At 38.7% G+C, this 72089-nt stretch overlaps 4 protein-coding genes and 1 long non-coding RNA gene across 8 annotated transcripts; 3 read left to right on the forward strand and 2 right to left on the reverse strand.

The window, feature by feature from the left end:
• The first annotated feature begins 6039 nt into the window (after window positions 1–6039).
• LOC109178502 lies at window positions 6040–10703 on the forward strand. Its single transcript, XM_019328127.1, has 6 exons — window positions 6040–6557; window positions 6671–7677; window positions 7808–7882; window positions 8411–8622; window positions 9722–9945; window positions 10022–10703. The coding sequence occupies exons 2-6, from the start codon at window positions 6774–6776 to the stop codon at window positions 10671–10673; spliced, it is 2067 nt and encodes a 688-aa protein (XP_019183672.1). The 5' UTR covers window positions 6040–6557; window positions 6671–6773; the 3' UTR covers window positions 10674–10703.
• A 69-nt stretch (window positions 10704–10772) lies between these two features.
• LOC109178501 (acyl-coenzyme A oxidase 2, peroxisomal-like) lies at window positions 10773–16462 on the reverse strand. Of its 2 annotated transcripts, XM_019328126.1 has the most exons (8): window positions 15887–16462; window positions 15414–15529; window positions 13050–13930; window positions 12128–12307; window positions 11881–12047; window positions 11533–11656; window positions 10916–11092; window positions 10773–10880 (listed from the first exon to the last, which is right to left on the reverse strand). In XM_019328126.1, the coding sequence occupies exons 1-7, from the start codon at window positions 16372–16374 to the stop codon at window positions 10931–10933; spliced, it is 2118 nt and encodes a 705-aa protein (XP_019183671.1). In that variant the 5' UTR covers window positions 16375–16462; the 3' UTR covers window positions 10773–10880; window positions 10916–10930. The 2 variants fall into 2 exon arrangements, with proteins under 2 accessions (XP_019183671.1, XP_019183670.1); XM_019328125.1 differs by having other exon boundaries at window positions 10773–11092.
• On the reverse strand, window positions 14608–15407 carry LOC109178503. The gene is made up of 2 exons (XR_002053731.1): window positions 15160–15407; window positions 14608–14940 (listed from the first exon to the last, which is right to left on the reverse strand). It is a non-coding gene; the product is annotated as an uncharacterized LOC109178503 (long non-coding RNA).
• A 40981-nt stretch (window positions 16463–57443) lies between the features above and the next one.
• On the forward strand, window positions 57444–58794 carry LOC109178499. Its single transcript, XM_019328121.1, has 2 exons — window positions 57444–58181; window positions 58395–58794. The coding sequence occupies exons 1-2, from the start codon at window positions 57508–57510 to the stop codon at window positions 58792–58794; spliced, it is 1074 nt and encodes a 357-aa protein (XP_019183666.1). The 5' UTR covers window positions 57444–57507.
• An 819-nt stretch (window positions 58795–59613) lies between these two features.
• Window positions 59614–62898, forward strand: LOC109178491. 3 transcript variants are annotated; one of them, XR_002053723.1, is made up of 7 exons: window positions 59614–59974; window positions 60145–60269; window positions 61025–61114; window positions 61458–61855; window positions 62181–62260; window positions 62449–62579; window positions 62704–62898. XR_002053723.1 is itself a non-coding variant. In XM_019328120.1 (4 exons), exons 1-3 carry the CDS (start codon window positions 61721–61723, stop codon window positions 62537–62539), a joined length of 306 nt encoding a protein of 101 aa, XP_019183665.1. In that variant the 5' UTR covers window positions 61412–61720; the 3' UTR covers window positions 62540–62579; window positions 62704–62898. The 3 variants fall into 3 exon arrangements, 1 of the variants encoding a protein (XP_019183665.1); XR_002053722.1 differs by having other exon boundaries at window positions 59621–59974; window positions 60151–60269; XM_019328120.1 differs by lacking the exons at window positions 59614–59974; window positions 60145–60269; window positions 61025–61114 and having other exon boundaries at window positions 61412–61855.
• Window positions 62899–72089: the final 9191 nt, after the last annotated feature.

A 72089-nucleotide genomic window follows, 5' to 3' on the forward strand; every position in this document is an offset into this window, starting at 1 on the left:
AAAGTTTGTTCGTGATTTCAGCTCCATAGCGGTCCCTATGCATGAGTTGATTAAGAAAGACACCATCTTCAAATGGGGGCCTAAACAGGAACAAGCTTTTGATACATTGAAAGAGAAACTCACCACCGCTCCTATTCTAGTTTTGCCTTGTTTTGATAAAACTTTTGAACTAGAATGTGATGCTTCTGGCATTGGAATTGGTGTTGTACTAATGCAGGATAAACGACCCATTGCCTATTTTAGTGAGAATTTGGGTGGCGCAACACTCAACTATCCCACATATGATAAAGAACTTTATGCCATTATAAGAGCCTTGGAAACTTGGCAACATTATTTATGGTTTAAAGACTTTATTTTACACACTGATCATGAAGCCTTAAAACATTTGAAAGGCCAAGGTAAGTTGAATAAGAGACATGCTAAATGGCTCGAGTTCATTGAAGCTTTTCCTTATAAAATTGCCTACAAGAGAGGTACGGAAAACAAAGTGGCTGATGCTTTATCTAGGAGATATACTTTACTTGCTACTTTACATGCTAAGTTTCTTGGTTTTGATTTCATTAAGTCTCTCTATGCTAGTGATTCAGTGTTTGGCGAGATCTACACCTCTTGTGTACGATCTCCTTTGGGAGAGTTTTACTTGTAAGATGGGTTTTTGTTTAAGGAAAATAGAGTGTGCATTCCTAATTGTTCCTTGCGTGTGAGTTTGATCTCTGAATCACATGGAGGTGGTCTTATGGGACACTTCGGTATTTCTAAAACCTATGATGCGTTGCATGAACACTTCTATTGGCCTAGAATGAAAAAAAAAATGTTGAGACTTTTGTGAATAATTGTACTACATATCACCATGCTAAGTCCAAATCACTTCCCCAAGGGCTTTACACACCACTTTCTGTTCCTAGCGGCCCGTGGCTTGATATTTCTATGGATTTTGTTCTAGGGTTACCTATGAGTTCTAAGAGAAAAGATTCTATTTTTGTTGTAGTTGATCGTTTTAGTAAGATGGCTAGATTTATTGCTTGCACTAAAACTGATGATGCAACTCATATTGCTAATCTTTTCTTTGCTGAGATGGTTAAATTGCATGGCATCCCTAAGACTATTGTTTCTGATAGAGATTCTAAATTTCTTAGCCACTTTTGGCGTGTTCTGTGGGCTAAAATTGAGACTAAGTTGCTATTTTCTACTACTTGTCATCCTCAAACTGATGGACAAACAGAAGTAGTTAATAGAACCTTATCCCAATTACTTAGAAGTGTGATCTCTAAAAATCTAAAATCATGGGAAGAATGTTTGCCTCATGTTGAATTCGCTTATAATGGTGCAATACATTCAACCACTAACATGTCTCCTTTTGAAGTTGTGTATGGTTTCAATCCGTTATCGCCCATAAACTTACTTGCTTTGCCTTACAATCCGCAGGATAGCTTAGATGGAGAAGAATGTGCCAAGAAGATCAAGGAGATGCATGTTAAAGTCAAAGAACAAATTGAGAAAATGAACGAACAAATAGCTGCTCGAGTGAACAAGACAAGGAAAAAGATCACATTCGAGCCTGAAGATTGGGTGTGGATTCACTTGCGCAAAGACCGTTTTCCCCGCGAAAGAAAGTCAAAGTTGAACCAACGTGGAGATGGCCCATTTCAAGTTATATCACGGATTGGAGATAACGCTTATAAGGTTGATCTTAGAGGAGAATACAATGTCTCTTCTACTTTCAATGTTTCAGACTTGTCTCCATTTGAATGCACAGATTCGAGGACGAATCATTTTCAAGAAGGGGAGGATAATGCAACCCAAACTACTGAAGATCCATTAAGAGTACCAGTTGGGCCAATCACAAGGTCTAAGTCCAAACAATTAAGACAACTCTTCATTGGTTATGTTCAAAAATGGTGGAAATCCAATTCTAGTCCAATTGCTAGTGATGGCGAAGAACTCAAGGCTTTTTATAATTGTTTAAGTGCTGATTTTGGTGATTAAATTAGGCCCAAATCAGCCCTATTATTTTTTATCATCATTAATTTAAATTGTTTGGCATAAAAGAGAAAATACTAGTTTGTATTTAGAAAGGATTCCTTAAATCCCTTTCTAAATAAAACTCTATTTACTTGTTTCTAGATTAGGTTTAGGACTCTTTTTCCCATTGTATTTAGAATTATAATGCTGGCCCTATACCTATAAATATGGCACATCCATATCAGTTTTGATCAGTCTTCAATTCAATAAAATTCTTAAGTTTTTCTTTACACTTGTGTAAGAAACCTTATGGCTAATTGTGGGCTCAATTAGTTGCTAGTCGTGGACTCGACTAGCAAATTGATTCGTGGACTCGAATCAATCTTACTTTCTTCAACCTTAGATTTAGGTTCGTGGACTCGTTCTTGAATCGAAGGAAACTAGATCCGACTCTAGTTGATTGAAGATTGCAACATCAAGGTACTTGAAGCTACATGGGATTCTTCCTAGTCTTTGAGGATTCGAGACAAAGGGTTTCTCGTGAGATTTAAGGTATTTTGATCCATCTCTATCTTTACTTTGAGAGCATTCTTGGGACAATACTCCATCTTATTTGAATCTTGGATTAGGTTCATATCACCTTGGTATGAGTTCTAGCATGGACGGGTCAGTAGGTCTAAGGTGAAATGGTCTCACATCCACAACTATTAATAAATAATAATATATTATTATTGTATATTATAATCGCACTTAAATGAAAGAACTAGCACAACTTTTCTCATTTTCTCCCTCCCATGTATTTATGCGTGGAGGGAGAAAAAGAGAGAAGAAGCTTTCTCCTCTTTGTCAGATGTGACTAATGGAGAAAAAGAGATAAGGTATCTCTATATTCTACAAACAAGAATAAGATACTACCAATTAACAAATGGTTCAAGAGTGAAGGATATAACTCAATAAACAACACAATAACACATCCAAAGCAGACAAGAACTCAAGAATGACAGCAAGATATTCTTAAGGGATTCAAGAATGCTTTTAGAATCATATTGGAATGAAAATAGGGTTGTTGGACATGAAGTTTACCTCTAATGCTAGCAAACCACCTCAAATCTCCAAACAATCTCACCCTAGAAGCTCATATTTACCTTGATCTTCTACAAATCCAAAACTCCAAAAAGAGAATAAACATGTGCAGTAGAGATATTGAAATAATGAAAGGAAATGAGAAAGGAAGAAGGTTCTTACCAAGTCTTGTAAATGAAAATGGTTTCAAGATAAAACTAGAAGAAATTCCTCTTGAAGAAGATGATGGAAGTTTTTTAATGGTTGGGGATGGGAAATGGCGTGAAAGTGTGAATGGAGTGGGGAGAAAGCCAAGTGAAATGATCAAGACATTTTACGAGTGGATAGGGTAAAATATTATATACAAAGAGTTATATGTATATTAGGTTATAGATATAAAATTGGGTTGGGCTTCATACCATATGGGTCATTTAATAATTATTCACATTGTAGAGATTGAGTTATAAGGCTAGATAATGATATTAATACAAAAATATAGTAGTCCATAATTAAATGGGTCTTTTGAGAACTTAAGGGGTCGTTTACCAACTTGGAAAAATGGAGGATTTTCTAGAAAAATAGAAAAATTGAAAAATTGAGAAGTGGAAAAAATAAAAATTGGAGAAGTTATTTACTAAAATCATTTCTCCAATTGTCTATTTCCTCTCTATTCTCCAACTTCATGTACAAATATGGAGAACCCCATTTTAGGTTTCTCCAAATGAAAGGATGGAAAAAGCACGCGTAAACAGTACTTATTGTGTGAGGTCAGCTATTCAATTCTTGCTGGGAGAGGAGTTACTTTTGCTTCTTCAGTTTCATGTTAGCGGCTCAGCGCCTCATCTTCAGAGAAATGAAGTAAACGATCCCTAAATACTTTATAAGAATTCATAGGAGGAATTGGGCCCTCAAATTATAAAGGGTAAGAAATATTGATTTCAAATAGAATTGGGCTAGGATAAAGGAATAAATCCCTTAGGAATTGGGCCCTCAAATTATAAAGGGTAAGAAATATTGATTTCAAATAGAATTGGGCTAGGATAAAGGAATAAATCCCTTAGGGGCGTTTGGTTCAAGTCATCTTTGATTACCTAGGTAATCTGAGTCTGGTAATGTTATATTACCTTGTTTGGTTCAAGTTATAATACCTTGTTTGGTTCAAGTTATAAGATTACCTGGTAATATTATATTACCTGAAAGCTGATGTGGCGGTAATGTTTGAAGGTAATGTGATTACCCCCATTTTCTTAGGTAATCTTAGATTACCTTAAATTATTCCAACTTTACCCTTGTTAACTAATCATTCTTATTATTATTATTATTATTATTATTATTATTATTATTATTATTATTATTATTATTATTATAATAAATACAATAAAATATACATGTGTATATTTATATATTTAGTTTTCTAATATTTGAATATTGATATACATTCATACATATAAATAAATAAAATAAACACACACACACACACACACACACACACACACACACACACATATATATATATATATATATATATATATATATATATATATAGGGTTGCATTCACATGCAAATACCTTTAAAATACAAACGTGTGGACAAAATAGGATCATAGAATTATGGATTTTGGACAGCAGCGATTGATCCAACAATCATGTACTAATTAGGATCTTAATTTAAAAGAGGGGCAAAAATGGTAAAGCCTGCACAATAAATATCTGGTAACAAGTTATAATTTATATTGAAGATGAAGATAATGAACCTGTAAAACATATTCTTTTGTCATTTTTTTAAAAAAGTGATATTTCTTTTTAATCAGGTTGCTATTACATTAATAGTACAACATTTATATTAAATTAAATAATTTCTTATTTTCCTTTAAAAAATCTTATTTAAGTTATGATAAAAAATCAAAAAAAAAAAAATTGTTGAAGTAAATACAATAAATTAATGATCAAAAAATTAAAGAAAACTTTCAAAATTATGGTATCACTGGGATAAAATGTAAGCTGTGAATAAAATTGCACTACACCTAGGCCCTTTTTTTAGGGAGTACTTTATATTTTACATTAAGAATTCATTGAACTAAAACTTAAAAAAATCAAAATTTTTGTTTTCTTTTCTAAGGTACATTACTGAATACTGACATCATTTTCTTGATTTATTACTGTGAAAAGGCAAAATATAACTCAATAAATATGTAACGTGATTTTTGTATTTAAAAATTACGAATAGTCAGAATAAGTTTAGAATAATTATCATATTTAAATGTTACGAATTTGATTTCTTGTCTAACACATTTTTTAATTGAATCTTTTGTATAATTTTTTTTCAAATTTATTTCTATTATGTGGTTTATAATTTATTAAACATAAATAAAATTTACCAACTTAACCTTCCCCTGAAAGGTTGAATTTCCAAAGGCCCTCCATCTCTGACCCATCAGTGTATGTGAGATGATGAAAATCACCATGATTCAATGGCTCGGCAGGCAGAGCCAAATGTTACTGTGCACAAGAAATTTGACGACTTTGGGCATAATCTCACACTGCCACCACTGAAATTCAAACCTTGATCTCTTCTTCTATTGAACCATTGATGGACAATTTACCAACTTAGCCTTCCCCCGAAAGTTCCAACCAAAAGGCCCTCATCCTCGACCCGTCAGAGTATGTGGAAGGATGTAAGTTACCGTGATTCAATGGCGCTACAGGACGACAGGTAGAGCCAAATATTACTGCGCATAAGAAATTTGACGATTTTGGACATAATCTCATACTATCACTGTTGAGATTCAAATATTGATCTCTTATTCTAAATACGGGCTATTGAACCTTAGATGGACAATTTACCAATTTTGGAAGAACTTATTAATCTTGATTAGATAATGAAATGGTGGTTCCTATAACGTGAAAGGAAGGAGAGGAGTGAAACCGGATTTTAAGGAGCCGTTACGGGGGCACTTTTGTAAAAGTGTAACCTACACATTTGCCCAAGATATTAATTTATCGCTGACTGTATATTCTATACAACACTGTGTAATGCTATCAAAAGGCTGCTTCTCTGACACCCATTTTTAGCATGAATGAATGCTTGTAGACCAAAAAGAGCCCGCTTATCAATGATCCTCACGCTAAAACCCAAAACAAGCCCGCCCAAAGTGCCAATCAATAAAACAAGAGAAATCCACACACACAGTGTGAGTGTGCCTTTTCTTTGCAATGCAGCAGGGTAGTGCTCTGTTTGTTATCATTTGATTTGTGAGTGATTTGATAAGTAAAAAAGAGATGGTTGTTTGTTTGGGTTTGCGTGAAAACCTGAAAAGGTCCAGTGAAATGCATGGGTAATGGGTTGGATTGACGAATGATGATGATTCAAATCCCAGAAGACCCGAATGTCACTACTTGATTTGCCAAGCCTTTTTCAGTTTTCATCTCCATTTCCCTTGGGTTTAGCATATTTCCTGTGGAACTGAGTAGGGACCCTTGGTTGCTCTTCTTGATGTACTGGCGTTTGGGGAAAAGTGGAAAAAAAAAAAAAAGGTTTGATCTTTTTGGAGTTTTTATTTCGTTAAATATGCGCTTGCTTGCTGTCTTTATTTTAATCTGTATTTTGCGGTTTTTGTTTTTTATTTTTTGGACTGTAATGCATGTAGATGTGGGGCTTGGATCGAAATATTTGTGCTTGGGTGCTGAGGAACTGCTGGAAATTTTTAGCTTTATGAAATTGGGAATTTTTGAGTGAAGAATTAGAGAGAAATGGGGGGAACAAGCTCAAAAGGTGAGAGGAGTGAAGCTTTGAGATTGTGCAAAGAGAGAAAGAGGTTCATCAAAAAAGCCATAGATTCTAGATATGCATTAGCAGCTGCCCATGTTTCATATGTTCAATCTCTGAGAAATATAGGCATTGGTCTTGGGAGGTATGCTGAGGCTGAGGTGTTGATAGAGCCCTCTATATCCACTCCCCCCACTGACCCTTCAGCCTCTCCGCTTCACATTCCCGGTGGGACTTCAGATTCTCCGGTTCTCAATGGAAGCCCTGTGTCACCCCTTACTGCTAGGTTGAGTTACATGAAGTCGGGTGGCACTTCGGCCGTTACTGTTAAGGTGACTCCACCAGTCAAGAATATGTATGTTGAAGATGGTGGGTTTCGAATGCCCCCACCGCCACCTCCGCCTCTGGAGTCTGGCTCTTCTTGGGATTTCTTCGATCCTGCTGGTAATGCAGAGAGCTTTAGATTTGCAGTGGATAATGATGGGTGTATGAACTTTGATGATATGGAAATGAATGGCGATGGGGATATGGTTCAAGAAGAATTCATGACACCTAATTCGGATACTAGAAGTCCCAAATATAGTAAATTGGAAGTGGATAATTCCCATCCAGTTACACCCCAGGGGGCGAAAAGCAATAGTCATAATGGACTTGGAAAAAGATCTGGTATGCAGCAATCTGGATCAAAGGGTGACAAGTCTTTGGTGGGGAAAGATATGTATGCAGAAAGAGAGGATCCTTCGGAGTTCATAACACATAGGGCTAAAGATTTCCTCTCTAGTGTAAAGGACATCGAGAACCAGTTCTTTAGAGCATCAGAATCCGGTAAAGAGGTTTCCAGGATGCTCGAGGCTAGCAAAATCCGAGTTGGGTATTCAGAAGCTAAAGGTAGCAACTTCATAACCTCCATTGAGAAATTGTATTTACTTTAGTTGTGAATCAATGTTTGGTCCCTTTTTTCCAACCCCATTGCCAATGCCTTCCCATAAACCTGTTTTTATCTTATCTATTCTTTCAGGAAAATTGTCGGCTTCAATCTACTTGACTTCCATTGGTGGAGCTTGCTGCCGAAGAGGAACTGCAAACATTTCTGGTGGGTGGTGAATCCCAGCCTCAAGTTTATTCTAGTGAACTAATTTTCTTCATTAAACACTTGCAGGCCTTTGTCTTATTTTTCTTGAGTAATTTTTTAACATATTACCATATAAATATAAATGGAAAGCTTTAGTTGTTATCAGAGTAGCACTTGTTTGTCAGTATACTTGATGGCTTGTTATTCCATAGTGACCTCTTGATGCTCCTGAAGAGCAGTCACTATAAGGAGGTCTAGGAAGACTGTTTCCACTTCTGTGTGCTCCGAATCTTTGGGACATTGCCCTTGGATCCGTTCCCTATCCCGGGCACACAACAAATTCTTGTTTGTTCTAAGGTTTAAAGATTAGGCCTGTACATTTGAAAGGTCAAAAAAAGTAGGTAATAAAGTTATATAGTGTATTGAAAGACTTTCTTGGGTGATTATTCTAATGTCATGACAGAAATTCTGTTAAAAACGCATGTGTTGTCACGACTAATGAATCCGTTTAGTTTTTGACTTACCTGGTGAAGCTTTTCCGTGTTACAGAAGGGGAACAGGGGCATGGGACAAAGGTCATTACTTGGAAACGGACAACATCTTCAAGGTCATCTTCATCGAGGAACCCTCTTAATGCAAAAGATGACAACGATGACAGTGGAAGTGATTTTGTTGAAGATTTTTGCATGATTGCTGGAAGCCACTCATCGACCCTCGACAGATTATATGCATGGGAGAGGAAGCTTTATGATGAAGTGAAGGTACTAACTCGAATCCTGTTTCCAACTGTGGAATGCAAAAATTTTCTATGTTTTTCGGGAACTTCTTGATGTAGACAAGCAAGCATTGTAGGTTGAAAATTCTTAAAAACTCTCAAGGGCTTGAATATTGATTGGCATTGAAAAAAGGATGTGATTTAGCTGAATTAGAGAAACTCACTAGTGAAGAAGAAGGAAAAAAGTGTAGAGGACATAATGAGATTTTCTTCATTTTATTTCCTGACCAGGACACAATAAAATCCTATAAACGTGGACATAAACTAAAATCATTTAAGGGTAATAATACAACCAGATTCAATTTGCAAAGCTCCAAACTTTTAGGTGGTAATATGCATTTAGCCTTACCTCTGTATCAGAGAAGTTGTTTCCAGGACTTTGAACCTCCAATGTAACACTCAACAAGTGAGTACTTAACAATGACACAGGCATAGCCCCTCTTTAAAGGACATATTTGCAAGTAATTCAGAATGATTTATTCAGGTTACTGTATAGACTTTTGGTACTTCTCCTTTTTCACTCGTTTTAACTCCCCATTGATGTGGTGCAAGCCGATTGACACCAAAAAACGGGCATTTTGCTAAGCAATACTTCGGAGTAACACTCTCTAGAAGCATTTTGAAAAAATTACCTGAACTTTTTGACCTTTACTTCTGGAAAGGTTTCTTCCAAAATCTGCAATTTTGAGCCTTCTTTCTCCTACTCATTTTCGTTGTGTTATTCTTTTGATAATTGATGGGTGAAAAGGAATAATGGTTGGTCACTCCAGAGATGTTGGTGGATGAAATGATTCCGTCTGGACTATACTATAGCAGACATATGGCTTATAAAATAGTGGTCAGGTTACTTTTATAGAATGCTGGAATTTTTTATTATTATTATTATTTTTTTTTCTGTACATTGTCGTGCAATTTTTTCCTATTTATTCTGTATTCATCTAACTGAAGTTATCCGTGATTGCTGAAGTTTTTGACCTAGAATACATACACCATTGTGTGAGACACATTTCTGTATCTTTTCCCTGTTACTTGATGAAGGATCACAAATGTTACCCTATAATATTGGAATATTTGCCGTTTTGTAGGCAATTGAGTTAATTAGGAGGGAATATGATCGTAAGCGCGTCCAGCTTAGACACCAATTCGCCAAAGATCTTAGTTCCCAAGTAATTGACAAAACCCGAGCAGTGGTGAAGGATCTACATTCCCGAATCAGGGTTGCACTCTATGCAGTAGACTCAATATCAAAGCGGATTGAAAAAATGAGGGATGAAGAGTTGTTGCCTCAACTTTTGGAGCTTATTCAGGGGTGAGATTATGTTTGTGATTTCTAAAAACTGAACATTTTCTATCAAGTAATCATCCATGAACATGAGTGAATGCAGGTTGATCAGAATGTGGAGATCGATGCTCGAATGTCATCACACTCAATATATAACGATCTCGTTAGCATACCATGGCAAGGCAGCATCGGGTAGAAGTAGTCCCCGGGGAGAAGATCAAAAGCAGATCGTGGCACAGCTACTGGATGAAGTGGAGTGTTTCGGGTTGAGCTTTGCTGATTGGATCAACAGCCAGACATCATATGTAGAAGCTCTAAACAGTTGGTTGCAGAACTGCATCTTGCAACCACCAGAGAGAAAGAGCAGGAGAGCCTTTTCCCCTCGTCGTGTGATAGCCCCGCCAATTTTCGCCCTTTGTCGTGATTGGTCAGCTGGAATTCAGTCTCTGCCATCTCGAGAACTCAATGATGCCATCAGAGCATTTCTATATGAGCTGCGCCATTCAGGCGAACAGCGCCACGAGGAACAACAATGCAACAATGAGGAAATCATGGAGAAAGACGGAGGAGATAAGAAGCACGAGAGGTGCTCAAATTTAAGCCGCATGCATGCTAGTTTGACCATTGTCCTGGATAGACTGAACAAGTTTTCTGAGGCTTCTCTGAAAATGTGTGAAGATGTGAGGCAGAAATGTGATGCAGCCAGAAATACTTATGTGAACTATAGGCCTCCCCCAAGATCCTTTAGCGTATGAAAGCATTTAGAACATGTTTTCTTGTTCAAGTCCATTTGATTTTATTGAAAACAATCATACATTTCATCCAATATGTAGTAGACATGTTTGCTAGCCAAGATGCAAAACGAAAAAGCTTATTAATTATTATCAGGAAAAAGAATAGTTGTAGATTCAAAATCAATGATGATCCCAGACCCATCCCCCTTTTTATTTTCTGTTGTATATTTGAAACTATCCTATCTGAAGATGAAGTTGTTTATTGCCTTGTGCAGGAACTAGAATCCGGCATATTGAGCGTATTGTAAGTAAACTTGTTCCGAATCCTGCAAAGCAATTGGAGCCCGTATAACATAATCTGGTAGGTCAAAGGCATCAACGAGGTCCTTTGCTGTATTTCTGACTTGGAAGCACAGATATTCAGTTAACTTGTTAATTGCCTGCAAGTTGGAAAGGTCATAACATGATCAGACTCAATAATGGAGATGAATCACCAAAGTAATAGTCATCAACCTTGAGAACTCTGACACTACTTGATTTGAGTAATCAAGATATCCTTAGACAGTTAGACCGTAATGCATGAGAAGAAGGGGGTTTGCTCAAGTTTTTTTTTTTTCCTTAAAGTTTTCTATCTAGGAATTACATGAAATAATAAGTCCCAGAAATAACAGGTGACTAGGTAAGTGCCACCAGAGCGGGTTTTGCAAGTAGTGATAATCAACTGTCCATGTCATTAAAGCACTGGAAATGTTGACAATTTATAGGTTGCATAAGTAGGTCACAGTTCTCCGAAGCTAGTTCAGAGAAATTACGATTAGGATACCATTAGACATACAGATCAAAGCAGTTTTTTCCAAAGTAAATTTAAAAATACTAATACCTTAGCTTTGTTAGGAGCCACATAGTCTACATTGCGGTAAGTTCCTATATCATTCCAGATTCGATTCAAAGCATAAAGGTCGCAGACAAGTTTCAGAGCAGCACGAGAACTGGGATCGGGACAACTGCATTGAAAGCAAGAATTAGATCAATCCTTGACAAGGATAAGGGGTGTAGTTTGGTGGTGTTCTACACCAAGCTACACCGTTTTCAAAAAATAGGTCTGGATTTGAATTCCATCTCCTCGTCCCCATCAAATGTACCAAAATATTTTTAAAAAGAAAATTGACCATTCAATGGGGTAAAAAGGAAAAAAAAAAAATCATATTAACAAGTGATTAAGAAGTACCTTTTGACAGCTTGAATAAAAATTTCAAGGATGAAGGACTCAATGTGGGACTCTGCAAGTGTCAAGAGGTGATTTAAGCATCTATTCCAAGCACCAAAGCCCCCAAGATTCTTTGAGTGCTTCTGAAGTCGAATAGCAACACTTTGAAGTAACCGAGATGTGCGATACTGCAAAAGTTAAGTATACTGTAAAGTACCAGTATTGTGCAACAAAAAGTTGTCTATTAGATAAACTAGGTAATGCTCACCCTAAAAGCATCTAACTGGAAGTTAGGATCTCGCAAATGGTCTTCACCTTCCCACCTAGAAGTTACTGGGTTAGGCTGAGAGAGATAAGATTTCATTGATTGTCTTAGATAGTTCCATGTGACTGAGAGTGTCCCACCTCGGAACTTCTCTCCGTACTGCTTTAAAAGAAATCCTGCCAACTGGGTAATGAGACAATTCAAACAGTTAAATGGTAATTAGAACAAATATTTTGTTATATGATCTTTATGATAATAAGAAAAATCATTAAGCCAAGTAATGGGGGGACCATACGAGGTAAACTGTAACTAGCACAGTTTTTGCTACATATTCACACAGAACAGATAATGTTATTTTATCAAGTAGAAATCAAGCATTACTGAAAACACTCTACATTCAAACAGAAAAAAGTTATATGAATTTATATTAAAAATCAAGGAATAAGGGGTTTGTTGTCAAGAACTGTAAAACTGTTAAGTAATTTGAGGATTCTTCTGGTCTAATAGAATTAGAATTTGATTTAAAAGTATCCATTAATATAAGTCCAAAAAATATAGACCATCAATGAGTTGATTTGTTCTAATCCATTAACTTAATGCGTTATCAAAATAGTAGAAAAAGCAACAGAACATTGTTTTTTGCAAGTATGAATCGAATTGTTTTTAATGGTTTCCATGCTTCAATAGTGATGGAAAATTTTCAGTTAAAATGGATTGGTTGTACCTACCCAATAAAAGAACTTAATATATGAATGATTCACTTTCACTATGTTTTTGGGGCATAATTGTTGTATAGGAGAGATGATTGAGCAGTTTAAGGTGTTAATTCTTTTTTTTTTTTTTTTTTTTTTTCTTTTAACCATTTCTTTTTATATATATGAAGCTCTACTATCAATGGGGAAAACATCTACGGAGTAGTTAATACCTGCTGTAGAAGAACTGTGTTGTCTCCTTCAAATGTCTGAAATATGTCATGATCATTCCTCAACTTACCAAATTGATTAACAGTAGCATAGCCATGACCTCCACACGCTTCTCTGCAAGTGTTCAATGACTTTGCAGTAAAAGAAGTGATATAAGCTTTAAGCCCGGCTGAGAGAGCATGGACATCTCCAATCAACTCTTCATCATGAGACTTCTTCATATCAGAATACTTCTCCACTAGGTGTAGTGTTGCAAAATGGAATGCATAAGCCGAAGCCAACATTGGCATAAGTTTTTGTTGCTGAGACTGATAATCAAGAATACTGATTTCAGGCTGTTTGGGAGGACCGAATTGCTGGCGTAGAAGAGAATAGCGGGTAGCAATAGTTACAGCAAGTTTAAGAACCCCAACTGAAGCATGTGCAAGCCCCACTCTTCCACCAACAAGTTCTCCCAGTGTGGCAGCAAATCTTTTATTAATTGATGGAAGGCTGCTTGTGTATTTTCCATCCCTTGACACATCTCCAAATCGATTTAGAAGATTATCCCGAGGAATTCTGACTGACCTGAATCTCAGAGCACCGTTGTCTACTCCATTCAAGCCAATTTTGTGACCACAGTCATGTATTTCTACTCCTGGTAGAGTTTTGTGTGTCTTTAGATCCCTTATTGGAACAATGAAAGCATGAACACCCATGTCGGAAACACCTTTTGAATCATGAGTTGGTAGCAACAATCTTGCAAAAACTGTTGCAAATTTACCATGGACAGCAGCATTACCAATCCACCATTTAATGGCCCCATCATTAGGTGTGTCTATAATAAATTCACCCTTAAGTGGATCAAAGGTGGCAACAGTTTGAAGGCCTTGAACATTGGAACCTTCAGTGAACACATTACGATATATTAGAGGCAAGACATATTCATAAGGGAACAAAATGGAGTTATGATATGCCTTGGTAAAATATACTAATATAATCTCCCATATATGTTCCAAAGTGATTAAACCTAATGTGGAATCTTTAAACCTCCAAGACTCAAGTGCATACTTAAAATCTGCTCAAAGATGAGATTTCCACTCATGCATTAGCTTTAAGAAACTATTCCAGAAATACCAACATTATATAAAATAAGCTTGTCAAACAAGTTCCAATAAATGGAAGAAAGAAGCATATGGAAATGCTGTAAAGGTGGAAATGGAATAGCAACTTATAATAGCAATTAGCATCAGAAGTGTCAAAATGTGTCTTATTACTCACACAGCTTCAGTCTCTGAAACATATATTAAAAAAAAAAAAAAAATCCTTTTTTGAACTCCAGACTTTTGTTCTAGCACTTAAGGAATCCATAGAAGACTGACTATTGCAAGAATCTGCTTTCAAGGGATTTCCCTGGATGACATATATGCATGTGTTTATATATATAAACATGCATATGTGAGTAACTGCATATGAAAGATGAACTTCTCTGGCTTGAAATATTGAAGATGCTGTCAGTCTGTGACAAAAAGGTAATAATAAAATTTTATGGAAAGGACAAAAATGTGAGATTTGTTTTTTTAATAAAAGGAAGTTTTATTAAAACACCGTTCGAGAATTACAGAGGCAAATGTAAGGAGTATGACTTTGTTCAGAAGCTAAAAACTGCCGAGCATCACATGGTAGATCGAGCAGCAAATTAAAGTACATAGGTGAATGGCAAGATAAAGCTTTTAAATTTAAATAACTTCAGACTTTACAAGATCATTTTTCTAACATTGATTTACTTGTGTGTTGTATGTTATAACTTATAAGCACTCCCTAGAATCAGTTATATAAACTTCTACCCCACCTATCTACTGCTATCTATACCTACTTACACCACTGGTCCACTACCACCACTGATTTACATACCTACTATCACCTATTCGCTTCTTTCCACCCACTATTGCGTGCTTACATACACATACCACCCTTATATATGTACCCCAAACCTAACTATCTAGTTTTATTACGATCCACTAGACATCTGTCATTGACATACCTACCATTAACACTACTATTCTTATTACTAGTGTAGCTTACTTCACCCCGCCAGGCCACCACTATTTGCCTATCCTTACCCGTATCTACCAATCCCTTCTCCGATCTACTTACAGCCTTACTACACAATACACCTCGTTACTTACCAATCATATTTATACTTTATACTTATATTTTATATAAAATATTTCGAGTTAAGTAACTGAGTATTTTATAAGTTGAAAATTAGTTGAATTTGAACATATTTCCAAGTTTTCCAATAGAAAATGGAAAACATTTTCTGTTTACTAAGCAGGGCCTTAACATTTTGTAAAGCAGATAACTAGTCAAGAAGGCAAGTATACCATGATGAAGCTCAGTCATTGCAAAGCAACCGGTGTATTCCAGGTTGTCTATGCCTTCAAAGTACTTGTCTCTGTGTTTCTTAGTTCCCAAATTGAGAACAGAGCCTCCCCAAAGACTGCAGGGAAAATAGTCATGTTAAGGACTTTAGCTTAAGAAATAAAAGATGAAAACTCAGTACAACTTCAAGATCAATTACAGTTTGAAGTAAACTTCTGCCTAAGGGTCAATGATCCAGATTCACGGACATCAATATCAATTTAGTAGAAGCACATAATTGGAGCCTGTTTATCACCAAGATTTACTCTTTTAGATTTCATCAAACACAAACAAAGCAATATCAATCAACACCATTCCTTAACACGCTATCAAATTCGGCACATAATGACTCCCCCATCAAATAATCAAATTATATAGATAAAGTAGTAAAAATGAAAAAGATTTGTGGCATTTATTAAGAGGGAACAGAAATCACCTGTACTGAACACCCAGCTTGATACCTAAAGACATATCAACGCTACCTGCAGCCTCCGCAATAGCGAAATACTTAACAGGGTCGTCGACCACGTATCTGAAGGGCCTTATCCCTGCCTCATGGACCAGGCCCCTAAGCTGCCTCATGCACAATTCCCTGTGCTCATCCTTGGAGATCTCGATAGGCGTCTGCAAATCCGGCCTGGATTTGAAGAACTCGTACACCTTATCTTGGATGTCTCGGTGCCTCCCTTTCATGTACTGCAACAACATATCCGTCCTCACCTTCAACACCTTCGCCTTCCCCTTCCCCTTCCCCGCGCACATTAACATCTCCAGGCCGCGATCCGGAAAGTCCGGGAAAAGCGCCGGGTTGAGGTGCAATGACAGCCGCCGCATGCGGCGGTGGATGAGCTGCATGTCGTCGCGATTTTCATCTTCCACCGCCGTGTCATCGGAACTTCGTGACGTCACCTCCGGGAGGTCCATTGCCTTGCTCTAATTGTCAAATCAAATGTATTGTATATGAAACGAGAATCGTATTCGTAGTCGTATATATATACATACGCGTCGGTATAGGTAGAGAGCAATTGAAATAGATCATCTTTAGCTTGCACGGGATGCATAGTGACGTGGCGTGATGGCTGGGTGAACAAGGCCAAAGATGATTGGATGTCAATTTGGCGCGCATTTCAACGTCGATGCTATAATTTAATAATTCAATATAAATAAAATTTTATATTGGGATGAGATCGGTCAGGCGGTCCCAAAATTACATTTTTTTTTTTTAAATAAAGAATTTAGATAAGGATGACAATTTTGTGGTCCTATTTTGGTAAAATAAAAATATAGTGGGTCAATTTACTTTAATTTGTATAAAAAAAGATTAAAATGTCATTGTATTTAATGACATTTCAATGATTTTATTGATGGAAGACAAAAAATGATCATGTCAGAATAATACTAGGACTAAAGGGGGATGAATGTTCTGGAAAAGAAGAAGTAAAAGTGGACTATCACCTATAAATCTAAAACAAAAACTGACATATATATATATATATATATATATATATATATATATATATATATATATATATATAGAGAGAGAGAGAGAGAGAGAGAGAGAGAGAGAAGAGCGCTGATATGTGGTCATGTCATTAGGTGTGGCGGTGTGATCGTATCTGTGTCGTTGAATCAGTTTAATCTAACAGCAGTAGCTAATACTGAGGATTTGAGGATTTTCGCGCGTGGGGGTGTTATGGTAATTACAGTGGCCATTTATAGCGATCGAGTTCCAGAATACACCAACATTGTTGACAACATGCACCAATAGTGTAATAAAACACACCACAGTGAAACACACCAATAGTGTATTCCCAAACACTGTATGGTGTATTTATTCATATCTAATGGCGCGTTTTTGGTGAATGGTACCTAATTTGTGTATGTTTTTTGTTGTGCATTTCATAACATGGATTGTGTATATTTGTATAACAATTAGTGCGGCCGCACTAACCACACGGGAAGGCGTTGCCGCACCTGAACTTGGCACTAATGGGAATCTACAAATACACCAGAGTAAAATGCTAATAATGCACCAATTGCATAAATAAAACACACAACAATGTGATTTTCCCTATTCCGGTGCCTTATGATGAGTTTACCCTTGCAGTTCGCTGGGTAGGAGAATGTGCGCGAAAATACTTAAAGAATCTTGATTAATGTGATTCATTGGATTTATCTAATCTAATGCCTGTAATCGACCATATGACCACACCTAACAATATGGCCACATGTGATCACCTCTCTCTCTCTCTCTCTCTCTCTCTCTCTCTCTATATATATATATATATATATATATATATATATATATATGGAAGGGATCAGATGCGGGAATAGTTTTCCGTGCGGTTGGACGCACATTAAGCACACAAACAAAACACTTTAAGAAACACAAATCATGCACTTTAAAAACACAAACCACGCACCATAAGCACATAACAAAGCAGCTTAAGAACACAAACCACGCACCTAAGGTTTTAAAAATGGTTCGCTTTAAGTTTTACACAACTGACGCACCTTAAACATACAAATCACGCACCTTAAGTATGAAAATAACGCACATTAAGAAGGAAATTCATGCACCTAAGTTTCAGCAACTACTCCCATTAAGCAAAAAAATTCACGCACATTAAGTACAAAACTCACGCACCTTAAGCACAAAATCCATGCACCTTAAGCACAAAACTCACGCACCTTAAGTTTCAACAACTACTACCATTAAGTACAAAAGCCACGCACCTTAAGCACAAAACTCACGCACCTTACGTACAACACTCACGCACCTTATTATATACAAAACTCATGCAGCTTAATCACAAAACCACTCACCTTAATTTTGACCTAGATACAAAAATTAAAAATTGCCACCGTGTTTTTTTTTTTTTTTTTTTTTTTTTTAATTTGGTAATCTTGAACGTTGATTTAAGTAGAATCAATGGCTCTGTTTTAACTGCACAACCGCATCTGGGGCTGCCCACCGCACCTGAACATATTATATATATATATATATATATATATATATATATATATATATATATATATATATATATATATATAGTGTAAGGTTCCCGTGCGGTTGAATGCTTCCCGTGCGGTTGTGCGGTTGATTAATGTGCGTGAGGTTTGTACTCAATATGCGTGAGTATTGTGCTTAATGTGCCTGAGATTTGTACTTAATGTGCGTGGGTGTGTAATGTTAATGTGCATGAGTTTTGTACTTAAGGTGTGTGAGTCTTGTGCCTAAGATGCGTGAGTTGTGTGCTTAATGTGCGTGAGTATGTTCTTCATCCACTGCTGTGAAAATTATGTGCATCCACTGCTGCATTTTTTTCGTGTTTTTTGTTTCGAAGTGGTGGAGGAATGGATTTGTCTTATTTTTAACATAAAAAGAACAGCCATATGTACGTTTACATATATCCATCCATTCACACACAATCAGAAAAGTTTCACCCACCTTCTCTTTCTGTTCTTCTTCCTTCTGAGCTCGTAATTCTGAACTCAAGTCACGCACATTAAGCACAAACTTCACGCACATTAAACACAATACTCAGGCACATTAAGTACAAAACTCATGTACATTAAAATTACACACTCACACATATTAAGTACAAATCTCGGGCACATTAAGCACGCGACTCACGCACATTAATCTACCGCACAACCGCACGGGAAGCCACAAATGCACCTGATCCCTTCCCTATATATATATATATATATATATATATATATATATATATATATATATATATATATATATATATATATATATATATATATATATATATATATATATATATATATATATATATATATAGACTTGCACTCGGGTGCGAACGGCTCGCCCAGGCGCGAAATAGGAATGGATTCTGTTCGTCCACGTGTCCAGATCTAATGGATGAGAAACACTGATTTTTAAAAAAAATGTGGTGGCATTTTCGTAAATAATTGAACATCGAAGTGCAAGTAAAATGTATTACAAGTGCATGCAAAATGTATTATAGGTGCAAGTAAAAATTTACACTAAGCATCAATACTTAGTTGCACTTATAGTTCTAAGTAGTTGCACCTATAGTTCTAAGTAGTTGCACACATAGGTATAAGTAGTTGCATCTAGGTGTATGAATGTTTGCGAGTGATTTTCAGGAGTATTACTACCCGCTGAACTCAGATCAATGAATGTTAACAAGGCAAAATTACATGCACTTATAGGTGAAAGTAGGTGCACCTATAGTTATAAGTAGTTGCACCTATAGTTATAAATAGTTGCACATATAGTTATAAGCACACCCAGGTGCATGAATGGTTGCGGAAAGTGAATGCTAACAAGGCAAAATTACATGCACTTATAGGTGAAAATAGGTGCACTTATAAGATATTTTACTTGCACTTCGATGTTCAATTATTTACGAAAATGCCACCGCGTTTTTTTTTAAGTTATTAGATCTGGACACGTGTCGCGCGCTGATTCGTTCGCATTTCCTTCCTGGGCACTTATTCGCACCTGAGTGCGTCCATATATATATATATATATATATATATATATATATATATATATATATATATATATATATATAGAAGAGGGCTCATATGTGGTCATGTCATTTGGTGTGGCGGTGTGGTCGTATCTGTGTCGTTGAATCAGTTTAATCTAACGACAGTGGCTAATTCTGAGGATTTGAGGATTTTCACGCGTTTTTGTAAGTAGGGGTGTTATGGTAATTACACTGGCCATTTATAGCGGCCGGGTTTCAGAATACACCAACAGTGTTGACAACATTCACCAATAGTGTAATAAAACACACCACAGTGAAACACACCAATAGTGTATTCCCGAACATTGTATGGTGTATTTATTCATATCTAATGGCGCGTTTTTGGTGATGCGTACCTAATTTGTGTATGTTTTTTGCTGTGCATTTCATAACATGGATGGTGTATATTTTTATAACAATTGGTGCAGCCGCACTGACCACACAGGAAGGCATTACCGCACCTGACCTTGGCACCAACGGGAATCTACAAATACACCAGAGTAAGGCTAATAATGCACCAATTACACAAATAAAACACACAACAATGTGATTTCCCTAATTCCGGTGCCCTATGACGAGTTTACCCTTGCAATTCGCTGGGTAAGAGAACGTGCACGAAAATACTGAAAGAATCTTGATTAATGTGATTTATTGGATCTATCTAATCTAATGGCCTGTAATTGACCATATGACCACACCTAACAACATGACTGCATTTGATCGCCTCTCTCTCTCTCTCTCTCTCTCTCTCTCTATATATATATATATATATATATATATATATATATATATATATATATATCACTATATATATATATATATATATATATATATATATATATAAATATATATATATATATATATATATATATATATATATATATATATATATATATATAATATACACACACAGGATGGGTCATGTGAGGTTCTAGGTGGGTTATGTACATAAAACTCTAATGCAACCCGACCAACGACATAGTTAATTTTTTAATATTTACCACCCACTATCATAAAAAAAATAATAAATTTGATCCATGCAGGGTGGATTGATGTGGATATATGCAAGATGGATTGAAATCATCATCTCTAATTTAAGATAAATCAATATAATTTATCAATTTAAACTAAAAAATTAATAGATCTCAAACTTAAAATTTAAAAGATTCTATGAAAGTTTGAATAAAGTTTATGAAAGTTATTTAAAATTCATCACTTTAAAAGTAATTAAGTATATAAATGTTTTGATTTAATACATACCTAAATGTGTACCACACAAACTCTTTCACGTAAAATTAAAATTGTTTTAGGTGTAAACTGTAAAGTTGTATTAATTGAGAAGCAACCAAAATTGGTTTCTAATCCGTCCCAAAAAGTAATTAAGTATATAAAAGTTTTTATTTAATACATACCTAAATGTGTACCACACAAACTCTTTCACGTAAAATTAAAATCGTTTTAGGTGTAAACTGTAAAGTTGTATTAATTGAGAAGCAACCAAAATTGGTTTCTAATCCGTCCCAATTACTCATCCTCATAAGTCATAAATCATAATTCTAAAACCTTTGGTAGTACTGCCTCCTAACACATGAACCACCCTGGTACCTAGATAAAACCCCTATAAAAAAAAAATATCAACTAGATACACCTAAAATATATTTATTAATAAATAATTAAATGGCCATGTTAAATTTATTAATGGGCTTGAATTTTGAACATGTGATGAATTTTAAATATTTGCATGTTCAAAATTCAACATAAATCCAACATGTGTTGTGTGTTGTGGGTGTATTCATCACTTTGAACATGTTATGTATTTTTTGAGTGTGCTGTGTATTTTTAAGTGTATTTGTGCATTTCATTGTTATGCTTTTTCGTAACACTATCGGTGCCTTTTGTTAATAATGTTGGTATATTTTGTCAAGCGGTCACTATAAATGGTCACTATAATTACCATAACACCACCCACTTAATAAACGCGATTTAGACTTTCCAAAATCAAGAAGCTACTGCAACCGTTAGATTAAGCTAATTGAACGACAAGGATAATGCCGCACCGCCGCACCTAACAACATGACCGCATATGAGGATTAATGTAATCTTAACTATAATAAAGCTATATGGTTTGGGAAGTAATTAATGTTGCAATTATTATCTCTATCCTTATTAAGTTATTATTATAAAATAGCCACAACATCCTTTACTATAAAAAAAAAAGAAAAAGAAAAAAAAAACACAACATTTGAAAAATAAAATAGCTATTTTTTTCTCGCCCGTAACAAATGATTACATTTATTGAATTAATGGAGTTATTAACTGTTATGATATTATGATTAAGGATTCCGATTCCCGATTAATAAAAAATATGAAACGATGCAATATTAATTAAATCTCTGGCTTTAAAATGAAAGCCTATTTGATATGTTTTTGTTATCTATGGTGCTTCTTGGGATTACAATATTAATTAAATTTTCGTGAAAGCCTATTCTCTATCCGAAACAGTGCAATTAATGCAAGCCTCTACATATAATTTTTCTCCTATAAAACACCCCAGTTCAAATCCATGTGAGCGTAAACTGCAGCAATTTATCCTACCATTTGTGTATTTTCATGGCCATGGCGGCGGGGGAGACAAAAGACGGTAGAATGTAGAGGAGACTCTAACAATTACACCTATAAAAAAAAGGGAGTAAACAAAAGAGGAGAATTATGAAAAGTGGTAGAAAAATGGAACCAGACATTAAGGAACCACCTTCTACAGGTAGAGATTGTGGAGTGTACTTTTCTATCTTCTGAAATGCTTCAAAGAAATGGCAGAAGCGAGAAGGGATGAAGAAAACAAATGCTGCGTGCCGTGGGTCAATTATTGAACTTCAGAATTTAAAAAAAAAAAATCATTTGAGCCATAAATAAAAATTTACATATATAAATGTATATATCGTATGTGTCTTTAATGTTTTTTTGGATTTCTAAACTTAGGACTTTTAAAAGAAAAAAAAAAATCCATTTGAATTATCTCTACAAAAAGTGCAATCGTTATGCTATGGACCCGTGTCCAGCATGCATGCTGGACACAGTAACGGTGCCGTTAGTGGCACCGTTCTCTTCCACTTTTTTTTTTTTAAAAGTTCAGATCACTTTGTTATAGGAGTATATGTTCATAATTTTATCACTATATGTTCATAATGTCAGAGCTCTGTGTTCATAATTGCATACTGTACATTCATAATTGCAAAACTGTACATTCATAATTCCGTAACTGTACATTCATAATTCAATAATTGTAAATTCATAATTTTCGAAACTCTATGCTCACAATTTTAAAGCTCTATGTTCATAATTTTATCACTATATGTTCATATTGTAAGTTCATAATGTCAAAGCTCTGTGTTCATAATTTCTTAACTGTACATTCATAATTCCATAACTGTACATTCATAATTGCATAACTGTACATTCATAATTCCGTAACTGTACATTCATAATTCAGTAAGTGTAAATTCATAATTTTCGAAGCTCCATGTTCACAATTTTATAGCTCTATGTTCATAATTTTATCACTATATGTTCATAATTGTAAGTTCATAATGTCAGGGCTCTGTGTTCATAATTTTACATTCATAATTCCATAACTGTACATTCATAATCCCATAACTGTACATTCATAATGGCACAAACGAATAACGCCGTTAACGGCAAGACAAAATCAAAATTTTTTTTTTTTAACTGGAATGACGCGTTTTCCATGAAAACGACATCGTTTTGGACTCGTGTCCACAATGCATTGTGGACACGGGTCCAGGGCATAATTTGCGCAAAAAGTGGTCTTGGGCTTATAGAATGATATGTGGGTTTATGGAATGACATGTGCATAAAGAATATATTATATAATCATATAAAAAAATGTGTTCAATTAGAGTTTAAATTTACTCCTACAAAATTTGAAATTTGCTTTCTAAATGTAATTATTTAGTTATTATTCGTATTGTGAAAATTATAATATAGATGAAATACAATTAAGAATAAATCAATGTAATTATGTAAATTCTCTTATAAGTTTATTTGAATATGTACATAATTAGAGATTATATAAACCATACAAAATTTTAATTGTAATTTTGTGTTCTATAAAAATAATAAATACTTGACCAATAGAAGATCAAAAATATTATTATATTAAACAATTTAAGAATTACTAGTTATATATATATACTAGTATTTGTCCCGTGCGATGCAGAACATAAAATTTAAGTACCTTTATAAAATCAAACATTAATCATGAAAATCATTCTGAAACATATTTTTCTTTAGCAATACAAAATCGGATTTTATATTGAACATCACAACATACTATAACATATATTATAAAGTATTATGTTATTAGATACCACATAAGATTTTAATATTTCATATAATTTGTATGAGTTAATGAATTTAAAATTAAATACGGAGTAGTATATTTGTTTGATTCTCTTATGTATTTTATAATATATAAATAATAAATACATCTTTTACTTAATAATTATTGGCAAAAAAAAAAAAAATTTATAGTGAAAACACTCATCACTATTACACGAACCATAGTCTACACAATTGTGTGGACCATAAATAAAAAATATATTTGTAATGTACTAAAAATACATTATTTATGTATGTAAAATACATTTTTTTTAAAGTATATTATTCGAGTACTAAAAGTCCATTATTTTATATAATGTACATTTAATACAAAAATAATATACTCACAATACAAAAGTAATGTACTTTTATTATATTAAAAATATATCTAACATTCATGGTCCACACAACTATATAGACTACGGTCCACACAATAATTTGCCCACAAAACACATACAAATAAATTTTAGCTTAAAAACTATAATCCAAATGATACCAAGTCAATTTTTAAATATTTTAGTTGGGCCAAATCTAAACAGTCAGCCCAATACCAAACCCAAAAGACCAATGTTCATCTTCTGCGTTCTACCATCCTCATTCTCCCGTAGCAGAGTTCATCTTCTATGTTGCTGCGATTCTTTCTGATCCCTTCCTTCATCTTCCGTTCTGCTGTGATTCGATATTCCTCCATCATCTTCCATTTTATTGGGTTCTCTGGTTACAGCTTAGGAGGTATGACTGAACAAAACTCAACTACTCCAAAAAATAATTGGATCTACAAAAAAGCTAAGTTTATTTCTCCATTCCTTAGATTCTGCAAAACGTTGATGTGTTTATTCTTTTTGTTTTTTGTTTTTTAATTTATTTGACATACAAAGTTTTGCCTCAATTAGGGATTTGAGGATATCTTGAAAAAAACAATTAGTCGTGGATTCAGTACTATATTTACCCAACTCAGTTACCATAACCAGAATCAGTTTTGAAACATGTACATATTACTTAAAAAACGCTATGAACAATTAAATTGTTGCCAATCATTAAAAAAAAAAAATGAGCTCACCGAACATTTTCCTATTTTTATCTCAGATTTGGTAGCGTTTTTTAAGTAATCTGGAAAATCAATACATGTTTCAAATTGATTGTTTTCAACGAAAATGAGAAATACAACATATTTTTCCAATATTAATTATCAGTTTCAGTAATTAGTTGTTTAAATATATATATTCGTCGTTGTGATATTATTGTACATGCACAACCTCAAAATTTAGTAACTGATTTAAATTTTTAATTTTTTTTAAAAAAATTAGTAAGTGATTTAGTAACTATTTTTTTCCTCTCAAAACTGTATTAGAATGATCAATTAAATTGTTGTTGATAGTGTTAATTGCCACGTAAGCGGAAATAAATAAACACAAGACCAATTAAAGCAATTAAATGTCTTTTATTAATCAAGGTGAAGATCCTAAGTACAATCTAAATGGCTGTTCTGAGTACCGACTGACTGCGGTCGGGATTCTCTAACAACTACCTATCGATCGTCCAAAAGTCCCCCACACTGTTGCTACCGCGGATATTTATAGCCGCTGGGCCGGAGACACAAGTCCGGCCGTTCGGCATGTCATCCACGTAGCAATGACGTGTCTTCACCCCGTAAAGCCTGCCTGTCAACGCCTAACGCTGCCACGTGCTTCCTGGTGGCTCTCGCGCCAAAGGGCTCTCGCTCGGGTACCGAAGACCTCGGTCGGGTGCCAACCCGGTCGGGCACGACCATATTCTTCCAAGAAAGTCCGACCTGTAACCTGCATAAACAAGAATAAAAGACGAAGGCATGTCGGTCGGGGTATTCCCTACCAAGAGCCCCCCAGCCCGGGCCTTTTTGACCGTCCGGGAAAAAACGGGACGGGGTGAAGAAGCCTAAACGTCCGCCGCCAAACCGACCGGACAGCTGTCATTCCCCCGCGCCACGTGTCGAGCTCTGCACGCCTCTGCGACCGCAACAGTCACCTCGGAGTCAGGAGCGGTCGCGTCACGCAAGTGGATCGGTTTCCCGCCCAAATGCTCTCCTATATATAGGCCTTTGAGGCCCTCATTTGAACTTTTCCCAATCTTCTTGAATCGATCGGTACCCTCAGAGAGTCCCGAGCGAAGTATTTCAGCAGATCGGTCGAGCAAGTAGCCTTCAAGCTTTCTAAGTCCCTGCAATCAGTAAGTTCTCTGGTCCCTAGCTTTTATTTTTTTCTTTACGCTTTCGCATAGCCAACTGTAGGCAACAACTAACTTCGACCCAACATCCCGAGTCCCAAACTAACCCCGACCGGCCTTTAGGTAGACAAAAATGTCAGAGTCAGACAATCAGAATGTGTCGATCGTGGACTACGACGATGCGGTCGAGGAGATTAGCGAGGAGGTGGACATTATGTCTTACTCCCCAGAGGTCGTCCAACGACCACAAGAAAGCCCCGAGCAAGGAAGGTCGTCCAGCTCGGAAGGGACGTCAAGCTCGAGCGGATCAGGTAGCTCGAGCAGCAGGAGCGATCGTACATCAACGAGCGGACGTAGCTCCCCGACAGGTGGCGTTTGGGAAACGCTGACTCGTGTAATTGGGGATTACCCTGAGCCCGCTCCTCAGGCTAACGATCGGGGAGTCACACTGGAGCTGATCGAAGAAAACTCGGCCATGCCGCCTGCCCCGACCAACGAAGAGTTCGTCTTCCTGAACCGGGAGAGCGTCGAGCAACAATACAGCCTACTAACGAAAGCGGAAGTTGCGAAGATCTCCGCTCTGCTCACTGGCCGGGTCTGGTTCGACGTCAGTCGGGACTTGGGAAACATCATAGACAGGCACGAGGGCAAATGGATCGGGATGCATTACTACTCGCTCCTGGCCCCGATCCAGATACCTTTCCCGGCCCTCCTGACCGCGTTCCTAGGTTATTACCGGGTAGTCCCGGCCCAGATCTGCCCGAACGCGCATAGGATTTTAGCGTGTTTCCCGCAGATATGCGCTCGGTATGAGGTGGCGTGCACGATGGAGGTCTTCAATTTCATCTACCAGGTGAAGACCCTGCCGGCTAAATAGGGGGCGGGTTCCTGATGATACAATCCCGGGCCGACATGTGTGCGATCGAGAGCCTCCCGGGGAAAAACAAGGGATTGAAGAATCGGCTTTTCTTGATCGAATACGACCTGTGGATTCTCCCGGTCGAGAGGACGTGGAGCAGCCACTACAGGAAGCAAGTGGTGCCAGTCGAGACCACAGCTCTGGTAGATGCCGCCACAAAAATTTCGAGCGAGATCTACGAGTATAAGATTTTCCGCTCGAAGGAAAGCTACGACGAAGCCCGACTGCCATCCCCAAGATATGACTTGGATGAAAAATACGTTCCTATCCCGGGCGTGACAATAGCGATGGCGGCTACTCAGCCGGAGGCAGGGAGCGAAGGTCTAACACTAACCGATCGTCCCCGACCCTAACTCCCCGACCCAATCCTAACTGATTTATCTCTATTTGCAGGTATGGCCGGCTTTGACGAAGAGGAAGCACCCCGAGCCCCCAAGCCCAAGATTGTGCTTGGGAAGAAGAAGATCAAAGGCAAGCCAGCTGGGGATAAACCAATCCCGACCGCCAAGCCGCTCGGTGCATCCACGACCATCACCACCCCTGAGGGCTACGTGGTTGACGCTTCTGACGTCCTCGTCAGTCAGGTGACCGCCCCCAAAGGCAAGGGCAAATTGCCCGAGAAAGGGGCGGAGGAAAGCGGCGCGCTGAAGCGCCGGAGGGAGCAGCGGAGCCCGAGCCCCCCGGCCGGGGCCGTCAAGAGCGACTCCTCCGCTCTTACGCGAATCGGCAACGCTGCGCCGATCAAGGAGGACTTGAGCAAGCTCTCCCCGACCCAGGTTGCCGAACGCATTAGCCAAGACCTGGCTGAGGTAAATATTTTGTCTTCTTAAATTCATACAAGTTTTTCCGCTCGGGCTAACTCCGAGCGTCTTCTTTATCTTGCAGATCTCCCGGGCGACCCAGCTTCTTCAACGGCGAGCGTTGCTAGCCAACGAGGCTGACGCCTTGAAAAAGGTCGCCGATCAGCGGCAAAAGGAGAACGCCGACCTCCGGACCGAGCTAAAGAAGGTCAAGGAGGAGCGAGATACGACCGAGAAAGCGGCCAGAGCTGCTAAGGGAGCCCAGGAGGTGGCCGAGAAAGCGGCCAAGGAAGCTCTCGAGGAAGCGAAGACGTTGAAAGCCCGACTGGCCAACCTTGGGGAGTTGGCTCAGTTCCTCTTCCGGGACGAAGCGTCCGGGACAAAGTTCCTTCGGGCGGTCCGAGGAACTACGGTCGGGGAAGCATTGATCTAGGCTTTCGGTCGCTGGGGGTTTAAGTCCGGCCAGCGAAAAATGCGCGAAAAGACGAAGACCTATCTGAGAGAGGCCCTCGAGGGCGAAGATCTCGAGCTGGTCTTATCAACCCTCCCGGATGAGATTGCTGACCCCGGCCCGCCGCCGTTCGACCCCAAGGAGAGTGTGGCCGAGCCGAGCGATGCCGCCGCAAAGAAGTAGTTTGGTCGTGTAGGCTCCGACCGTTGTAAACTGCTTCTTTACTTGTTTTAAGTGAAGTTGATCGGGAGCCCGGTCCTGAGTTGTACCGGGCACACTTTTAGATTTATAAAATGCATTTTTTGTCCAACTTACGTGGCTCGTACTTGTCTATGCTTAACTTTTACTTGCATGCATGTCGATCGTCTAATGCCCGACCTCGCGGCCTCATGCCCTGATCGTGCACCTTTCGACTGGAACATCGACGTTGTAATGGCCTACTCGATCGGGGTTTACCCGACCTTCTGGCCTTGTCGATTCTTTGAAAACTATTAGGCCTCTTCGCTCGGGGTGCCCGACCTCGCGGCCTCATGGCCTGATCGTGCACCTTTCGACCGGAACATCGACGTTGTAATGGCCTACCCGATCAGGGTTTACCCGACCTTCTGGCCTTGTCGATTTTTCGAAAAATATCAAGCCTCTTCGCTCGGGGTGTTCCCGAGCGACGGACCTATTACACTTCCTTCATCCTAGCCCCCACACTATTGTGCGATCGAGGCGCGAGTGGGTGCAATAGTGGAAAGAAGTTGGACGGATTGGGGAATTCTGCTATAGCTCTGGCTTTCCCGATCGGTGGGGTGACCCTAATGTCCGCCGAAGAGGAACGCATTTAACCAGTCGATATATCCGCCCGGTCAAGTTAAGTTTAGCTATTAGAGCCAAAATATTGACGGCTATTAGAGCCTAATTGCACACCCCTATCGATAAGAACCGAGGGAGAGGTGTTAGTGGAGCGTAGAACCCCTCTTCTATGTTGATGTTGAGCCTCGATCGGGTAGGTTTCGAGCGAGGTCCGGATTACCCTACTATTAATCAAGGTAATGAAAAAACCGATCGGGCCACCGTGTGCAAACGATTGAGCAATCACCGATCGTATATACATTAAATATTCCCGCTCGCAGGCGGTTAAGCAAATATTTACAATAATAATGTACAATCAAACGACGAACGGAACCGACTCGCAGGTCGAGCCCCCACTTCGCCTAAAATTACAAACAATAGGCTAATGCCTAAGCAAAACGAGGTGCTCGGAATTCCAAGTCCCCTCGATCACCCGACCGGTTGTCGTCTCCAGTCGGTACGTTCCCGACCGTACTACGGCGCTGATAACGTACGGCCCTTCCCAGTTCTGAGCTAGCTTCCCGCCTTCCAAAGGTTGACTGGCTTCCCGTCGGCGTAGGACATAATCTCCCACCTGAAAGTATCGAGGGTTGACCCGAGCATCCTTTGAACTCTTGACTCTTTTCTGATACTTGGCCATACGCCGAGCGGCTAGCTCTCGCTTTTCCTCGACTCCATCGAGATCCACGACCATTGAGTGTTCATTCTCCACTGCGTTTTAAGTTCGTTCTCGAGCGGTCAGGATCCATGCCTCGATCGGGAGTCGGGCTTCGGCTCCGTAGACAAGGGCAAACGGCGTCTCCAAAGTCGCTTCTCTCGAGGTCGTCCGATAAGTCCACAAAACATATGGCAACTCATCGGCCCAACTACGACCAGCCGAGTGCAGCTTCTTTTTCAAACCTTCCAAAATGGTCCGATTGGCGTTTCCACTTGTCCATTTCCCTGCGGGTAAGCCACCGACGATTGGACATGGGTCGTCCCGTTCGTGGCCAAGAAATTCTGAAAGTACTGGCTTACGAATTGGCGGCCGTTGTTGCTGATAAGATGCACGGGCACACCAAAGCGGGAAACCACATTGCGCCATAAAAATCGAGCACACTGCTGAGAGGTGATTGTGGCTGACGGCTCGACCTCGATCCACTTAGAGAAGTAATCGATGGCGACAATAACAAACTTTCTTCGCCTGTCAAGTTGAGAGAACGGTCCCAAAATATCCACCCCCCACCTTGCGAAAGGAATTGCAGTTGTGACCGGCTGGTAAAAGGTGGCCGGTCGTCCGGGCATCCGGGCAAACAATTGGCACGTCTCACAATCCCGAGCGAGCTTCTCACAGTCCAGTTGGAGGGACGGCCAATAATACCCGATCAACATAATTCGACGAGCTAACGATCGGCCTCCTTGATGTGATGAACAAATGCCCGAGTGCAATTCCTTCATAACAAGATCTGCCTCAAATGCGGTCAAGCAACACATATGAGGGCCTCCATACGATCGCCTATAAAGACGACCATCCAAGAGTTGGAACCTCGGGGCTCTAAGCTTGGCCTTCCGAGCACGCTGGGGGTCGTCCGGGAGTCGACCATGCTCAAGGTATTCCTTCAGATCGGTGATTCAGTCATTTTCTGCCGGTTGGATAGGATTAACCAGCAATCGGTGGATACTGTGTCGTGGGATCACCAAAATTGAGCGATCTTGGACATGTGTTCCGAGGCGTCTTGAGCAAATTTGGACAAGATGTCCGCATCGGCATTATCCAGTCGGGGTATGTGCCGGACGGTGTACCCCCGGAACGAAGCAAGCTTCTCCATTGCAAGGTCTCGGTATAGCTGCAGTCGTTCTCCATTTACTTCATAATCACCGAGTACCTGCCCGACCACGAGCGCAGAATCCGTTTGAGCCCGAATATATTCAACCCCCAAGTATCGAGCACACTGCAAGCCGTTGACAAAGGCTTCGTACTCGGCTTCGTTGTTGGTCGGATGGAACTGATACATAAGGGAGAAATAGACCTTGAATCCCTCCGGGCTCGTGACTACGACTCCTCCTCCTGCCCCTTTCTTGCTGCTCGACCCATCAGTAGCCAGCGACCACCACTCGGCCTCAGGGTTCGCGACCTCGGTGGGTCGGGTATCCCGAGCGGTGCACTCAACCAAGAAATCTGCAAGGGCTTGACCTTTGATGGCTGGTCTTGGTCGGTATTCAATCGCGTACTGGGTCAGCATTAACGCCCACTTGACTAGGCGACCGGATGATGAAGCAGTTCGGAGGACTGGCCCGATCGGTTGATCGGTCAACACGCGAATTGCTCGACCCTGGAAGTAGGGAGCCAACTTCTTCGCGGCAATATACAAGGCATAGACGACCTTCTCAAGCCGGGAGTACCGGAGCTCGGGACCATGTAGCGCATGGCTTACATAGTACACCGGTCGCTGGACCCCTTCCGGATCGGTTTGGCACAATACTACAGTTACTGCTTGATCGGACACGGCGAGGTACACGTCTAGCTCTTCTCCGAGCTCAGGCTTCGACAGCACGATTGGTGACATGAGATACTCCTTTAGCTCGTTGAAAGCCGCTCGGCATTCATCATCCCAAACGAATCCATTGACTTTACGCAATACCTTGAAGAAAGGCAAAGCGCGCTCGGCTAATTTTGAGAGGAACCGGCTGAGAGCTGCCAACCGACCGGTCAATTGCTGGACTTCACGAACGGTTGAAGGCGGTTGCATGTCCAGAATTGCCTTAACTTTGGCCGGGTTGGGCTCGATTCCCCTCTTGGTCATCATGTAGCCGAGGAATTTCCCGGTCTGAACCGCAAATGTGCATTTGGTTGGGTTCAGCCTCAATTGGTACCTCCTCATGATTTGAAAGCATTCCCGGAGGTCCCGAGTGTGGTCGGATCGGTCCCGACTCTTGGCCAGCATATCGTCAATATACGCCTCCATCGTCCGGCCTAGCAGATCGGCGAAGAGCATATTGACCATCCTCTGATAGGTCGCTCCCGCGTTACGGAGGCCGAACAGCATCAATCGGTAGCAATACAGCTCGTCTGGAGTCACGAAGGCTGTCTTGCTCTCGTCTTCATGGTGCATCATTATTTGATGATATCCCTTGAATGCATCCATGAAGCTCATCAACTCGGCCCCGGCCGTATCGTCGACCATCTGGTGGATGCTCGGTAGCGGATATGGGTCGAGCGGACAAGCCTTATTGAGGTCGGTAAAATCAATGCACATCCTCCAAGCTGGGGGCTTAGGAACAAGAACAATATTGGCCACCCACTCGGGATAGATCACTGGTCGGATGTGCTCGATCGCCGCTATTTTCTTGACCTCTTCTCTAACGAACTCGCGGCGATCAGACGAAAGGTGCCGGGTCTTTTGCACGACTGGCTTAGCTGCGGGATCAACGGCTAGCTTGTGACAAATGACCGTTCGGTCGATCCCGGGCATGTCTTCGGGCCCCCATGCGAAAATGTCAGTATACTCCCGGAGGATAGCTAAAATTTTTGCCTGGAGCTCGGAGGTGAGGGCCCGGCCAATCTTGATATTCCTGTCCGGTCGGTCCTCAGACAGGGGAACTTCTTCTATTTCCTCGGAAGGCTCGGGTTGCTCCTTCCGGTCGTGGGAAGCCTCCTTGGCGATCGTGTTCACCCGGGAAGACGTACCATAATCACGCCTATTAACCGCTCGGGTGTAACACTTCCGGGCGGATTGGACATCGCCACGGACCACACCGACCCCATTGGGAGTGGGGAATTTCATGCACAAGTGGGGCATTGAAATAATCCCACCAATCTTCATGATCGCGGGTCGGCCCAAGATGATGTTGTGGACGCAATGCAGGTTCACCACAACGAACTCCATCTCGGTCTTGATCGATTTCGGCGGAGTGCCGATCTCAACTGAGAGCGTAATTTTTCCTTCGGGGTAGATGAGAGCCCCGGTAAATCCCGACAAGGGTACGCCGACCGGAGTCAGTTCGCGCTTGTCAAGGTTGAGTTTTTCAAACACGTCCAAATAAAGGATGTTAACACTGCTCCCAGTGTCTACCATAACCCTCTGGACGTCCGTCCCTTTCACGTCAATAGTGACCACGAGAGCCTCCATTCCGTGGTCACCGCTGCTAGGTTGATCTTCGAGGGAGAAGGTTATGGGTTCCATCTTCTGTCTTTTCCCGGTGTCTCGGGAATCCACTATGGCGACCGGGCAGTTCTCCCTCGGTCGGGAAGCATCATCCAATCCACCAAAGATTACGTGGATGGTTGGCTTGCCTGCCCGTCGGCTGCTAGATGGGGGGTCAGGGTCCCGTCGGTCATCTCGACGGTCATCTCTTCGGTCATCCCTACGGTCCTGACCCGACCGATCGGAATGTCTATCACGATCAGAGCGATCGGAGCGGTGATGGGATCGTCGATGATCTCTCCGATCGGTATTCTTCTTTGTTTCTTCTCTCTTTCCACACACTTGTCCAACTTGCCACGGTTGAGAAGATCTTCCAATAGTTGGCACAAGTGGGTACACTCCTCAGTGTCATGCCCGGCACATCGATGGTAAGCGCAGTGCTTACTCTTGTCAGAGCCATCTTGATCGGGATGGGGGAGTTTGATGAGATTGCAGGACTGAGCGTACTGCATGGCCTCTGCCGCAGATCGGTTTAGGGTCGTAAACTCACCAGGCCTGGTGCGGGATCGGGGATGGTCATCACTCGATCGATGCTCCGCCTGGCCGGCCGGTTTACAGGATGAAGACCCGACCTCCTGCGAACGTTTCACAGCATTCGCCTCGCCGGCGTTGGCATAATCTGTGACCCTTCGGAGGGCCTCTTCATACGTGGCCGGGGGGTGGAAGATGAAATTCTGATAGAGATAACCCGCCCGGAGAGAAATATGGAGCATGTGGGTGGCGGTCGCATCGTCCATTGGCTCTACTTCCCCGACCGCAGCCTTCCACTTGACAAAGAAATCGGTCAAGCTCTCCCCTTCGAGTTGCTTGGCCTTTTCCAGATACATATAGGGCTTCCTCACCACCTTGGAGGTGATGAACTTCCTCACGAACTTGATCGCCAGGGTATTGAAATCAGCAATAGACCCTGACTGCAACGTTCGGAACCACTCTGCCGCTCGACCGGTGAGGGTGGAGTAAAAAGCCCTGCACATCACGGCGTCTGTCACGCCCTTCATCATCATATTGCCGTAGTAATCATTGACATGGACCTCAGGGTCCGTACGGCCATCGTAAATCTTCTCCCCCGAGACCTTCAAATCGAGCGGGTATGGCTGGGCCATTATTTCCGCCGTAAAGGGTGTTATCAACAAAGACGACTGGTCAATCGGGGGTCTCACTAAATGCTCGTTCCAGAATTGAGCAAACTCCGCCTGGAGGTTGTAGAGCAATCCTCGGGTCTCGTTGAGCTCGACCGTCTGGGCTTGGGCTGACTCCCGAGCGCGTCGTCGACGGTGAGATCTCGACCCGCTATACCCGGATGAAGCCTCCTGGCTGGCCTCCTGCATCTATACATCTGCCGTTTGACGACTCGGGCCCTGTGGTCCCAGACGTTGTCGCATCGCCAGTCGGAGACGGTCGAAAGCCACCGCCCGGTTGATTTCTTCGGGGTCCTCCGCTTGGGCCAGAACCTCCATCGCATCAGCACCCCCCGACCCCAACCGCGAACGAGCTGAGCGTCGAGCCCGGGAAGTGGGCTGATGCTGCGGCTCTACATGAGCAGTCGGGTATACTGGAGGGGCAGCGGTTGGAGCCGTGTACGCAGGAGTATATGGGGGTAGCCGACTGGTGGTGTATAAAACATCGGCTGAGCGGGCCAGTACCCGTATGGAGGAGGCAGGACCGGGTAAGGGTACTGTCCGGGGAACTGGGGCTGCGGGCCGGGTGTTGGATATCCTGGCTGCTGCGGACCGGGTGTCGGATATCCCGGCTGGATGTAGTTGACCGGCTGTTGGGGGGCCGGATATTGAGATGTTGGATGGGGTGGTGAGAGGTTGAGATTAAGGTCGACTGTTTGACCTTGATATTGGGTCGGCTGATGGTCGGATGAGCTCGCCGCATCCGCTTGATCGTCACCGAACAGGTTGTTTGCGAAGGGATACATTGTAATAGGAAAGACGGGTGCTCGTCAAGACGTTAGCTTTCGTGCACGGGTCCCCACAGACGGCACCAAAATGATAGTGTTAATTGCCACGTAAGGGGAAATAAATAAACACAAGACCAATTAAAGCAATTAAATGTCTTTTATTGATCAAGGTGAAGGCCCTAAGTACAATCTAAATGGCTGTTCTGAGTACCGACTGACTGCGGTCGGGATTCTCTAACAACAACCTATCGATCGTCCAAAAGTCCCCCACACTGTTGCTACGACGGATATTTATAGCCACTGGGCCGGAGACACAAGTCCGGCCGTTCGGCATGTCATCCACGTAGCAATGACGTGTCTTCACCCCGTAAGCCCTGCCTGTCAACGCCTAACGCTGCCACGTGCTTCCTGGCGGCTCTCGCTCGGGTACCGAAGACCTCGGTCGGGTGCCAACCCGGTCGGGCACGACCAGATTCTTCCAAGAAAGTCTGACCTGTAACCTGCATAAACAAGAATAAAAGACGAAGGCATGTCGGTCGGGGTATTCCCTAACAGCTGTCAATCAAAAAAAAAAAAGATTAATCTCATTCTTAAAAAACCAATAATCAAATCTTTTTTTTTTTTTTTTATTTCAGTAAACAATAAACTAATTTATGAAATGAAATGTTTGTTTAATAAATAATTTTGGAATGTAAATGCTTTTAGGGGTGTACCTTTCCAACATATATCCTGCTTCTAGGAGTGAGTTTTCTTAAACACCATGGAAGAATTATAACAGAAAATAAACAACAAAACATACACACACCTCGAGAAATATGGAAGTTAAATTAAACAAAAAACTGTTCCTGCTCACAATCTGTGTTAACTTCTTGCACTGTTGACTTCATCCCCTACTGATCCTACCTAAAATTATATATATATATATATATATATATATATATAAAGAGTTTTAGTTCAATAAACAATTAAAATTAAACTCAAGAGAGAAACAATTAAAATTAAACTCAAGAGAGAATGACAGAAATAGAATAGAGTAATTTTGGTATTACCACAAAGTCGTCATCTTCATCATCTTCCATCATTTTTGAAATAAAAGATACATTTCACAATGCATATTCAATGTAGCACAATGCATATTCAATGCATATTCTATTTTCACAACCTTTAACACAAATAATATACTTTACAATTAAAAAAAAAATCATAAATAAGGTATGTTTACCTCATCACCATAAAACAGATATTCCTTCCTTTTGTTATTCGTTGAACTTTGAAATTCCTGTATTTCAGATGTTCTTACTAAAAGAATTCCTATAGCTTTTCTGTTGTGGTGTTTGTATTGCAGTTGAAAGAAGAGTAGAAAGCCAAAAAACAATCAATATTTATAGCCAACTCATTGGGCCCATTGAACCTTATCTGATTTGATACGTTATTGGATTCCCAAAAATGGATTCATTAATACATTAAATTCGAGCTACAGTCTTTTCATTGTAAAGCGAACTGTCAGTCCATCACATTGGGTGTTGGTATAAATAATTATATTACGCGTGTAACATCCTTTTTTGCTTTACATCTTTACTGCATTAATGTGTTCAGATTCATTGTATTGTATATTGTAAATTGTCATCTAATATTAGATATTAGATATGGAGTATATTTATTATTTATTATTGAGTACACTATTCAATAAATGGGTACATTGGTAAATGGAAAAATTGATTATAACATCTAAAAACCTAACCCACTACTTTTTATTGGAAACAGCTAACCCACTACTTTTTGTTGGAAATAGCTAACCCACTACCGCACTGCTTAAAATGGTTCGTTGCCCAAAAAATGAAAAAAAAAATTTGCAATGGACAAAACGTTGTCCCGAGCTCCACTCCGGGAGAAAGCCCTAAATGCGACAGACACTCCCAGCACCTATTAGTCTTAATTTCCAATGAGCGGGAAGTGAGCTATTTTTTTATTACCAAAATGTTTCTGCCTTATTATATATTATTATATAGTAAGATAAAAGATATTAATTGTAACAATAATAATAACAATAACAATAATAATAATAATAATAATAATAATAATAATAATAATTTACTCTAAATGTTATAGGAAAAAATCTGATATGTATATAATAACCTTTCAAATACCAAAATTTTTTTTTAAAAAAAAAATTACAAATCCAATAAACATTGGACAACGAAGAGTTATATAAAGTAATTAATAAAAATATTTATTTAATCTAAATGTTATATATATATATATATATATATATATATATATATATATATATATATATATGTATGTATATATATTCTAAATGTTATATATATACATATATATACATAGAATATATATACATATATATATATATATATATATATATATATATATATATATATATATATATATATATATTGAAAGGGTCCCGTGCGGTTGTGCGGTGGATTAATGTGCGTGAGATTTGTACTCAATGTGCGTGAGTGTTGTGCTTAATGTGCCTGAGATTTGCACTTAATGTGCGTGAATGTGTAAAATGCAGTAGAAAATATTGATGTCAGCTTCTTCCCCATCCCCAGTAGCCATTGCCCCCTCCCTGATGGTGTTGATGCGGAGGCGGGCTATGGTGGTTAAGAATTATGGGAATAATACAACAGAAATCCACAATTAGCTGCTGTGCAAATTTTACTGTGGGTACGTCATCTATATAAACATTCAACTGCACTAAAGGTAGCTGATAATCCAGAATCCATGGCCAAATTGAAGGAAGAAGTAACAAGAAGCTTGGACGTTAATGTGCGTGATTTTTTGTTCTGCTTCCTTCTGAGCTCGTAATTATGAAATACTCACACATATTAAGCACAAATCTCACGCACATTAAACACAATACTCAGGCACATTAAGTACAAAACTCACGCATATTAACATGACGCACATTAAGTACAAATTTCAGGCACATTGAGTACAAATCTCACGCACATTAAGTATAAACCTCACGCACATTAATCCACCGCACATCCGCACGGGAAGCCACAAATGCACCTGAGCCCTTCCTTTTATATATTGGACCATAGGATTATGGATTTTGGACGGCAGCGATTGATCCAACAATCATGTATTAATTAGGATCTTAATTTAAAAGAGGGGCAAAAATGGTAAAGCCCCCGCAATAAATATCTGGTAAATATAATGAAAGAAAATCACGGCTGATCTTTGGAATTATAATTAAGGAAGGATTGAACTTTGCATTAGTATTTCCCTTACCTGCGAGCGATGACATCGACAAAGTATACACTGCATCTGCAATACCCTTCACAGCGAACGCAGGAGTCCAAGAATATTGTCCAGGAGGGCGGGAAGAGACGATGGATACGTCAGAAATATAGGTAAGCACTCCTGCCAGTGATGTGTTGTAATGACTACATGAATTTGTTTTGTTTGCAAAGCAATCCATGAAAGGGATATAAGGGTTCCCGAAACACATTAATGAAGACAGGTTTGGGATTTGATGGATGGGGGATCCAAAATAAATCGTGTGTGCACATTTAGAAAAGGATTTATGCAGAATTGAGTGTGTTAATGGTTTATGGATTGAATAAACGAAGGAGAAATAGATTCCCAGAAACTGGTCTCAACAGAGCACACACTTACGCGTGGGCATGCACACATATACAACTCTTGTGAAACTGTACGCACAAAGTACATGAAACATGTGCATGTTAAAATGTTAGTGGGAAAACAAGATAGCCTACGGATTTGGGTGTAACAAACCATGTAGTAAATGGACTAATTACAGATGGGTACATCGTAAGAGCATAACCATTGCATATAGCAAATTGCAATATAAGTTACTGTACAAGTTTACTAGATTAACAAAACAGACCACATAACTGTAAAACTAAAAGAATAAACATCATGAATTCGTTGCATACAAATCTATAACCAGATGATTTTCTCAGTGATCACTAAAACTAAAGTCAAACATTAAACTTGAATCACTCAGCCAAAGCACTACTGGAAACCATTTTGCCATGGGGCAACCAAATATCACCTTAGGAATGCTACATACAGATTAAAAAAGTAAAGGATGAAAATGCATCTTGAAATTTTAAGGCACTTAGTTGATTGCCATGTCCTTATGCTTGAAGGATTAGCCAGTAAAACGCAAGTGGATATACCAAGTTCACTGCTTCAACCATAGACAGCAAAAAATAACATGCATTTCAAATTGATTCAGGTCGACACTAGAATCTATCATTTGTCCTTGAACACAAGGGGGTTTCATAAATGTAATTAAACCCCCAGAATAATTGTATGGCCAACATCAAATATTAATTCCCTTACAAAGACAATAGACATTAGACAAGAATATCCCAAAGCACATATGATATACGATTGAGCCTGAGAATAGTCAACATATGGCTTTCTTCCAAGATAAAATTCATTTAATCAAGTGACAAATACGTTCAACATCATAATCTCAAACATGAGTCCACTAATACACCTACCAGTCAACCATAACACATGAAAAAGCATCTATCACCTTTTTTTTTGAACCAAAACGCGAAACTTCATTTATAACTTAATAACCCAGAGATACAAGCCGGTGGGATAAATTCCCACGTTCCAGAGACATATGAAGAACCGGTTGCCCGCGCTAGCTCGTGAGCCGCTCGATTCGCTGTTCTCTTGACATGGCAAACACTAACGCTACCTATGTCATTTGCAATAGACATGCATTGCTTGATAACTACACCTACGTACAAATAATCCGCGCTACTAGAATTAAAAGCATTACAAAAGTTTAGGCAATCGGATTCAAGAATAATATTGTCATAGTATAGACCTTTGAGCCATGCTAACGCCTCCTTGGCCGCAATTGCCTCCACCATTAACGGATCCCGGCTGTCCATGATACGTCCATTTCTCACCGCCAAGAACCGACCGTCGTGGTCTCGAACAACAGCGCCATACCCAGCCCAACCGGGAAAGTTGCAGCGTCGACATTACATTTTAAAAAGGCATTTGGCGGTGGTTCCCAGCTTGCCGCACGCTCAGCTTGGTCTCCCCTCCTTGCACCCCTATGATAACTCTCTTCCCAGCATGACTGCAATCTCTCCACCTGCTCCCGCAAACCCAACATGGACGGCCATACATTGCGCCAAACCGTATCGTTACGAGCTGACCATAACACCCAGACGATAGCGACCATTGTGATAGATTGTTCCAAAGTGGAATTGTCAAGCCAATATTCCATGAACGCTTGCAAGCTACGCCCCTGCAGAACATCATCCCGACCCCAAACCTCTTTAGCATAAAAACATTCGCAAAACAGATGTTCAGGCGTCTCTGCCAAATAGCCACAGAACGGACATCTCCTCCTATCCAGACGCACTTCGTCTTCAAGTTCTCGCGAACCGGAAGCACCCCACGAGCACAGCACCATAAAAGGTTTCTCACCTTCGGAGGAACTGGCAGTAACCATAATTTTTTCCAAGCCTAAAAACCTTCCACAATGAATTCTGCCCGCCGCTGGTTGTAAGTAACCGATACCCGTGTTTCACACTGTACAATCCCCGCAGGTCACCTAGCCACCTCCATGAGTCTTTGTACTGGGTATTTACCGAAGTAGCGAGTATCCTCCTAGCATCCTCCTCCTGGAAAATGTCATGGATGATATCAGCATCCCAGGTTCCACGCTCATCAAGCAAATCACTGACTGTAGCATTTTTTAGTTCATCAATGCATGCAGTACGTAACGCCGGATTGGACGCGTCCGAGAGCCATGGCCACTCCCATATTTTGGTATCAAAACCATCCCCGATTCGTTTGGCAACCCCCAATTTCAACACCTTCTGCCCCGCAAGTATGCTTCGCAATATAAAGCTAGGATTGCCCCCTAGCTACGCCTCCATGAAGCCACACCTCGGAAAGTATTTCGCCTTCAGCAACCTACTTACGAGTGAATCAGGATTGATCAATATACGTGTAACACCCCACTTTTTCTAAATCTTAATTACAATTGTAAACCACAATTAATCATAAACCCTAAACAGCGGATAAACAACTTAATAAGAAAACTAGTGGGAATGTCACCGCCACAACCACCACTCCGTGGAAGGTGGAACTAGAAATAAATATAAAATAACTAACATCCATAAAATCAACCGAAAGTCATAAGGGGGAAAAAGACGCCCCGAAGTCTACATCACCAAACATCATCAATAACATAAGTCTAAATTCCGATAAATAACATCATAAACAAAACATTAAGAGTTTAGACTTCTATAACTACTAGACTAGTCTAACTCGTTCACTTCTCAACGCTGGGCCCAACTGAAAGGGGTTTTACAAACAACACATACACAAATAGGAAAACACCCGTTAGCACGAAGTTAAGTATAACCACACTCAACCCTGTAAAGTACTATAGAATATACTTTGGAAAAACATTTGATCACATTCATAATCAACAATCTCATCACAAAAGCAATTTAGATACATTTTAGACTTTCTATATGTTTACAACCTATAGTATCAACAAGCATGCTTCAATACAAATGACTTAACAACATAAAGATTTCAACACATAAATATCACAACGAACTCATCATAACTATTTCATGCTTAAAAGCAATTTCATACTATTAAACAATATGAAAACTATCGTCATGCTTTCAAGTTCTCATCATGCAAACTGGATATACAAGACTTCAAAAATGTAACTAAACAATCATGCTTGATAAACAATCTTGAATCATCATTCTCATTATGCAATCTCATGCAATACTCTACTGAAATGCAATCTCGTGCAATACTACACTCATATGCAATCTCGTGCAATACTATACTCATATGCAATCTCGTGCAATACTATACTCATATGCAATCTCGTGCAATACTCTACTCAAATGCAATCCCATGCAATACTATATTCATATGCAATCCCATGCAATACTATATTCATATGCAATCCCGTGCAATACTATACTGATACACCCGTTTGTAAAATAGAATACTTTATATGGAGGTCTCATTGAGTCATAAATGACTTGTTTTCTTTCTCTTGAGTCTCTTGACTCGATTTCTTTCTTGCTCAAACTTTCTCATATTTCTCATTTCTCTTCTTGTGTGAGGCAGGTACTCTGCCGCAGCGAAGCCCTAGCGTACGGTGCAATCTCGTGCATCCGCCACATCCGTAACTACGGAACCTCTAACTCGTGGGGAGGTAGGTCTTCACGAATCGTGATTGGACCTAACCGGCTCGGCAATCTAGCCGGCCACATACTCAACTCTCCCACAGAACCACTCTCTTGGTTCTATCTTTCTTTCTTGCTTTCTCTGCGGAATCAGGTATCGTACTTTTAGTGTGTACACCCCCTAACCAGGATTCCAAGCCTGGCGGGCAGTCTCCAACCTTGTAATGTCCGAATACGCCGCGTTACATATATTGGGACCGCAATGTCCATAATAATCATCCGAGATGACATAGTCCAAACAGGGTCCTCCAAAACCTCACTGATATATATATATATATATATATATATATATATATATATATATATATCTCATGCACCAAACTTATGCATGCCACCCAACTCAACAATTTCTCAATGCAACCAGATAATGATATACTACATGCTCATGAGTTTTTGGAAGTAATACTTAGGATCACGTTGGCCACTTATGCACTTTTAAAACATGATATACTTGGAATGTAAATTATTCTACAACATGCTTCAATTCTATATATCATGTGAACTCTCAAAGAACACACAATCATGCTTGGGTTGCAAAACAACATACTTGCATACTTCCACAATCAACATACTATAATCTCTTTGAAACATAAAACATACTTGAATCATGCTTTTCTAACAAAACTCAATCACTTAATGATCATGCTTCTCTATTTAACACTCAAATAGCAACAAGAAGATCAAATAGGCAGTCTAAGTCTGATACAACTCACTTGTACATTACTGTAAATAATTTCAAAACAATTTCTATCATAACATGCTCATTTCTAAACCAAATTCAACGAAATCAAAACCAAATGTGCGTCAAGACGGGCCCGAGGTACCGAGCCACAAGGGCCCGTGACACCTGGTCCGAAACGACACGTAGTTGAGCCACAAGGGCCCGGCCACTACACGGGTAACCACAAACGGAGCACTCAAACACACAATACTCTAGCATTTCTACACATTTCTATTTGCATAGCAGTGACTTCACAGAGCCAAAAAGAGATTGGGAATCCATGGAGTTATACCTTTAACCGAGTTCCCAAGCCAAACACTTGATCTTGAGCTCACTCTTGAGGTAGCCACTTGAACGGTAAACCTGTAGATCAGCCGATCCTCTTTCGTTACCCATACTACTATAATTAATAATAATAATACTCAACTGTATCTTACTCTCTTTAAACCAATATTAAGCTATACTTTCTTCACTTCACTTAGTCCCAACTTAATCCTTATCTCCATTATGGCTCAACCGTTTTCCATAATCATTATTTAGTCCATTTACACTTCATTTATCCTTCCAAAAGTAATAATAACTGCTGAGGCCAAAATGTTAGATATGAGTTTTAAGCCCTCACCATACTCATACCACACCACCACTCTAACCACACCACACTAATCTTTATTAACTATAGTGGGAATTAATCTTATTCATCATCATCCCATTAATACTTGATTTGCTGATTTGCTCTTCCAAAATAAATCTATACATTCAAAACTCGAAAATGTAGATAGCTAGACTCAAACCTAAGCTTTTTACATACTTAACAAATAGCTTAACCATTTCACCATGCTACTCACTTAATTCATAACCACTAACGAATTTACTTACACTAGTACAAAAACAGTCATTCACGTCCAAAGTTAAGGCTAAAAGGCGGCCAAAGTTGCTTGGACGCGGATGTAGGAGACGCTAATTGTATATACAATTAGCGTTCAAAGTAACTTTGGACGCAAAAAATGATAATTCGCGTCCAAAGTTGACGAACTTTGGACGCGAAAAATGATAATTCGCGTCCAAAGTTGAAGAACTTTGGACGCGTATAGTGTTCGTATTTTAAAAAAAAATACTATACGCGTACAAAGTTCATGAACTTTGTATGCGTATTATATATATATATATATATATATATATATATATATATATATATATATATATATATATATATATATATACACTCTTGAAAAATTCGCTAGGCGCCCTCTAGGCGCTTGGGGACCGCCTAGGGCGCCTAGGAGGCCGGGCGCCTAGTGCCTAATCGGCGCCTAGGCGCGATTTTTGCAACAGTGTATATATATATATATATATATATATATATATATATATTATTTAAGATAAAAAACTGAAATCAGCACTAATACATAATATGACAGATTATAATATGACAAAATCTGTGTTGTTAGATAAAGGTACCTTGTAAGTTAAAAAAAAATAGAATAAAGGTTTACTTCGTATATTGTGAAAAGATCATATAGCCAAATTAGTACCTCCCTGTATACAAGCTCCCTAACATCATCTTTTGTCAATTTTCTCCTCTCAAAGTCAAATTCAAATCTTGAAAATATGGATCTTCCAATGCCTAAAGAAGAGATCAAAGAATCACCAATATCAGGATAAGAACAACTTTATTTAAAAAGTGCATAAGACATTTAGGAAAGTTATGCAAACTTTTCTAAACAACATTAATAATATTACCTCTTCAGCAGATGGACGATCTTTGAGATCAAATACAATTAAGCGTTCAATCAATCAAGATGGGTAAAACATGAGAGCATTAATAATTTATTTATGGGGAAAACATGAGAGCATTAAATAAGATAATGAAACTCTCATGTTTGCCCCATAAATGAATTATTAAAGCTCATAATGATTGCATGAGAAAAAGGCACATATCTTTGCACAAACAATTGTTTGTATACAGCTGCGTGCATATATCATAGCTATGTTTGTATACAGCTGCATGCATATATCATAGCTAAGTTTGTATACCTGTAAGACACTTAATCATTTTAATCTAATTAGCAACTTCATACAATAATAATTATAATAAGAACAATATTTCATTGATTAATTAAATTATATAAAGTCAGAGGCAAACATTTTCCTTTAAAACCAAAAAGGTTTTTGTTTGAGCTTCAGGTAAGTCTAGTCATGGACTTCATATTTCTCATTGTTAGATCTAAATAATCTAACTATAATAAACAATAGTATACGAAAAACCTGACCTCGTATGATAGCGGAAGCGTAGCCATGTAAATCTCCAGTCATAGTTGATGTTCCTGTTGTGTTGCCTCTTAACGGTAGACCGTTAGCCATGTTTTGCCTCAGACCTGACTCAGAACCCTAGATGGTGTATTGGTATCTACTGAGCAGTCTGAGTACCGTAACTGAATGTGCTAACATCCATCATCCTGTATCCCATTAATCCAGGATTATATTAGGCACAAAGTCTGGTTGACTAACAACTTCTAGTTATTCAGTCCAACCAGACCACTTAATAAGCCTAGTCCACTTGCACCACTTAATTAAGGCCCTAATATATAATATATAATATATAATATATAATATATAATATATAATATATAATATATATTATTAGGGAAAATCTTACATTCTCCCACTTGGTGCAAGTACTAGCACAACCATCATCAAAGAACAAAACACACGAATCATAGTGATATGTCATCTATTTAATCAGAGTATTATCCATTATGGTCACATGCATTTTAATTCTCCAACTTAGGTCCTTAATGAACAAACCCTATGTTTATTCTCAGTACCTTAAATGATGTTTCTCAAAATACATTATGTGCACAACTGAAGGAGAAAACACATCCAATTTGTACAAAAGAGTACACTGTATGATCTCTAAAACTTTATAAGCATGCCTTAAGTAGAGATCTCTTCATGTTAACATAATGCTAACTATATTCCACGACTTCTTTATAAGTTAACTTTAAGGACTATCTCTAACAGCTAAGAGCTTGGAGTTGACACGTCTGTCACTCCCACTCATCAAAAATAGCCAAAAGATAGTCAAGTCACAGAAACATTCCAAAAACTTAGACAATAAACCAAAGGTCGTCTAAATTCATAAATTTGGAATCTTAAACATACACCATAATTCCCAAATAACTTCAATGTTCACTTTAAATGAACTGAACATAATGAGTCTTACTTATATGTCCCACAAAATTGTTTTGAGCCTTACAAATCAAAATGGCCCAGGATCAATTTTGAAGAAACTAAAGACTCTATTAATCACTGAAGAATTTATTAAATGACAGTGTACCACAAGTTAAATTCTTTTGTTCGAATAAATTCCTTAATATTGTTACAACATTTTCATAAATATGTTGCACAACCAAATGTTCAATAATTTGAACTTATGAATTTATATGAACGAATACAAGATTAATACTTGTGGAATATTTTGGACTTATTGACTGACATACAATCAAATTTAGGATGTATGAAGCCATTTAAATCCATAAACTTTAGTGGAGTATCTTAATGATCCTTTTCTAAATGATCACTCACACTGATTAAAATATTCTTCAGCGAAATTAATAAAATGAACTTAATAATATACATACTCATAATGGATTTATTGACCAAATAACAAATGAAGACATAATTCCCCACCATAGTTGGACATACTAAAAAAAACAAAATACATCTTCCAAAATCAAGTTAGAATTTGGCTCAAAAGATACATTTTATTCTTATTGAAATCCAAAAGATGTATGTCAAATCACGTAGCTTACTACAGTTAGTCCGAAGAACTGAGCAAGATTCGTGGATCAATTAATAAAAGTGGCTAAATTTTGAGAAGTGACTAAATACATGTTTTGCCAATGCAAACCATGAAACGTAGAATTATAATTGAGCTGAATTTATAAATTCTAAGAATTGTGATAAAATTATTATCTAATGGGTTGAGGGATTTATTGACATAAAACTTGCCTGTGGGCTAAAGTTTTAATTCTATTAAATCCAATTAAGAAACCCTTATGATAATATTTTTCACAATTACTAAAGAGTCAGAAGAATCTAGTGACATAAAACTTGTCTGTGGGCTAAAGTTTTACTCAATTAGATCCAACTGAAAAATTATTTATGATGAAACCATTATCAAATGAGTTGAAGAATCAAATGACATAAAACTTGCCTGTAGGCTAAAGTTTTAGCCAATAAGATTCATTGCTATCATTATGATAAAAAACTTAAGAGATCATATTCTTTTTCTTAATCCTGTGGGCAAATTAAGAAATATGATCTAAAGTTTACATCATAAAATTAAACTTCATGATGGAATTTGAAATTATTTACAAATGTCCATAAAGTAAATAAATTAATTTATTTCTATCAACTGATAAAACTACTAAACTACATTCCGATACATAATTGCCTGTGGGCTAAATTATGACCGTAGTCCAGTATTTCATCCTGATTAATTGTACAAATATAACAAAATTGCCTGTGGGCTAAATTCCATCATATTACATACAATTAATCACAAAAGATATGTCCAAAACTTAATGTGATCAAAATAAACCGCTTAATATATAATTTTAACAGATTAAGGATGCTGTGGCTATTCCAAAACCAAATTAAAATTATAAGATCACTAGACAATTATCAAATTCTTGCCTAAACTTTATGTGATTAAAACTTAATAATCTTAGGTAGCTGAATATGCTGTAGCTATTCCTTATTTAACCAAGATTGAAAACTTAAGAGACTTCAGTAAATTAAAGATGCTTTGGCTATTCTTTAATGAACCGAAATCAAATCACATTGGCAAGGAATACTTAAAATTTTGACAAACAGATTATACCAAATTGTGATGGGAAAATCTAAATATATTCCAAGGAAAGGTGGTTAGAGACTAAGTCTCACTGAAAACCAATTCCTTAGATAGAGTATCAATTTAAGGAGACTAGTGGCTCAAAATGTTCTTAAGTCATGGCCATTAAAAATAGTATGTCTCCCCGATTCATATATACTTAATGTATAACTTTTTGGGGGTATGAACCTAAAACTATAGGGTATACACCAGAAAACTGTAAGGTTCACCTATGATTAAAGCTTAAATGGTGAACTAAAAATAGCGGACTAAACGTGCTTAAATTCAGGCACTACCGCGACTAAAGTTTATGCGTAAGTCCAACTTAAATAGGAACTAATATAATTCCATCTCAAAGTATGCATTGCTAAAGGCATAATAAAATTGCATAATTTAAAAACATAATATTATGCGGTGGACAAATATGCATAAAATTAAGCATTAAACTCATATATTCCAAATAAATTGCATAACTTAAAGCAATTTACAATATGAGATTTCAAAGTATAAAGTTAATATTCAAACACCGATGAGTCCAAACCAAAAGAGACCCAACATTTTGAATAATAATGTACTGAATATATATACTTTAGAATTTTTTTAAACTGTAAGCCCATGGAAAAATGTTTTAGTGCATAAAGATCAAATTTATGAGAAATAACTGAATTTACAAATTTAAACAATATCAAACCAAAAGGATATGCTAGCATTTGTAAATTAAAATCTCACAAACTCTAATTGTATAATTAAACTTAATATTATGCATTTAATATGATCAAATACATAAAACAATCTAAAGAGTATGAACTAACTAAATGATATGAATTTATACCAAATATTCATACTTAACCAAACAAGGGCAATCAGAACTAAAATAATAATTCAAAGAACTAAATGAATTATGTAATTAATGAAAAAAGTTAATTGCCTAGAAAATATGTTTTTCCAAAATTGCTAAATTGATTCAAAATCACTCTCCATCACCCAGTTAACAATATTATTATTATTAATGGCAAAATTGCAAACAATCAAAATAGCAATAAATAGCCATACTAATATTATCACATTGTGTAGGAGACTAAATATGGAAAAACAATGGTTAAAATCGCTAACATTTATAAACGTTTTCGGATAAAATTTTGAAAACTTAATAAAATTTGAAGTCCGAAAAACATTACAATATTAATGTCACATATATTTATTTAGAAACAGTTCAAGATGCATAACTGAATACCATAACAATATTAATGTCATCATTAATTAATTATTAATAGCAATAAGTAACATTATAATCACTATTAACACTAATAATAACGACAAACTAAAGTATGGTAATGCATTTTTTAATGTTTTCATTTTTCTAAAAAAATAAAATATGTGACTAGTCCAAAATATCGGTTAAGTGTAATTATAGCACTAATTAACAATAATAACCATAAAAGATAATTAATGACTAACCTTAATGATGCAAACCGCATATGCCCATTGCGCTAACAACGATGACGATCCACAAGAGAAGAAAAGACTCCAGAATTCTCCCAATCTTCACTATCGGTGTCAATAAACTCGATGCAGCGTCCAATGGTACGTTAAAAAATTTATTGGTAGGGCTTAATTACCAACATTCATAGTCATTAAAATGAAGCAGGTAATCATACCAATGTACCAAATATAGTAGATTACCATGAAATAATAATTATTATGAAAAGGTAATAAACGGGATTAGCCCCTAAACTTAATAACAGAAATTAATAAAGCCAAATTTAACTTAATAAATGGCAAAAATGTAATCAAGGGATGCCAAATACTAATCTCAATTTTACCACATAATAATTAACCATGACTATTATGATACTTAGGGAGACTGAAGTTAAGGTAATAACCAAATTACTATTAAACAAACAATATACCAACTATATTGCTTTTGCCATAAAATTAAAGAGTTAATATTATTATTAAGGTCCTGAAAAACTATTGATAGATTAAAAAGTAGTCAACTTAAACAATAGTTTGTAATTCTTAATGGCCAAAATAACAATTAAATCCTTAATCCTTAATGTCTCAAAACAGACCAAGACAATAATTATAGCACTTAATCACGCAAATTAGACTCATAGACCTCAATGGCCCAAGTGAATTATAACATGGATGAAAATTGGTCTAATACTGAAGTAGATCCAAAATTTAATATTATTACCAACGATGAATACCAAAATATGGTAGTTAGTAATAATTAAAACTTAATAAACATGTTATAAGGAGCTATAATTATTATTAAAATATCAATCAAAATGGTGGGGTCCATACTTTAATGACCCAAGGTAGGTCCCAAATAGCTTGTTCAAAAATAGGTTCTAAAGTCCCAAAGACACATAAAACTAGAATGTACTCAAAATTAAGGGGAAACCAAACAAGCTGCTTTAGTAAGTCATAATGTCCAAAATTGACTAAGGATCCAAAATTGAACGATATTTGATAATGAATTTATGAGTTAATAATATGCTAAATCCAACCTTAATGCATGCTATTATGAATGTAAAATTATAACAATAATTTATGAATATACGTGGCATGTTTGAATTTGCATATTAATATATTATTAACTCATATATCCTAAATAAATTGCAATACTTCAGGCAATTTAATATAAACCTCAATATTAAATTAAAATTCAAACAGCAAATTTAAAACTTAATATTTGTCCAAAATTGAATGATAATTTAATAATAACTGAAAGAGGAATTAATTTGATCAATTGGCTAGAAGAAGTCCAAATATGATGATGGAAAAAACTAAAGCAAGCCCAATTAAACCAAATAGGGCAATTTTTTTTAATAGATCCAGGTCTGGCCGAATGGGCCAGACCCGGCCCATACAATATAACCCATCATCATCTGCATCTTTAATCAGCCTTGTCCAAACCCTACCTGCCAGCCATAAAGTGAGATCGTAGCTCCGACGAACAGCAGCAAAAAGAGGTCGCCGGCGTCGCCTGAAAGAGAGGAAGGATGCAACGACGTCACCGGGCAATCCCAGCTCCGCCTCCACCGCCTGTTCTCGTCACAACGCCACCACCTCCGCCGTCTGTCTCTGCCGCGATGCAATCGGCCAATCGGCACCGTCGGAACTTGAGGAGCAGCGGTCAGGAGTTGCATGAAAGAGAATAAACAGCGACGGCTGAAGCCGTCACCGTCGTTTTTTTTTGTTTTTTTTGTTTTTTTTGTTTTTTTGTTTTTTTGTTTTTTTGTTTTTTTTTTTTGTTTTTTTTTTTTTCAGAAAACCAGCGCCATAATCGGAAGGGAAGAACAACAGATTTATTATTTATTTTTTAAATAAAACTGTAGCTGTCATTTTCTTCACCGCCAAAGGATGGTCGCCGGAAACATTGCACCGGCCGAATCTTTACGCGGTCGCCAGTCGTCACAGTCGAATTGCGACAAAAATAAATCTGGCAAACTCGTTCGTCACCATCGGCCTTCGTCCTCACCTGAAGAACCGTCGCCATAGTGACGGCTTATCCGAAGGGAGAAGAACGAAGCATATTACTGGCCGTCACTCCAGCCATCCACCGTGGTCGCCAGCGTGGACAACAACCGGAAACGGCAAAGCAGACTCGCAAATGAAGTATGGCAGTAGCCAGTAGGAGAAATAATTTTGAAAATAAATCAAAATTATACTTTAGGCTCAGAAAATTAATTACGGCTGAAGCAATAGTAATTAATTCACCTAAAACATACACATTGAATTGCTTAATTATATCATGACTAAATAGATATAGTTTGTATGTATATTTCAACGAATTAATTTACAAAACATATACAAAAACTTTATGTATATGAAACTTAACTTAATATTGCTTTAGGCAAAACAACCAACCAGGCAGAGATTATGAAGGCTCTGACACCAAATGTTAGATCTAAATAATCTAACTATAATAAACCATAGTATACGAGAAACTTGACCTCGCATGATAGCGGAAGCGTAGCCATGTAGATCTCCAGCCATAGTTGATGTTCTTGTTGTGTTGCTTCTTAACGGTAGACCGTTAGCCATGTTTTGCCTCAGACCTGACTCAGAACCCTAGATGGTGTATTGGTATCTACTGAGCAGTTTGAGTACCGTAACTGAATGTGCTAACATCCATCATCCTGTATCCCATCAATCCAGGATTATACTAGGCACAGAGTCTGGTTGACTAACAACTTCTAGTTATTCAGTCCAACCAGACCACTTAATAAGCCTAGTCCACTTGCACCACTTAATTAAGGCCCTAATATATAATATATAATATATATTATTAGGGAAAATCTTACACTCATTGCTAAACACTTTTTTTTTTTTTCATGTACTGAGAAAGAAAACACACAGACATTACCTCTGCCAAAGGAGAACTGCATGTTTTAGTGTTGATATATAAAGAAAGCAACTTGATCTTCATGACACCATAAATGTACAATAGAAAGTGTGTATCTTCTCTGTGCTCCACAGCAACATACCTAAGAACAAATTATAATCTTATTCTCAATATAAAAGCACCAAAATAAATAGGAAAGCGTACTTCTAGTATAATATATTCACTACTATAACTAAGACTAAATCCTGATTGAATGTTATGTCAAGAGAAACAAAGCATACTCGTGACCACAGAGAGTGTGAGCATATGCGAATCTGGAATTTAGTTCTACAACTTGCTGGAAATTTCTAAGAGCAGTTTCATGGTCTTAGCAATTTCCTAATATCAGTTTCTGTACATATAGCAACTAGTTTTGAAGAGCTTAGCTTAGCTCTTTAATAAATTGAAGTGGGTGGATCTAGGCAAGCAAGAAGGAACCCATCTTTAAATTTAAGAGGCAAACGTAACCGTGGAGTCTACCCCAGTTTTATTCCCTCACAATAATAGAATGGATATAAAGTATTAGCAACCATTTTTCGTCAGCAGGACTTCAGAAGCAGTAATGCTTCTATATTATGCTCTAAAGAAATTGTAGAAAAATGCAATAAGGCTCCATATTTCTATCTTTATTTAATGCATAGAGTGAATATACAATGTGGTACATCTTTCACCTTTGTAGCTTCCATTTTAGCTTTCCTCAAAATCATTTCTTCCCTGCAACAATCCAAAAAAAAAATCATTAAACTTGAAATTATACATTCAGTACAAAATTTTTAAGTTTCCAAGAAAATGACAGTGCTTGAGCCACTCAAATCCTAATTACATATAATTTTGATTTGAGCTTTTGAGGGTATACGAATTACCCAAAAGGACTCAATTGGTAAAGGTAATACCTACTGTATGTAAAACAATAAAGGACGCCTTTAAGACTAGACAATAACATAAACACCCCCTAGTGGCCTAAAACTGAACATTGTTTCTTCTTTTGCTTGGACGCGTATGTGGGAGACGCTAATTGTATGAACAATTAGTGGCCAAAGTTACTTTGGACGCGCAAAACTATAATACTTTTGGGGTGATTTTTTCTTCTTTTTTTTTTTTTTTTTTTTTTTTTTTTTTTGGTTGTAAATTTAAAGCTAATTTTTGGGTATAGATAAATTACTATCCATTTCTATACAAATGTCATCATATAAATGTCAATAAGCAAGAATGTTTGTCCTAATAAAAAGCCAGCTTACTGAATATTATACCATGATTCAAGCACTGAAAATCACCTCTCAGAGAACTCAAGCAGAAACACTGTTGCATACTCTCATTAAACCTTGCATACTACAAGTATCTTGTGTATTGAGCCCAATTGGTCAGTCATTCTTATAATGTCCAGTAGTGGCAAGTGTTGAGTATTCATTAAATTTGTTTTGCATTAAAGGAGGAATATAGTGAGTTAATTAACTCTTCTATACTTCTATTTAACAATGAGATGTGACAGCAAGGTTACATTACCTCTTCAACAAAAAGCTCTTCCAGTACCTCATTTATTTGACGATCCTCTGCAACCATAGCCAATGCCATGCTCACAAGCTCATTTGACAAAACATAATCACTTATTTTCGACATGGTCAACAAATTTTTAGTCCTCGGGTCCAGAATTTCACTGATTATAACCGATTTTTCTGAAGCCTATTGCATTTCAAAAACATATCACAAAGTCAGATTGTTGAAAAAAAGAAAGATCCTTGTAGTAGATGAGAATTGAATATTAGTGCTTAAGATTCAAAAACAGATCCGAAAGATCATATCAAGAACACTAGTTGAGATGACTTACAAGGTTTGAGGTCAGAATGGTTGGTAAACACATCTCCAATCGATTGATAGAGCGAGTTGCTGCTAAGGTTCCTAAATCACGATTTTCTTAAGGTTAGGCACTTCAATATGGTCAGAGTATGTAGAATAGAACATAATTCTAAATCTTACAATTGCACACATACACTAAAGAAAGCAATGAAATTAAGCAGACAAGTGAAGCTACTCACAGATAATTAATCAAAATCATGTCATTGATGGAATAAGGAAGACTTCCACTTAAATTATTATATGCAAGATTCCTGAACACACAAACGAAAACACTACTACTTAGAGAACTAAACAAAAACATAAATACAACCCTGGAGGACTGGTGCGGCGGCAGTTGGGCTGGAGACCCGTGGCGGAGGGAGTGAGATAAGGGATTTAGGGTTTCTTGAATGTGCGAGGGCAGCGAGGCGTGAGAAACTCGTTACTTTTTAATATTTAATTTAATTTATTTTTTTTAAAAAAGCATGAACGCGTCCAAAGTGATACAACTTTGGACGTAGATTATTATTTTAAAAACAACACGCGACAATAGGCGTCCAAAGTTATAGACGCCTATTCTTTTTAATTTCCAAAAAAAAAACAAATTATATAGTGGCATTTTAATTACAAAAATGCCACTGCACTACACTTTATAATTAGGCGTCCAAAGTTCAAACTTTGGACGCGAATTATTCGATTTTATTGATGTTTTTTGTACTAGTGTTAAGCCTTAATCATATTAAATCATTTTCAACAACATTCAGGTCGTCTCCAAGGAGACGGTATATCTCCACCAAACGCCATTTTAGTGCCTAGTTTGGCGCTGAATCTCCTCCAATGTAGAGCCAAATTAGGCGCTATTTTGGCGATTTGCTACAGTGTAGCGCCATATTTGGCGCTGCACTGTAGCATTTGCGCCAAAATGGTGTAAAGTTTTTAATTCCAATTTTGACCCTGTTTTTTTTATTAATTCCTTTTGTATCCCTATTTCAGTCTGAGCTTTTAACAACTGAACCTCATAAATTTTTTCAAGTATATCTTGATGATGTTGGAACATTTTTTTGATTTGTTCATTTTCTGTCTGAATGGATTTTAAAAATTCCTTATTTTCTTCATTCAATTGTTTCTTCTTTTTCTCCTTGTTCCTTCCCGTAGGACGCTCGCTTGCATTGTTTTTTTCGTTAACCTGGTCTGAACTTTCAAAATCGTCATTCAAATCAACATAAAAAGATGATGAGCCTATTGACTTATCTGCTATATCATGCAGTGATTGTGATCCTTGAAATTCGGTATTTCGCTTTCGGCTACCAAAACTTGCGTCTCTACTAGGAGTAGAGCTAAATTTCTCAAGATCCTTAAGGATAGGCCATACGTGATCAAATCTAAACCCCTTTGGATATTTGGCATCTTGTGACATTAAACCTTTTGCTCTATCTAGCTGTTATAAATCATAAATATAAGCAAGTAAATAACAAATATGTGTAAAGTACTCACAATTTAAGCAAATGACTAATAAAACATTTATAAAGTACTCACAATGTCTTTTTCAGATGCTCCGCTTGGGTTCATGTTTTAAATTTGGCGGATGCATCTCTTAATTTTGAAACAGCTGTCAATATATTTTGCATCCGAGTTTGAAGAGATCGCCAAGATTGAATATTACCATTATTCGCTGGTAGCATTTGATGGTACTCAATCCCAATACGAGTCCAAGAAGCTTGTTGTGCCTGATTCTTACCAACTTTAGGATCTTGGCTAATATCAAAATACACACGACATAGAAATTGATCATCCTCGATTGAATATGAAGCAGTTCGGGTTATGCGTGAGCTCGACATTTTGCAAAGAGAATGGACGAGTGTTTGAGAGGAGGTTTAAGAATCCAGAGAGTGGTGGTTTTACTTTGGCAATCCATGTGTAGTATTTATAGTTGAAAACACTTCTGATAAAGGTTGTGATAAGATGTCATATCTTTTGTTGGATTCCATGTTGGAAAGATTTGCATACCAATGAATGGTTAAGATTGTTGAGATTTAATCCAACGGTTTAAAACACTTCTGATAAAGGTTGTGATAAGATTTCATATCTTTTGTTGGATTCCGTGTTGGAAAGATTTGCATACCAATGAATGGTTAAGATTGTTGAGATTAAATCCAACGGTTGAAAACACTTCTGATAAAGGTTGTGATAAGATTTCATATCTTTTGTTGGATTCCGTGTTGGAAAGATTTGCATACCAATGAATGGTTAAGATTGTTGAGATTTAATCCAACAATTTAAAACACTTCTGATAAAGGTTGTGATAAGATTTCATATCTTTTGTTGGATTCCGTGTTGGAAAGATTTGCAAACCAATGAATGGTTAAGATTGTTGAGATTTAATCCAACGGTTGAAAACACTTCTGATAAAGGTTGTGATAAGATTTCATATCTTTTGTTGGATTCCGTGTTGGAAAGATTTGCATACCAATGAATGGTTAAGATTATTGAGATTTAATCCAAACGGTTTAAAACACTTCTGATAAGGTTTGTGATAAGATTTCATATCTTTTGTTGGATTCCGCGTTGGAAAGATTTGCATACCAATGAATGGTTAAGATTGTTGAGATTTAATCCAACGGTTGAAAACACTTCTGATAAAGTTTGTGATAAGATTTCAGATCTTATTATAAATACTAGTACATCACATACAAAGTTATCATTCATCTCTTCATCATATCAATATTCAATTATGAATTCCAACAATGGTAAACGCACTATACCATTTTCTTGTTCATCTTCATCTTCATCCTCACCTTCACCTTCACCCTCACCCTTATCCCAACAATCAGAGGATGATCTTGATCTCAATACTCTAATACAATCACAAGAGCAAGCATTACTAAATGTATATGCTAACAACAACGCTGTCATGACTTACTATATGGAAACTATGGCTAATCAAGCTAGCAACTCAAGGCACGGTGGTTCGGTTCCTAGCCATAGAGTGATTCATCGTGATCGTGTAGATGGTGATAGAAGGTTATGGGCTGATTATTTTTCAGAAAATCCAAAATATAATGAAACAATGTTTCGTAGACAATTTCGAATGAGTCGAAATTTGTTTTTACGCATTGCCAACGCCGTTGAAGATCATGACAACTACTTTTTGCAACGGAGAGATAGAATTGGAAGGCTAGGCTTGTCTACTTTACAAAAAGTAACAGCAACCTTTCAAATTTTGGCTTATGGAGTACCAGCGGATGCAACAAATGAATACATTCAAATTGGAGAATCAACTGCAATTGAAAGTGTGAAGAGATTCTGCCGAGCAATTGTAGAGGTGTTCGGGGAGCTCTATCTAAGAGCACCTGATGCTAATGACGTTGCAAGGTTGCTTCAAATTGGCGAGAGTCGTGGTTTTCCAGAGATTCTTGGGAGTTTAGATTGTATGCACTGGACTTGCAAAAATTGTCCAACAGCTTGGGCAGGACAATATTATGGGCGTAGTCGAGAACCAACTATTATTCTTGAGGTTGTAGCTGATTATGATTTGTGGATATGGCATGCACATTTTTGTTTGCCAGAGTCAAATAATGACATTAATGTGTTGGAGGCGTCTCATTTGTTTGCAAACCTTGCAAATGGTATAGCACCCCCAGCTCATTATGTTATTCAAGGAGAACAGTACCATACGGGATATTATTTAGCTGATGGTATATACCCAAAATGGTCAACCTTGGTACAAACCATTCATGAACCTCGAGGGCTAAAGAAAAAGTTATTTGCAACGATGCAAGAAGCATGTAGAAAAGATGTCGAAAGCGCATTTGGGGTCCTCCAGTCACGATTTGCAATAGTCAAGGGACCGGCTTTTTTTTGGGATAAACGTGTATTACATGATATAATGACATCTTGCATCATAATGCACAATATGATAATTGAAGATGAATGTGATGAGCAAGCGGATATACAAAGGTGGAGAGAAGCGCCGGCTATTGAAGTTGATATACGTAGAGATGAAGCTACTCTATTTTAAGAATTTCTTGCTCGACATAGACAAATAAAAGATAGAGAAGCGCATTATGCACTTCGTAATGCATTGATTGAGCATTTGTGGCAACTATATGGTAATTCCGAAAATTAAATGTAATAGTTGTTATATGTTATATTATTGGTGGAATAAAAATATTATTTGCATTACAATTAAATTTCATATTAAAAAATTGACGTAAAAAATAAAAGTTATAATTTATGAGAAAACAAATTATTTTTGTGTAGAAATAAATTTGGTGTAATGGGTTGGAGATGAATAAAATTTGGTGTAAGAATATTCTGAGAATATTTCTTTTGGTGTAAAATTTGATGTAGAATTTGGTGTAATGGGTTGGAGATGAACTCAGCACCATCATTAGTCCATAATGACTCACTGCTGGAAATCTCGCGTTTTCCGTCCAACATTTCCGTCCAACCGTAAATTGGTCGGTATTTTACTAAATATTTCAACTTTTTGTTACTAAAGATGGGTGGACGGAAAGTTGGTCGGAATTTCCGTCCAACGCGCGAGTGTTGAACGGAAATTCCGTCCAACACTCGCGCGTTGGACGGAAATTCCGACCAACCTATAGTGTTGGTTGGTAAAGTCGAATTGACTGATAGGTAGAAATTAAAATAGTAGGTATTTTAATATCCGTCCAACATAATATTGGACGGAAATTTAAATATTTTTAATTCACTTGATTGGAATGTTTGAATTAAAAAAAAAAATCTTTTTATATTAAAAACTTATTAGTTACTTCACGCCTCTCTTCTCTCTAATATTCACGCTTCTCTTCTCTCTAATAGTCAAAAGAACAGATCTGCTCTCTCTTGCGAAGCTTGGCTTAAGCTTTCACACTCTCTCGACCTCTCCGTTCGCTGCCCTCTCTCGCCCTCTCATCTCCGACGACGAGAACCAGAACAGACCGTCATTTCCGCCGCCGCTCTTCCTTCTCCGACTATGACAACCGACAGCCACCGCCAAAGCCTCAGCCACACTCGTCGCCGCCCTTCCTTCGTCGGAGCTGCCTCACTCGCCACCGCCACCACCCCGTAGCTGCCGATTCCAAAAATAACCGGTAAGTTTATTTTTATATGGATAGAGGGCAACTGTCCACTTGTCGAGCAAGGAGCCAAGGAAGAAGACGGTTCACACTACCTCTAAACTCTTGATTCTTACAGTAAGTCGTCGGATTGAAAACTACCTTATTCAATTTTCAGTCTCAATTCGGCCCCCTTTTCCTACGAACTACGAATTATGCATACTGCTTTCAAATTTTTTTCTGGTGCTTTATATTTTCCGAGACTATTTGTAAACTATGGAAATGAAAAAATGGAGTTCCATTTTGAGTTATAGGCTGTTTTGTTCGGGAATATGGAGCGAGGGGAGTTGACAGAGTAGGAGACTTCCATCTACGATCGTCAGATGATGGAAAATACACTACTTCTGCTTTGTGTGGATTTGTTCATGCACAGGTAAATTTATGTGTGTTTTTGTAGGGGGAAGCATTTTGTTATGCTCTCATTTTGCTATAAATGTATGAAGATATAAAGTTTAAGGATGCCATCAATTTCAAATTTCCTTTCTTTCAAAACTGCTCTTTTCTTGAAAACTAGAGATGACTTTTTAGATATGTATACACAGTATATTGTATACAGTCAAGGTTGAGCTAAGAAACAAAGAACTTGAAAAACAATATGTATGTGAACATCTTTTCTTCTTATCTGGTCATTCTGGTGAGGCTTTGCTAACTTTTTCATAAGGAGCAATTTACATAGTAATTTAAATGTATACACAAATGTTTATGTCCTCTTGTTTGAAATAAATGTGTATTTAATACATATATCATATTGATTTGTTGATATAAATATTTATTCTTGAGGATGTCAATATATGCTTATAGTGTATCTTAAGTTGCATCAATAACATTTTCTACAAGATGTGCATATAGCATTTGTTGATAAATATTTTGATTATTGAAATGTAAGCTGTGTACATTAGTATATATACATGTGTGCATTTGCAGTTTTAATGCATTCCACTAGAACAAAGCTATTCACTATTGCTTGGCTTCAGAACACTAAAAGAAATTAATTGGATAGCAAATGCATAGGATTCATGGATCTCCTACTAGCAAAGTGATACTTTCATTTGCACGTGCATACATATTATTTCTGAACGAAATAAGTTTTAATATATATATAGCAGCATTACTAACTTAAGTAAACAGGTTACAGAACTGAAGGTTCAGAGATTCTGGTGTGCAAATCGAAGATGTTATGCTGAACATAGCACGGGTTTAATTGAGCTTGAGTTTAAGGTACATTTTTGGTAATGATGTAAACACATAGTTATTTACCATTAGTAGGGTGGTTAAACTTGTTGTGTGATATATTGCCAATAAATTCAAATTATCTTTACCGTTGCATATTTCTATTTGGGATTATTCCAGTTTTGGTTCTTTGAGTATTGCATTTGGTTTACTTACAATACATTTCTATTTGTTTATTTGTATCATCCATAAAGATGGGTGGAATATTGCACTGCATGCTGGCCCTTTGCTTAGTCACCTTTAACATGCTATTGCGTATTGATTATACACATGTCAATGTCTTCAATGGAATCTGACATAAATTAATAAGAGATATAAGGTTAAGATTCAGGATCTGGAGAAAGTTCTGGAGCCTTTATTTTACCACTGGAAACAGAAGAGACAATCAAGAACTTAGGCATTTGGTGACTTCACAACCGCATGGTAAGAAGAAAAAAATGTTATCGTTGGTGTGTGTGTTTATTTATTTTTATTTTTTTTTGTGGGGGTGGTTGGCTCTATTACTCTTGGTAGTTGAGAATCTCTATCTCATATAAGCATACATGTTTTTTTTTTTGTGATGACATGAATTAATGTGGTTTATAACTCGTGCCAATGTGGTTTATAACTCGTGAGCATGAGTTCCTCAAGGAGATCGGAATCGGCCCTACAAACCTCAGCTGCTACGTCAATGGGGCGTGGAAGGCTAGTGGACCTACGGTCTCCACTGTAAATCCGGCCAACAATGAGGTCAGTTCATTTAGTTAAGTTTTCTTCGTTTTGATTTTGAAAAGCAGGCAGTGAGATTATGAGAAAATGGAGTGAATAGTTGATGGAGATTGGCAATAACGGCAAATTGCATAAATGATTTGGTTCTATGAGTGAACTTCGGAGTGTTTTTTACACGAAAAATTTTGGAGTTCCTAATTTGTTTGAAGTTTATTGTTCCGAATTTCATTGATTCGACAAGTATGGTTGATAATTATTTGTTAATAAGGAGAAGTTCCTTTTATGGATTGCGGCTCTGATAGTTTATTTTTATCTTTATTTTTGTGTTCATTAACTCATACCATAGCCGAAGTTGTTGAAGCTTCAATTGAAGATTATGAAGAAGGCATGCAGGCTTGTAACGAAACAGCAAAGCTGTGGATGCAGGTATATTCATCACGATGATATCAATCTTGCCACCCTATCTTCACTTTTGTCAAAATCACCTGCCTAAAGTATTGTCACTCACATAATTGTGTGCCTACAGTGTGAAAAACATCTTAATTTTGTACTTGATCTCTTCTTGACTCCTTTAGTGTAAACTAAATGTCTTGATTGTTTCTATTTTGTTTCAGATTCCAGCACCAAAAAGAGGTGATATTGTTAGGCAGATTGGTGATGCACTTAGAGCAAAACTTCACTACTTTGGCTGACTTGTTCACTTGAAATGGGGAAAATACTACCCGAAGGAATTGGAGAGGTTCAAGTATGTTTACTTTACTAAGTCTGTGGTGTAACAAAAAAGTCTTATTCTTCTGCAACAATGAAACTGTTCCTTGACTTGTTCTCCTGCCAACAATAATGTACAAGTTAATTCCATTTTTGTGAAGGTCTACACTTGATCAACTTCATTGAAGAGGTTGTGGATGCTGCATTGATCAAAGCCATTGAAGCAGTGCCGGATTTGAAGGCTTATTTGGGTGCAGCGAGCATACTTATGTAGTATCAAATAAGTATATTTTCATACTTAAGTAGTACGGAGTATCAATCAAGTAGTATATATTTTTTATGTTTTTTTTTATGAACATGAACATAATTTTTGTTGTAAATAATTTTGATGTTTAAATATATTTTCAATTTTCAATTTAGTGTGTTCATTAATTTGTTGATGACATAATTTATAAAAAACAGTTATAAATAAAATTGTGGTAATATAAAAATAATAAAAATATTCCATATGATTTAGGATTTTCCTACCAACAGTTGGAAGGAAAATAACAAAATATAATAGGTGAGTTTTCTGTCCAACGTTGGGTCGAAATTTCCGACCAACGCACGTAGTTGGACGGCATTTCCGACCAACGCACAAAGTTGGTCGGAAGTTCCCACGTTTTAAAAATGGTGGGTTATTTTCCGGAATTTCCGTCCAATTTTTTTTTGTTGGACGCTATTTCCGACCAAAAATTGTAGTTGGACGGAATTTCTCACGGAGGTTTTTTCGAACGTTCCTTTTGGTCGGTATGTTGGACGGAAACGTCGTTTCCGACCAATATATCGCGTTTTCCGTCCAACATTTGTTGGACGGAAAACGCCAGATTTCCAGTAGTCCTGTCATTATCATCTCAAATCTCCATTACCACCCTTATTAATCATAACATTACCTTTAGCTTAACATTAACTCATAAAACAAAGTTCTGCCAACATCTAACCATCATCAACGCCATCTAACATCCTAACCTTGAACATACCCATTAATCCACTAATTATTATCTTCAATACTAAGCTTCAAGAATAACAACCACATTTCTCACCTAATCTCCATGTTCCACCTTCGGTAGAGGAAAAAAATGGAGTCGCTGGGCTTCACTGTTGCCGTCAACACCACTAACCCCCATCGTCCAAGCTGCTCTGCCGGAGAGGAGATCGTCCACCGCCGGCCGCTGCTTCGCCGAGGCTCCATCTCGCCGGTCGTTGCCGGGAACCGAGGAGGATGGAGGAGGCTGGAACTGCCGTAACCACTACCGAGTTTGCTCTACTGCTGGGAGTTGCAAGTCGCCGGAGAGGGGACGGCAACCACCACCGTCCACCACTAAGCTTCACCGAGAACAGATGAGGTTCTTGCCGCGAAGCTGCTCTGCCATCGCTTCCTTGACCTTGCTCAGCTGCTCCACTGGAAAGAGATGCGAAGAGGGGGATGAGGTTAGGGCTGAAAAGGAGAAGCCGGAAGGAGAGGCATGGAGGCCTCGGTGGTTGCTGATGTGCTGAGTCGAGAGAGAGAAACGGAAGAAACGAAGGGGATGTTTGGTTGCTAACCTTCTCAACATAACATAACGTGTATATATATATATATATATATATATATATATATATATATATATATATATATATATATATATATATATATAGGGAAGGGTTTAGGTGCGGGTATAGCTTCCCGTGCGGTTGTGCGGTTAAATCTGAGCAGTTGATCAAATTTAGATCAACGGCTCAAATCAATGAAAATTAAAAAAAAAAAAAAAAACGCGTGCCTGGAACAAAGAAGTATAAGCTAAGGTGCACCTTAAGTGTTAGATTTGAATCACAAACTCACGCACTTTAAGTACAAAACCCACACACATTAAGCACAACCTCACGCACATTAAGCACAAAACCCACGCACTTTAAATATTAACTCACAGACTTTAAGTTTCAACAACTACTGACATTAAGTACAAAACTCACGCACATTAAGTACAAAACCCACGCACATTAAGCACAAACATCACGCACATTAAGCACAAAACTCACGCACTTTAAGTATTCACTCACAGACTTTAAGTTTTAACAACTATTCACGTTAAGCACATCCCCACGAACATTAAGCACAAACCTCACGCACATTAAGCACAAAACACACGCACATTAAGCACAAAACTCACGCACATTAATCACATATCCGCTCACCTTAATTCTGACCTAGATGCAAAAATTACAAAATTGCCACCATGTTTTTTTTTTTAAACTTTGATAATCCTGGACGTTGATTAAAGCGAGATGAATGACTCAGATTAAACCGCACAACCGCACCTGAAGCCCTCACCCGCACGAGAACCTCTCTCTTTCTCTCTCTCTCTCTCTCTCTCTATATATATATATATATATATATATATATATATATATATATATATATATATATATATATATATACACACACACACACATATATCTACTATACTAATAAGAGCCCAAGAGAGTTAGGCCTATAATGGGTAGAAAAAATGGCGGTCACAGATTTTAATCAAATGAATGGCTCAGATTGATTAAAAGATTGATAAGATTTAAATTTTACACTAAAATTTCCTAAAATATCCACACACCGTTACTAATTACGTTAAAATTTTAAGAATTGCCGTTAGTTCACCGTTAACTTATTGATTTCAATAAAAAAAAAAAAAAAAAAAAAAAAAAGGTCTTAGGTTCGAACCTCATCCCAATCACAGTTGGCATAATTAGTACTCTATTTTACTCTTATTAAATTATATAAATAATAATTTAGTAGCTACAACCAAAAATTATAGATATGCATTTCTTTAATTTAGAATTATGTGTCCACAATGCCTTTATTCAAAAAAAATTATTCATTATCAATAAATTAAATAAGAGAAATAATTGTATTAGTTATATTGTCTTTATTTTTCTACAATATAAAAATTCTTTATATTCAAATTTATTAATTGATTATATTCGCTACATTGTCCTTACAATGTCTTAATTCAGTGAAAAAATATTATTCATTATCAATAAATTAATTAAGAAAAATATTTTCATTAGTTATATTGTCTTTATTTTTCTCAAATGTAAAAATTTTTACATTCAAATTCATCAATTGATTATATTCACTACATTGTCTATTATCTTTTTTGTGCACTATTTTTCTAATTAAATATCAAAGTAATAATACAAAATAATCCTATATATTTATTTACCAAGTATTTTATTAATACCATGAAAAAATTAAAAAATATATATAATTAATAAAGCCAACCATATTAACTACTTGAGAGATTTTGTGACAAAGAGAGTATTCAAATCACACAACAAATTGAAGTCAGAACTACCCTGCAATGTCCTTGTTTGACAATCAGCAGTTAGCGGATTATATTAGCGGATTTGACCAACGAATTTATTTAATTATTAACATTGGGTAGAAAAAATGACCGCCAAAATATTAAATCAAATGAATGGTTCAAATTGTTCAGGTTTTAATTTTTTTAAAAAATTTTCTAATTTATCCTTAATTATATGATTATCCATTTAACTTTTCCGTTAAATACCGTTAATTCACCGTTAGTCTAATTCTAATATTAACGTCTAATATAGAATTATATTTACACCATTAATTTAATTCTAATATTAAAGTCTTAATTGAACTTAACCACAAATCCTAATGTCGAAATCTCCTCAAACAATATTAGTATATATTTAATATTTTATGCCCTAATTTTTATTTGTTCTCCCTTATGTCCCGTATTTGGTTTCAACCATACATATACAATTATTTGATTGACAATTATAATCAATCTTGACTATATTATCTTGCATTTGTAAACTTAGAATTACCTATTTAACCCGCATGGGCTTAGCTCAATGGTTTAGTGGGCAGTATTCGGGAGAAGAGACCAAGGTTTGAACCTCGGCGGCGGCAGTGCGGGAATTATGTCCAAAGTTGGCAGATTCCTTGTTCGCACCGGCATTTGGTCCTGTCTGCTGAACCATTGAGTCACCGTGATTTACAACTTCCTACAATGCTCTGTCGGGTCAGAGTGTGGGGGCCCTTGGGTTAGGGGACTCAACCTTTGGGAGAAGAATTACCTATTTAAATACGCAAATTCAACCTTCAATTATCTATGCATGAACAATTTCAATATAATCTTGCCTTAATATACTTTAAAGTACTTATTTAAAAAAAAAAAAACATTGGGCATTATCCCAATCGCGCAATGCACGTAAAAAACTAGTACATTAATAAGAGCCCAAGAGAGTTAAGCCTATAATGGGTAGAAAAAATGGCGGTCAAATTTTTTAATCAAATGAATGGCTCAGATTGATCAGATTTTAATTTTTCTTTAAGATTTCCTAATTTATCCTTAATGAATATGGTTATCCGTTAACTTTTCCGTTAAATATTATCTTTTCCGTTAATTTCTGTTAGTTCACCGTTAACTTACTCATGATTTTAATAAGAAAGGTCTTAGGTTCGAACCCCATCCCAATCAAAGTCGGTATAATTAGTACTCTATTTTAATCTTATTAAATTAAATAATAATTTAGTAGCTACAACAAAAAATAATAAATATGCATTTCTTTAATTTAGAATTATGTGTCTACAATGTTTTTATTCAAAAAAAATTATCCATTATCAATAAATTAAATAAGAGAAATAATTTCATTAGTTATATTGTATTTATTTTTCTCCAATATAAAAATTCTTTACATTCAAATTCATCAATTGATTGTATTCGCTACATTGTCCCTACAATATCTTTATTAAAAAAAATTATTCATTATCAATCAATTAATTAAGAGAAATAATTTTATTAGTTATATTGTCTTTATATTTCTCCAATGTAAAGATTCTTTACATTCACTACATTGTCTATTATTTTTTTGTGCACTATTTTTTAATTAAATATCAAAGTTATAATACAAAATAATGCTATATATTTATTTACCAAGTATTTTATTAATACCATGAAAAAATTAAAAAATATATAATTAATAAAGTCAATCATATTAACTACTTGAGGGATTTGTTGACAAAGAGAGTATTCAAATCACACAACAAAATGAAATGAGAACTACCTCGCAATGTCCTTATTTGACAATCACTAGTTAACGGTTAGTGTTAGCGAATTATATTAGCGAATTTGACCATCGAATTATATCAACGGTTGGTAAAAAAAAATATTTGAAAAAATTAGTTGTGTAGATTAACATTTAAAATGAGCTAAGGGTATACATAATAATAATAATAATTGATAGGGGTAATTCCCGTGTAGTAGGTGTAGTAAGTTTATGCGGTCGTAGGCAAGGCTCGGATCTCTCATGCGGGTCGGGAAGGTCCGGTCTTGCCTCGTCCCCCCCCCAAAAGTCCCCTTCAAGGTGCATTTAATGCGCTATTTATAGGGTCAGAAAGGTGGGTCACGCCGGGCTTCCGGCATGTTAGACACGTGGTGGGCATGCACCGGGTGTTACCTGTGGCCGTGTCGATGTCTGCCACGCGGCGCTAGAGGTCTGACTTCTCCTCCCCTCTGGTCGAAAGTCACCCAAGGACGTCCGATCGGGATCGCCCAGTAAACCGGTCACTTCCCGGTGGTAAAGGTCTGACATCTCCCTCTCCACCTGGGAACCGCCTATGGGTTGTCGGTCGTGACCCTCCGACGGGCCGATTGTCCCGGGGGTGCTGCGGGGCGACCTCGTCGTCCGGGGTTCCCTAGAAACCACCGGTCGGCATCGGTCGGGTACGACGGGAGGGCCCATGTCTGAGGGTCGGGCTACGACCCGGTCTCAACGCGATCGGGCGTCGGGCGTATATCCTTAGACCCGAGCGTATATCCCTATCACATAGCCCCCCTGGCTCGTGGCTCGACGACGCTTTCCCCGGAGGAGGGGTCTGAGCCAAGGTCTTGGGGACGCGTGCCCGGGGTTAAGCTCGCACGAATCGCGGATCACCTACGCCCGCGTTACGCGTCGTCCGTGAATGCGAGGGGACACGCGTCAGTCGCACCATCTCTCGAGATGCGGACCTGGGAACCAGGACGCGGAACGTCTTCGCCTCAGCCCCCTGCCTATAAATAGCGGCTTTGCATGGGGCCCCATTACGCTTTCACCAAATCTCTTAGACAACCGGACGTTCCCGAGCGATTACCCTTCTTTTTCCCCGCAGCATCGAAGTGTTCTCATTCGGTAAGCGATCTTTTCTTCTTTCGCTCTTCTCCCTTTTCTTCCTTAAATAGCTTCAGGATCGTTTAGGTTTTTAGGGGTAGGTCAGTCGACGACTTGGGCATCTTTAAGTGGGGCACCGATCGTCTGAACCACTTCTCCCCCTTGATCTTTTAGGGGCGCAAGGCATGTCGAGCTCCGACAGCCAAAATTGCTCGGCACGGGACTATGCGGCCGGTAGTGACGACGAGTCGGTCGGGACGAGATCCGAGAGCTCGCCATCTCATCCATCTGATTCAGCATGCGTGGGCGGCAACCATTCTCTTCGGGCAGACACCGGCAATGCACTAACTATCGGACTACAGGGCGACGACGGTGGACCGAGCAGAGCCCCGGTGCTTGACTGCGCCGCCGAGGAAGGCCAGACACGCGGCCGCGGGGATTTTACCGGGGCGCCCAGCACTTCCGGGCAAGATCTCCCGGTTTATGGCAACGACGGTCAGGGGTTGCCCCCGGGCGTCTTGGCCGCAGCCCTTGACCCTTCGTTGTCCCCCAGGTCGGCAGCCCGATTGGCTGACGATCTGTTGACTAAGAAGAGGATGTTCCTGAGTAGTATGTCCGCTGAGAAGCATCATAGCAAGCTAACCAAGAAGGAGGCGGAAGATGCTGCTACCCTCCTGACCGGACACGTGCAATTTAGCACTCGGCGGTCCGAGGGGACGGTCGTCGACCGGACGCACGGGCTTTGGTTAGGGATGCACTTAGATTCCATTAAGACCCCCTTAACCTACCCGTTCAGCCCATTCCTTCTTGCCTTCATGAGGCATTACAGAGTCATTCCGGGCCAGATCTGCCCCAACGCACACCGAATTCTCGCTTGCTTCCCGCAGATCTGCGCTCGGCACAACTTAGTTTGCACCGTCGAGCTGTTCAATTTCTTGTACACAGTCCACCCGCTCGCGGCTCGATATGGTGGCGGATTCTTAGCCGCTCAGACCCGGAGTCATCACTGCAATATCGTTGATCTCCCAGAGAACAACCGTGGTTGGAAGAACCGGCTAATCTCGATCGAATACCCTTGGCGACTTCCGGTTGAGAGGTCTTGGTCACGCCACTTCACCGCGTGCAAACGTCCTGCGCCTACCCGGGCTTTGAAGGACGCGGCTGTCAAGATTTCCTCGGAGTTCTACGAGTTCCTCGTCTTCCGGTCGGCCACCGAGTACGAGGAAGCCAACCTCGAACCGCCTCGATACGATGAACCGGAGAAGTACGTCCCTCGACGCATCGAAGTGACGGTTGCTGTGCCGCCAGTCGCATCGACTACCAGTCAGGAAGGTCTGATAGCGAGTCGTTTCCGGGCCACGGGACTCCCTTTCGTACCTCCATATTATTAGTGTTAATTGGTCGTTATTTCTTCGCAGGTATGAAGCCCGGTCGTACGTTTCAGACAGCTCCCACGACTGTCAAGGTCCCCCGGCCCAAGGCCGCCCTCGGGGGGAAAAAGGTGACCGCGCCCGACGCGCCTTCGGCGGCCATCCCACTGACGTCCGTCCCGACGGCCGTTCCCCTAGACACCACCACCCGGGTGGATGAGTCGGGCCCTACTTTCAGCAGCGGGTCGGATTTGCAAATTATCCGGGCCACGGGCAAGCGCGGGAAAGAAAAAGTGGGGGAGTCGGAGGGGGCGACCAAACGGGCACGTCATCAGAGTCCTCCCGACCCGACTCCCATCATGAACTCCCTGACGGGTGGCGATCTTCCGGGCAACCCGCTTGCCAAGATGAGCGCTATTTTCCCGGCGGAGGACGATATGATCGGCTGGACGCCCGAACAGGTCTCCGAGCGAGGGGCTCAGAATCTCGTACAGGTACGTCTTCGTTTTTCTTCTTTTAACTTTTCCCTTAAGTTTGCTCGCCTCCTGAATACTCTCCCTTTCAGCTTTCCCGGGTGCTCACCTCGCTTTACTACCGCTCCAAGAGCGGGTCGGAGAGCGAAGTGCTCAAGAAGGAGGCCAAGGAGCTCAGGAAGAAGGTGAAGGCGGCGGAAGACGCCAAAGAGATTGCCGAGACCATAGCGAAAAGGGCGATCGGGGAAACGGCCGAGGTCCGGAAAGAAGCCGAGGGTCTCCACTCGCGGTTGAAAGATCCGGCCGGTTTGGCGGCCAACCTCTGCCAGGATCCGGTTGTTGCCGAGCAATTCTTCCGGGAGTTCATCAAGCACAAAGTGGCCGAAGACATGATGTGGGTCTTTGGTAACTGGGCTTATGCTTCCGGCCAACGGGACACACACCGGGAGGTGAGGTCCGTTTTGACCGAGGTGTTCGAGGGGGATGATCTCGACACCATCCTGACCAACCTCCCGGAGAGCGTCGCTGATCCCGGTCCTATGCCCTACACGGAGCCTGAAGCCGAGCCCTCTAATGCTGCCGAGAAAGATCCCACGAACTGAAGATTTTCCGCTTTATTATTTTTGGTTATTGTTCGGGAGCCCGGCCCTGTTGTGCCGGGTACTTAAACACTTGCCCGGCCGGTTTAATGACAACCGTTTCAACTTCGCTGCTACCGGCTTCTTGCTGGCGCTTGGCGAAGTTAGCCTCACCGGCATTGGCGTAGTCAGTTACCCTTCTGATCGCCTCATCGTAAGTCGTCGGAGGGTGTAGGATGAATTCCTGCTATAAGGCCCCAGCTCGCAGGTTGGAATGCAGGACGTTGATTGCTGTCCGGTCATCGAGGGGCTCGACCTCACCGATTGCCGCTTTCCACTTTACGAGAAAATCCATCAGGGATTCGCCTTCGAGTTGTTTGGCCTTTTCAAGATAGGTGAAATGCTTCCGGACTTCTTTGGAGGTGGCGAATTTGTGGACAAACCTATTCGCCAACTCCGCAAAACAGGCGATAGAACCGGGCTCCAATGTCTTGAACCAGTCCGCCGCTCTTCCCGTCAAGGTTGAGTAGAACGCTCGACACATCACTGCGTCGGTTACTCCCATCATGAGCATATTTCCGTAGTAGGAGTTGATGTGCGCTTCCGGGTCGGTCTTTCCGTCGTATCCCTTGTTCCCTGGCACTCGCAAGTCATGGGGGTAAGGAAGGCTCATTATGTCTTCGGTGAAGGGGTTGCGGAGTAGGGGTTCTTCAGGTTCGGATGGCCTATGACCGTGCTCGCGTCTCCATCTACTGAATTCTTCCCGGACCTGTCGTAGCAGGCCCCTAGCTTCATGTTGAGGATCTTCCCGGTCGGCAGCTCGTCGGGCGTTTCTCCTCGACCGGCAGCTGCTGACTTCGCCCGACGCTTCCTGTCGGGGTCCGTCGAGGTTCACGGATTCCTCCACATCTTGTCGGGCTCCGACCCGTTG

This window comes from Ipomoea nil, unplaced genomic scaffold (genome assembly GCF_001879475.1).
Source record: "Ipomoea nil cultivar Tokyo-kokei standard unplaced genomic scaffold, Asagao_1.1 scaffold0848, whole genome shotgun sequence".
Lineage (NCBI taxonomy): Eukaryota > Viridiplantae > Streptophyta > Magnoliopsida > Solanales > Convolvulaceae > Ipomoea > Ipomoea nil.

Bases quoted from the DNA above. Each gene is read 5' to 3' on its own strand.
- LOC109178491 (XM_019328120.1), top strand. From the start codon at position 61,721: ATGTGGTTTATAACTCGTGAGCATGAGTTCCTCAAGGAGATCGGAATC. The intron at 61,856-62,180 runs GTCAGTTCATTT...CTCATACCATAG, and splicing joins TAAATCCGGCCAACAATGAG to CCGAAGTTGTTGAAGCTTCA. The intron at 62,261-62,448 runs GTATATTCATCA...ATTTTGTTTCAG, and splicing joins CAGCAAAGCTGTGGATGCAG to ATTCCAGCACCAAAAAGAGG.
- LOC109178499 (XM_019328121.1), top strand. From the start codon at position 57,508: ATGAATTCCAACAATGGTAAACGCACTATACCATTTTCTTGTTCATCT. The intron at 58,182-58,394 runs AGAGATTCTTGG...GTTTGCAAACCT, and splicing joins GGCGAGAGTCGTGGTTTTCC to TGCAAATGGTATAGCACCCC.
- LOC109178501 (XM_019328126.1), bottom strand. From the start codon at position 16,374: ATGGACCTCCCGGAGGTGACGTCACGAAGTTCCGATGACACGGCGGTG. The intron at 13,931-15,413 runs GTATACTTGCCT...TGTTCACTGAAG, and splicing joins AATGACTGAGCTTCATCATG to GTTCCAATGTTCAAGGCCTT. The intron at 11,093-11,532 runs GTATTAGTATTT...TCCAACTTGCAG, and splicing joins TGGCTCCTAACAAAGCTAAG to GCAATTAACAAGTTAACTGA.
- LOC109178502 (XM_019328127.1), top strand. From the start codon at position 6,774: ATGGGGGGAACAAGCTCAAAAGGTGAGAGGAGTGAAGCTTTGAGATTG. The intron at 7,678-7,807 runs GTAGCAACTTCA...CTATTCTTTCAG, and splicing joins TGGGTATTCAGAAGCTAAAG to GAAAATTGTCGGCTTCAATC. The intron at 8,623-9,721 runs GTACTAACTCGA...GCCGTTTTGTAG, and splicing joins AGCTTTATGATGAAGTGAAG to GCAATTGAGTTAATTAGGAG.